The 53,076-nt window shown below is 38.5% G+C and overlaps 1 protein-coding gene and 1 pseudogene across 1 annotated transcript; both read right to left on the reverse strand.

Annotated features, from left to right (window-relative positions):
• Positions 1-2,850: 2,850 nt before the first annotated feature.
• RCAN3 (RCAN family member 3) lies at positions 2,851-38,030 on the reverse strand. The gene is made up of 5 exons (XM_037828163.1): positions 37,699-38,030; positions 30,113-30,367; positions 6,037-6,210; positions 4,612-4,783; positions 2,851-3,552 (listed from the first exon to the last, which is right to left on the reverse strand). Exons 2-5 carry the CDS (start codon positions 30,305-30,307, stop codon positions 3,368-3,370), a joined length of 726 nt encoding a protein of 241 aa, XP_037684091.1. The 5' UTR covers positions 30,308-30,367; positions 37,699-38,030; the 3' UTR covers positions 2,851-3,367.
• Positions 17,303-19,802, reverse strand: LOC119527773 (annotated as a pseudogene).
• Positions 38,031-53,076: the final 15,046 nt, after the last annotated feature.

A 53,076-nucleotide genomic window follows, 5' to 3' on the forward strand; every position in this document is an offset into this window, starting at 1 on the left:
AACACCGAATTTATTAATTAGAATTACTAAGTCACTGCCTTTAACAGATAAGGTTTTTCTTATTTATTGCATCCCAGCAAGGAAAGACAATGTTTTTCTTTCTTATGTCAGGAATCAGTATTCACTGCCTCCAAGTATCTTTAACAGGCCAATGCAAAGAAAAGTAGAGAGAGCACCAGCCCCAAGTTTGGAATGCTAATTGTAGTCCCTGGACCGCCACTCCCTTGCTACTGGCTCCTAAGCAAGTTGCATAAACCAGTATTCTTATCTGTGTAATGTAAGGATTAAACGATATGATTTCTAAAGTTGCCTTCAGCTCTGTAATCGAGATCTTAAGAAAACCAAATCTTTTCACTTGATATAGCAACATTTTTAAAAGATGGACTTTACATGCACAGGAAACAAAAAAGATCATATTCTGAAAGAATAAAAGTACCTACATTTTCAATTCAAACGTCTCATAAACATCTATAATGTTCTGCTTAAGCTTTCATACTGAATTTAAAAGTTCTTAACAGCTTTTATTTGGCTCTTAATTGTTGACAGATTTTAGCATACAAAATTTTGAAGAAGTAAAATGTGAAGAGATGTTTGTTTTTCACTTGATTTTCAGTTGCTGATGGCAAGGGAACTGTTTTTACGCATTTCTGCCTTAGCACCTTAAACCTAGTAGATGCTCGCTCTTTAAATGGGCTTACCTTCAGCTTCATCAGGGGATGGGGTATGCTGAAAGAATCTAGAATTTGAGAAAGAATAATGCAGGCTCTGCCAATTCTCCTTATCACATGTTATAGTTTTCCAATCCTTCACAAATGTTTTTCCTAACACAAAGCACCATTTTCTTTTCTCACAATTTTCTAGACAATATAATTCCCTAGAAGAGATTGTGATCGCTAAAGAAAATGTGGCTGCTATCTTATGCAGTGTTGAATCTAAGAAATAATTTGATTTCAAAGAAGGAAAAAAAGTAAGTGAGTTTATTAAAAGGAACTAAAAAAAAAAAAGCAACAAACAAAAAAACCCCACAAAAACAAAACAAAACAAAAAAACCCCAAAGATATAGAAGACTCATCTCTTGCAAAATGGTTACCTGAACTGGATATAAAATAGTCAAAAAAGGACAGAAACCATAGTACCTGTTGAGATCCTGGATGATATCACAATATTAAAAAGCTGATAGGCATGTAGTAGTTTTATTTTAGAATTCACCTAATAGAAATATTATACTAGAATGAAAATAATTAATGTTTTCCATTCAGAAAAGTTTAAATGGTTCAATATATATGTATTTAAATTTGGCTTAAACTTTTCTTCCTTTTATTCAAAACTACCCCACCAAAAAAAGAAAGAAAGAAAGAAAGAAAGAAAAAATCAGGTAATTTGTACTGCTTCACTTAAAAAAAAAAGTTTTATATGTTAGGGATAGAATATTCTTTAATTGGCGGGTAGAGAATGACAGCCACACCAAATACAACATCATGGGTTTTGATCACTTAGAAAATTATAGGAATTATAGGGAATCAAGATTACCTGGAAGGATATTTTAAAAATTCCCAACTGTTGAAAATAACTTTATTTCCTGACATATAGACTCTTTTCTGCACTGACAGGTTAGCGCAACTAGATAAGATCAAAAACTGGCATGGTGTTGAGTTCAAACCTACAGAGTAAATTTATTAAGTAGCTGGCAAGTTCAACTATCAAATCTGAACTCAATAAACTGCTTATGGCATGAAAGACTGCAACTGAATTTATATTAGATTTAGCAGTGGTGGATATATATACACTTCAGAGTATCTAAGGGTAAGGAAAGTATATAAAACAAAGTTTCTTGCAATACAGTTCAAGCCCACAGAAATAAATTCTACCATACGAAGAACAGCTAATTCACAATAGCATGGCACCAAAGATACACTGGCACCATCGCCTGAATTTCTGCATTTTTCTTTCTTCGTAATGGTTTATAATAATTATAACAACAACATTGATTTATTAGTCCAAACTCACATGTGCAACTCCTCTACATACATCACAGCTCCTTCACATGCCCCAGATATTTGCCATACAGAAAACAAAAACAAGAAAAACAGCATAAACAAAAACAAGAAAAATAGTAGAAGGAAGAGTCAGCTGTCCCACGTGACCAAAAGCAAAATGTTCTAACTTTAAGGCTTTTCTATAAAAGGGTATTCAAAGTCTGAATAGACCAAAAAGAGTTAAAAAGATGCTGCTGCTACTTTAGGAGGCTCAAATATATAATCTGAAATATAACTGAGAAACAATTATGTTTCAATGAAAAACACTGACTTTAAGTCAGAGTGAAAAATTTCACCAAAAAGAAATTATGACTGATTAAATGATCTTCTCCCTTTTCCCTAGCTCATAGTAAAAGCTTCTCTTTCAAAGCAAGTTGAAAAATGTTTAAATGGATAATTTAAAAATGGTCTTCAGAAAATCTTACCTTTTCTAATCTGAAGTCAAAGAATGACACAGGCAAATGAATGTACAGCATAGAAAAACTCAAGAACTAGTGGTCAACACAATATTGGAAAAGGTAACAGGATAAAAATAGAACATCACAAATGACAGAACACAGAAGCCATCTGAAATCATCATCAGTCAAGTTCACGGGAGACGTGCCTGCTTTTGAAGCAGCAGCTCTTTCCAGCAGCCTGGCTCTGGGAGGGAGGGCTCATTAGGAACAGCGTCCATACATCACTTTCTCCAACTTCCAAGTAAGAGTTATGAGGAAGAGAACAACATGCACCTAGATTTGTGCTGTTTGATTCTGACAGTCAAGGTGAATTTGGCATTTCTTCCCCAAAGCTTAAAGGAAAAAAAAAAAAAAAAAAAGAACCCAAGAAAAACAGTTTTCTGTAAATTATTCTATATTTCAGATTTTTTTTCAAGAGAAAATTCCATGTATACTGATCAATAGATTATTAGTTATAATACCAGTACAAAAATACCCACACTGGATTATTAAAATTGTAAGACTATTTTTAACTTCATAAAAATGGTCTTGCACTGGGTGACTATAATTATAGTTCCACCTTTTGGTACCTCATGCTAAATGGAATTGGAGAAACTACGTTGTTGGCGGGGGGGCGGGGAGCCATTATCCTAATTTACTACCATTTAAAACTGGTCAAGAGTTGCCAAGGTTCGGGGGTTAATTCTTTAAAGTGCGGTTTAGAATATCAGCTACAATGTTTGAACAGGTGGAATCAGCTGCTGCTCCACCCTGTCACGGCTGCAGCACAGGCCTGGGGAAAGCCACACTGCGCTCCACTCACTCAGTCTCGGCGACACGCAGCAGCGACGACCAGCACGGGGCACGCAGCTGCCTCGCGCAGAGCCAGGGGCCTCACAGCGCGCAGTCGAAGGTCTGGGGCTCATTCGGGGCTGCGGCTGCAGGCTCAGGGCGCCTTGTCTGGGTAATTTTCTGTTTGGGGCTTTTTGTTTCTTCTTCCTCTTCAGTTTCGCTTTCACAGACATGAACCACCACACTTGGGGTTGACTCGGTTCCTGCATGTAGTTCGTATTTCTCTCCTGTGAGGTAAAAAGAATGAGAAACATGGCCAAAGCCCTTTCCTCCAGCAAATGGAAGTGCTTTGTCCCTTGAAATGTCTTGCTCTACTCGTATTTTAACTGCCAGTTATTGCTTTCTAAATCCTCACATCCTTATGTCAGTACTTTATAAATTGTTTTGGTTTTAGAGATTTGATACTTTAAAGTTCTTATTAAATTTTGCAATTTCAAGAAAATAGCTGGTGAGGAGTACTGAGGTCTTGAGAGTTAAAATATAAGTGTTAATTACTGTTCTGTGAACAAGATGAGTCAATCTGCCTAATGTCATAATGATTTCAGTTTTTCCCTTGGGAGACACTTGTAAAATTCCAGGCAGCTTGGCAAGTTCTTTTATTATAGGACCTCAGACATCTAAGGTACAACTCTAATATCACAAAAACACACTCTTCCTCAAAATGCCTCTTGTAACATCTATAATATACTGTCTTGGCTGAACAACTAGTCTGAACCAGCATGGCATCAATTTCTTATATAATTTTAAAGGATGAGAGAGAAATTAGAGAGGGAAAAGAAGAAATTAAAAAGATATAAAGTTAAAGAAGATTCTGGCAGGAATGATATGGTATTACCACCAATTCCTTAAAATACTATTCAATATAGAAATTCTTTCTGGTACTTTCACAGGCCGAGTAGAAGGCAACTAGTATTTACTAACTGCCTGTTATATAAGAGAGAGAGAGAGAGAGAGAGAGAGAGAGAGAGAGAGAGAGAGAGAGAGAGAGTGTGTGTGTGTGTGTGTGTGTGTGTGTGTGTGTGTGTGTTATGTAATCCATATAACCATATGGAAAGTAAAGATTATGATTATCCCCACTTTATAGGTTGGAAAACTGAGGCTAAACAACTTGCTCAAGATCACTAAGCTAGCAAATGCCACATTAGAATCTGAATCCAGGTTTGTGCAAGTTTATCTTCCGCTTGAATCATGCTGCCGCTAGTTGGCTGGAACATGAATTGCTGAACATGGTCTTCAATACAAAAGTGTCCTGGGGAGAAAAAACTAGAAAAATAAAAGCTTGTTACCTGGTCCCAATTTGGAAACAGCACAGAGTAAATCATAATTTATAACAGGCATTGCATCCTCACTCTGCTTCCATCCCACTGGAGGAGATGCTGGAGGGGAGATGAGGAACTGTTTGACAGGCTGTGGTGGTAGTAAATAGGATTTGTCCTGTGTTTCACTGGACATCTGCACCTGCAGGGGAAGAGATACTCAAAATCAGTTCACAAACTGGACTATTTTTTCTTCATTTTCATCTGCTAAAATGAAGAAATGATTTTACTTACGTTAAATCATTTAACGTAAGTAATGAGGTAGCACACATTGTGATTTACTTTTTTTCCCAAAAAAGTATACCTTTCTTGCAGACTATATACCCTATTATTCCTATGGTAAATTCTGCAATTTGCACTTATTTTTAAAATAATTGGCTTTATTAAATATTGTATAGATTCAAGGCTAGGGATTTTTAAGTTAAATGCTACACCTCTTTAGAGAAAATTAAAAATTTCTCTTCAACAGTCTGTAATCTCCAGGAGAGTAGTTGGGCTGGGTCTGTTTGATTCAGCACTGAATACTCACTGCATAGCACAGTGTCTGCAAATATTAGGCACTTAATAAATATTAGCTGAATAAAGAGTTTAGATTAAGTCATTTTGACCCTTATTTTCTACTCAAACTCAAGTGACTTCACCAAGAAATGTCCAGGCCTCTCTTTTCATTTAGACTTTCATTTAGAATGCAAGATAACACCCCCGCTCTCACCCTCTTTTTTTAAATTTGAAAGCCAAGACCAAGGAAAAAGTCATACTTTCTGAAAAATAAAATGTTGCATCTCTAATTTGCTAATTTTTCAGAGAAGAAACTGGCTTCTCAGAGAGTAACATCAGTGTTGGATTAAAATAATAAATATAGACAATTCTTGGTAATCCACAGGATCTTCTGCAATTTCAAAGGCTAAGACAACCTTTTTGCACAGTTCCATACCACCTCGTTGGCCACCCCTTAGACCACCAGCATTTATGGCGGTTCTTTATATGAATCACAGAACACAGAAAACGACTTGTGAGACCATTTTCTCCATTCTTCCAGGGATGACACATCACTAGTGCCATTCTCGATTTCGAGGAGAGAAGTTAATTCACTAACCTTAAGGTGTTCAGATAAGACCCCTGCAGAATCCCAGGTAAGAAAGGCTGCCAGAGGAATGCCTTTCACTATGATCAAAGTTAGGAAGGTAAGTATGCTTAATACATGCATACATACATACATAAATAAATTGCATATATGTAAAATAAAGGAGGAAATAGTTTTAGATTATTTGCTGAATGGGATTGTTCATTTGAAAGATCTCTGATATAATAATAATATAGACAATTGAAAACTGAAACTATTTCTGGATGGAGAAAAAGAATTTTAGGGAAGAGTGTCATTTGTGCTAGAAATACCTGTGCAAAATACAGCTTCAACTTTTTCCCATTGAAGTCTGTTTCATGTAGTTCTATTCGAGCTCTTGCTGCTGCTTCAGGTTTGCTGAAATTTATTCTGACTCTTCTAAAGCTTTTAAACAATTGAAATGTAACTTGGTCATCATAGATGGTAAAAAGTGCTTCAAATCTCTCCTAGAAATTGAGGAGCCACAGGGCAGGGAGAACACAGAAAAAGAGGAAAAAAGAAAAACCTTTAACAGAAGGAAATTTAAATCATTAAATGTAAGTAACGAGGTAGCACACATTGTGATTTACCCCCTTTCCCAAAAAAGTATACCTTTCTTGCAGACTATATACCCTATTATTCCTATGGTAAATTCTGCAACTTGCACTTATTTTTAAAATAATTGGCTTTATTAAATATTGTACAGATTCAAAAGATAAAATAAATGTAAGGTATAAAAGATGATATAGAGATACAACTTCTCATCACTAACATAGCCATAATTAAAAAACAAAACAAAATTAAAATGAAAACAAAATAACAAGCATTGGTGAAGATGCAGAGAAACTAAGTCTTGTACACTGTTGGTGAGATTGTGAAATGGCGCAGCTACTGTGGAAAAGTCCGGTGGTTCTGCAAAAAGTTGAACAAAGAATTATCCAGCAATCCCAGGTAATACCATTTCTAGCATATACCCAAAGAATTGAAATCAGGAACTCAAAAAGATATTTGTACACTGTGCCAGTTTGAATGTATTATGTCCCCCTAAACGCCATTATCTTTGATGTAATCTTGTGTGGGCAGAGTTACCAGTGTTAATTAGGTTGTAATTCTTTGAGTGTTTCCATGGAGATGAGCCCCACCCAACTGTGGGTGATGACTGACTGGATAATTTCCATGGAGGTGCTGGCCTGCCCATTAGGTGAGTCTGAATTAAATTACTGGCGCACTATATAAGATCAGACAGAAGGAGCAAGCTGCTACCGTCAAGAGGGACACTTTGAAGAACGCACAGGAGGAGCTGAGAAGAGCTGCAAATGAGACATGTTGAAGATGGCCGCTGAACGCAGACTTTTGCTCTGGAGAAGCTAAGAGAGGAAAAACACCCAAAGAGCTGCTAAAAGTGACATTTTTGAGGAACTGCAGCCTAGAGAGGTACATCCTGGGAGAAAGCCATTTTGAAACTTTGGAGCAGACGACAGCCACATGCCTTCCCAGCTAACAGGTTTTCCGGACACCGTGGGCCATTCTCCAGTGAAGGTACCCGATTGCTGATGTGTTACCTTGGACATTTTACGGCCTTAAGACTGTAGCTGTGTAACCAAATAACCCCCCTTTTATAAAAGGCAATATTATCTCTGGTGTTTTGCATTCCGGCAGCATTAGCAAACTAGAACATACACCAATATTCATAATATCATTATTCACAACAGCCAAAAGGTGGAAGCAACCCAAGTGTACATGAACAAATGAATGGATAAACACACAAGGAATATTATTCAGCTGTAAACAGGAATGAAGTTCCAATACATGCGACAACATGGATGAATCTTGAAGACTTGAGGTTGAGTAAAATAAACCATACACAAAAGGACAAATATTGTTTGGTTTCAGTTATATTAAATGTGTAGAATAAACAAATTCATAAAGACAGGAGATTACACATTACCAGGGGCCAGGGCCAGGGTCAGGAAGGAAAGGGAGTTAGATACTGCTTAATGCATGCAGAGTTGCTGTTTGGGGTGATGATAAAATTTTGGCAAAAAGATGGTGGTGATGGTAACACCACACTGTCAGTGCAATTAAAACCAATGAATTATACACTTAAAAGCAGTTAAAATGGGAAATTTTAAGTTGTATATATGTTATCACAATAAAAACTTAAAAAAAAAGACGATACAAACAAGCATACCCAGTTATAGAAAAAGAGTATTACTATTGCTTTGAAGTCCTTAGTTTGTCACAGTTTCCCCCCTCCCCCCATCCCATCCATTCCTTTCCTCCTTCAAAATACCCATTTCTGGACTCTTGTGCTTATCATTCTCTTGCTTTTCTTTTTAGTTTTATTGCATTTATTGTATTCCTAAAAATACAATAATGTCATATGTATGATTTTATAACTTGCTTTTTTTTGCTCAGATTTTGTTCCTCTGATTCTTTCTTGTTGCTGTGTTACTGTAAGTCATTCTTTTTCACTGTTATATAGTATTCTATTGTAGAGTATACCACAATCTATCCACTCTAATGCCATTGGAATTAGGGCTGCCTCCAGTGTTTTTGCTATTGCAATGCTGCTATGGACATTTTTGAACATCTCTAGGTACCCATATACAAAAGCTTCTCTGATGAACAGACCAACAAGTAGAATTCCTGGGCAGGAGAGTTTGAACATCTTCAGCTTTAGTAGATAATGCCAAATAGTTTTCCAAAGTGTTTTTACCAATTTACTTTTTTTTTTTTAATTCAGTTTTATTGAAACATATTCACATACCATACAATCATCCATGTGTACCAGTTTACTTTTTAAGAACTTATAAGTGTTCTGGTTGCCTCATATCTTTGTCAATACTTGATACAGACTTTTAAAGTTTAACCATTGGGAGGCAGGGAACATGAAACAGTCTCTAATTTTGACTACAACTCACAATTCACTGAATAATAACGAGGTTGAGTCTCTTTTCATGTTTATTGACCATTTGGGGTTCATCTTCACGTGAAATGCTTTTTTAACATCTTTTGCCCATTTTTCTATTGGGTTGTCTTTGTTTATTGATCCAAGAGAGTTCTATACTGGTACTAATTCTTTGTCAATAATACATGCCGTAAGTATTTTGCTCCAAGTTTGTGGCTTTTCTTTTCACTGTGGTGTTTCTTTGGGATATAAGTTTTAAGTTTGAACATTACTGAATATCAATCTTTTCCTTTTGTGCTTTCTGTGTCTTAAAAAATCCTTCTAGATGTTCTCTGGATTGCCTCCTCAAAGCTGAATGACTTTCACTGTCACATTTATGTCTCTAATCAACATAAAATAGATGGTTATGTATGAGGCGCCCCCTACCCACTGCACTGGCAATTACTGATCTGCTTATCACTACAGATTGTATTTTCTTGAATTTTATATATGCAGAATCATATAATATGGACTCTTTTTTGAGGGGTGGGGTGGGGAGGGTTTGGTTTCTTTCACTGAGCATAATTATTCTGAGATTCAACCATGGTGTCATGCTTCTTTTTATTGCTAAGTAGAATTCCACTCTATGGGTGTTTATACAGTCACCCATTGATGGACCTTGGGTTGTTTCTAGTTCTGAATTATTAAAAATAAAGCTGCTATGAGCAATCACATACAGGTTTTGTATGGATATATGATTTCATTTCTTTTGGGTAAATCTCTAAGAGTAGAATGGCTGAAATGTACGATTAGCTTTTTAGAGAATACCAAACTGTTTTCCAAAGTCTTTGTACCATTTCACATTTCCACCAACAGTGTATGAGATTTCCAGGTGCTCCATATTCTTGCCAACAGTTGGTATGGTCAGTCTTTTTAACTTTAGCATATTCTTGCCAACAGTTGGTATGGTCAGTCTTTTTAACTTTAGCCATTCTACTGTGTATGCAGTGTTACTGCGCTGTGGTTTTAATTTGCATTACCCTAAAAACTACCGATGTTGAGCATCTTTTTCATGTGCTTATTTGCCATCTCTCTGCTATCTTCTGTGGTCAAGTATTTGTTCACATCTTTTGCCCAGTTTTAAATTGTCTTATTAAATTGGAAAACTTTTTAAAAATATATTTTAGATAGAAGACCTCTGATGAATATGTGCAAATATTTCTTCCCTTTTGCATTTCAGAACAGTGTCTTTTGATGCACAAAAGTTTTTTATTTTGAGTTTCCAATTTGTTAATTGTTAAAATACTTCATCTTTTTGGTGTTGAATTTAAGAAATCTCTGCCACACCCAAGGCCTAAGATTTTCTCCTATGTTTTCTTCTAGCTGTTTTATAGCTTAGTTCCTACATTTAGGTCTATGATCCACTTTGAGTTAATTTTTATATATCGTGTGAGTAAGGGGTGAAGTTCATTTTTTTTTTCTAAATGGTAATCCTTTTGCTCCATCACCAATTGTTGAAAAGATTTTTCTTGCCCCTGTGCACTGAAAATTATGAAACATGGTTGAGAGAAATTAATGAGGAAAGATGCCTCTTTCTCCTGTGGGAATCATTTGCTGCCATTATTGGCTCTCTCTATCCGACATTCATTTCCTATTGCATTAATTTCTACTCTTATCTTTATACTTTCCTTCAACTTTGTTCTTTTTCTATCTCCTTAAGATGGATGCTTGGTTTATTAAATTCTCAGTTTTTCTCTTCTATATAAGCATTTAGAGGGTATATAATTTTAAGTATTACCTCAGTTGCCTCCTATAAATTTTGATATACATTATTTTCATTATAATTTGATTCTAAATACTTTATTTCCCTTATGATTCTTTCCTTGTCTCATGAATTACTTAGATCTGTATTTCTTAAATTCCAAATAGATGGGAGTTTTGTTTTTTAAAATCTTTTTAATGTCTAATTTATTTTCACTATAGTCAGAGGAGGCTATCTGTAATGATGGCAATCCTTTGACATTTATGGTTTACTATGCCATAAATTTTCATAAATCTTCTATGTGTGATTGAAAAGAATGCGTTTCTGCAGTTCTTGGGCACAGTGTTATAAATATGTCCAGAACATCAAGCTTATTTTTTTTTTTAAGTTCTATATCCTGACATTTTTGGGGGGAGGGTCTCTGTTTGAAGTATTGATTACCAAGAGAGGTTTGTTAAGATCTCCCACTATTAGGCTGTAATTTGGTCATTTTTGCTTTACATGTTTTAAGGCTATGCTATTGTGAACATAGGAGTTTAAAACTGTTTTCTGTTTCTAGTGAACTGAACCTTTAATGTAATGATAGTAGTTGTCTTTATCTTTATCTCTCTAAGAGCATCTTTTGTCATGTCTATTTTGCCTGTTATTAATACAATTAGTATAGCTTAATTTTGGTTAGATAACACATGAAAATCAATTTCAATCTTTTACTTCTAACCTTTATGAATCCTTATGGTTTAGAATGTCTTTTATAAAAAGATTTTATATGTGTGTGTATATATATATATATAATTAGATAAAAAAATAAATCCAGTTTGACAGTTTTTTAACTGGAGGAATTAGTCCATTTATACTTGTAATGACTAATATTTCTGTATTCCTACCATTATTATTTTGTTATTTGTCTGATTCTTAATATTATTCTTTCTCCTTTCTTGCCTTTTCAATTGACTTTTTCCTCTTTTTCTATTGCCCTTACTGAATGAAATTTCTATGAAAGATGCTAATGTGTATTTAGCACCTTCTTTAAAGATGCATAATTCCCCATAACTACAGTTCCTCTTTTACAAGGGAAAACAATAAAATCCTTTTCTACAGGTTCATATTGGGAGTATGTAATTCCACAAAAATAGCATTTACTGATAAAAAGTAAGATTAGACATATACACTATTTTGAGATTAAATAGAGCAGGAAGGAGGGAGAGTAATATAAGAGTCAGTCTATGAAGCTGAATAAAAACCTTTTTTTCCCATTTATTAATGAATTGGGCTAATGAAAAGCTTAATTTCAATTACCAGAAGAATAGTAACATTAAAATTTCTTTACCAGTCACTTTTATCCAATGGTTTAGTAAATGAAATATCACAGAACAGAACTAAGAAAATTCCCCAATACCTCAAGGAATACTCCTTAGGCTCACCAATGGTAACACAATAAAAAGAACCAGTAAATTAGCTTTGTTTTTGTTTGGCCTACTTAAAGGTCTTTCAATTTTCTACTGATACTGAAGTACAAATCTTACAATCCCTAACTCATTAATTTCTCTCAATTTGAACACTTACCTACCACTTTGCAAAATTTCTCCAATTTGATGAAATTTTAAAAATTAGTGTCCAAGTATTTATTCTTCTAATGTTCAAATATCCCTCAATTATTTAGGAATGATCACTTATCCATTTTTGTTTATTCATTTTAAAAATACGTATGAAAGCAACCGACTGCAAATCAGACCTTGTGCTAAGTGCTGGATTTCCAATGTACTACTACAAGTTTCTTCAAAGGGAGGTCAGCTTTAAGATAAACACTATTCTTATTTACTGTATTATTTCTACATATTAAAGTAATATGGACAAACAAAATATTAAACATGTATTAAGGATTTTAATATAGTGTATCAGTTCTTAAAAAGAAATATGAGCATGTAAATATAGCAAATACTAATAATTATTAATACACGTAGGCACATTTTGTACTTTCCTCCGCACCCTTTCAAAGATGGTTGGCTTTGTCACTTTTAAAAAGAATTCATGTCGAGACTTTGTGAAATGCGTTCCATTTAATTCTTAGTAGATGTTTATCTTAAAAATGTTTTGGAAAGTAAGTAAATATTAAAATTCCCATGTGAGATAATTAAGAAACCTCAATGCTGCATATACTGGAAATGGAAACTAAGGAAGAACTAATTAAGCCTGGTTTATAAAGGATTAGTATTTTGTAAATTTGTATGTTAAGTTTTCCTTCCCTAGGGTAAAAGGACCATGTACTTATTTCTAATTCTCCACAACAATGAAGTTTTCATAGTAACAAGCATCTCAGAACCAAGCTATCCTGCAAACTAAACAGCTACTTGATAATAACATCCTTCTTCCTATCTCCCTTCAAAAGAATTGTTTTCTCTTTCCAGAAGGACATTGTAACTGAATGTAACATGCTGATGATAGCAATGGGTCACATAGTTCTCTCATCTAAATTCCAATTCCTGTGAATTAAGAATTATACAAAAATAAAGCCAAGCAATTGTTGATTAGTAAGCTTTTTCTACATTTTTATGTCAGTTCTTTCCCTCTCTTTTATACCTATTTTTTCCCTTGATGTGACAAAAACATGTTTTATGAAATGTGTGACTTCCGTGAAGTGCTGTAGGAAACACGAATAACTAACTTGGAGGCAAAACTGTGGCCATTTCCTATTTGAGGGAGAGGTAAGAGCCCTGAGCTGGTAGCTCTGCTCTTCCATGAATCACACATAACACCACGTAGATTCCTCTGGCTGTCCCAGACAACCTGGCATTAGCATAAAAGAGATTTAGAAAACTGCAGACAGGCAGAAAAGGACCTAATCTATGAACATGGACTGAGGGGCTTGTGATGAACATTAAGAACAAGCCATGTAGCTGTTTGACAACTCACTTGGAAACTACCGTATTTCTTTCCTTAGAACTGTTTTAGAAATGACTCACTTTTATGGGTTTCTGAATTTTCTAATGATATAAAATTAACATCATCCTGTTATTGGGAAACGGTTACCCATTTACTTCAGAAAAGATAATGGGGATCCTATAAAATCAAAATCCTGATTAACCACTCTACATTTCCAGTGGTCATTTCGTAAGCCCCTCTGGCAGTATGACATTTACAGGAGTAACACAAACAACGCAGCCTAAAACCAATCCCTGAGGCTTTTCTCAGTATATAAAATAAGCTTTCCACAAAACATAGATCAGGAGCTGACGTCATATGCTGAAATCACCTGTGCAGTAAGTCAGCAGTTTATGACAATAAATACCTTGTACTTAAGATATATAAGAACAAAAGAACATTTGCCAGTGACTTTCTTGGGAACTCAAGAACAGCCTTTCCTGGCTGGGCAGAGGCATCCTAAGATCACAGGAGAAAAGTGGGAAAGATCTCACAGGAAGGCAGGCTTCAGTGAATCCAGATGAAAAAGCTGAGTTTGTATTTCTTGACCTTTCTGGAACTACCACTGTTCCAATCTCTACTCCCCCTAACCCAAAGCAGAGAAAGTGAAGTTTATCTTTTACACTGAGGATCAAACTATAAAAAAGATTTTGCCCCACCCGTTTGCTTTGGACTGACAAAATGGGATAAGTTCCTTCAGGGGTAGAAGGAACAACAATTTCACTGGTGATGCGATGCTTCAATCCATTCAGCAGTGAAATCATCTTTGGTGTCCCGAGGCAGATTTCTTAGATTCTATGTCTTTTTGTAAATTTGAAATAGAAAATTCCATCTCTCCTGTGCATAGAGGCAAAGCCTCGGTTTCTCCTCAACAGCACTGCTGACTAAAATAGTCAGAGGGATGGACTCCATCGACCAGAAAAAAAGGTACACATACAACTAGGCATGGTGAATAAAAAAACTTTACTTTCATAATCTGAACACTTGTAAAAGTTATGGGATCTAATTTCAGAGTTGCTAGAGGCGAGCAGAACATAGAAGAAATTTAAAAACCTTTTAACTCCTTTGTTATTTATATTGCCTTCAATATTTGCATCAGAAAGAAGAAACTGAATTAAAATTCAAGAAAATATGGACATTTGCTCAATATTTATTTTTATGTTTTAATCGTCAATATGCTTTTATATATATACATTCTGCCTTATTGGAACATAAATTCTTAAAGACTGATTCTTCCCCAAATCTATAATATTCTCTATATTATGGCCAAGAAAAGTACTCAAACTGAAGATAAATCATTTTTAATGACAACAAACTATGAATTGGTTTGGGTGGGATGATGGAAATATTCTTGACTGCAGTGTTGTTCACGTGGGTATAGACTGTCGAAACTCATTACGATCTGTACATTTCATGGTATGTGAGTTCTACCAAATTTTAAAAAATGTATAATAGAAAAACAAGAGAAAGGGTGGGATGAGGCAGCTGTGGAGGCAGCTCCAAAGATAGCAGTGCACGCAGACCCTCACCATCACAAGCACAACCTGTCACTGTCAGCCACGAACCTGGCTGTGAGCACAGTGAGGCTGGTTTTGGTCAGCTACTATTTCCCCTCTTCAATTAGGCGACACCTCCCTGAATATAAAAATTGCTCCCTTTTTCCCATGGCTAAGTTGGAAAAGATGTATTATTGGGCAAGTACAGAAGATGTCTGTATAATGCAGAAGTCACTTTCAAGCCCAGTTTGATGTCTGATTGCTAGCTTCAAAATATTCTAGAAAATGTGGCTTGCCACGTAAGGTGGGGAATGAGGTATGCAACTACAGCACAACCCAATCATAACATTAGCAATTAAGTGGGTTAGGTGGCAGTTGGTATCTTCTGGAAGAGCCTCTACACATACTAACACATGCAAACTCAATTTTCAAGATATGAAGGTACTAAACTCAATCCAGGATACTCCCCCAAACCTGGTAGCCTATCAATAAACAAAAATACTTTTTATTTAGTTATTTCCAGGAATATTTATTGGGAGGAGGTACAGATCTTTAAAATTATAAATGTGAGAATTGGTAACAAATCCCAGCCCTTGACACTGCACCACCAGCAGCATTGGCCTTTTCCTTTTAGCCTAAAGGTTGTTTGCTTTTTATGAAAAGAGCAGAGAGGACAGAGGAATTGACTACAAGGCCCCCTGAAGGTAAGAGCAGATGGAACAAAACTGGGGAGAGAACGAACGGTGAAAAGTGGAGAATTCTGTCTCAACAACTTCTCGCTACCCCATTGGGCTATTCTGTTGTTGACAGGCATCTTGACGGGGCAATTAGACTACATGTAAGCAATTATTTAACCCAAAGCCTCAAATGCACACATGGAACACTTCAGGTTTGCAAACTCACCCAGGTGCATAGGCTCAAACATACAGTTTTGATCTAAGACATGTGAATTTCCCAGGAACAGGGAAGACTGTTGTAGTTGTCCAAATTGCTGTTCCAAGTACGCAGGCTTCAGCTTTCAAAGTCACTATTATAGCAGACCCATGATTCGGTTTTCCAGGATGTCCTTCGCTTCCTCTGTCTTACTCTCTCCTCCATCCACAAAAGAAGAGAGATTAGGCAACTCCAGGTCCAGCTTGAATGTTACACCCAACCACTGGCTTCTATTAGTCAAGAGCTTCTTGCACATGTACCATTTCTCCCCAGGAGCTAGAGAATGGTGTATACCAAGCTGCGGATGTTCCAATGGCCCAGTAAGAGACAATGTCATCTGCGTGGTGATCTCTTTTCTGTGCTTTCAGTGACTGAGCACTGGCTTTGATGAACTAGTGCCAAACCACCTCCACTTCTGAGAAGGGGACCACGAGTAAACAGTGTCTGTTCCTGAGGGCCAGAAACTCTCTGCTCTTTGGCCTTTGGCATGGATAAAATACTCCTACTTGCACCTGGCAACAGTCTATTCACTTTTTCAAACATAAACATAAAACCACAAGAGAAAGAACTCAGGAGGAATGCACCACTTGAATAAGTAAGTTGAAGGTCTTATATAGTTTCTACCAGCCATTTGCCTTCTGAAGTAATAGAATTCTGGACCCAGACTGTTTGGCTCGATCATATAGCAGTGTGACTCTCGGCAAGTTTCTTTACCTTTCTGGGTCTATATGTAGCTTCCTTCCCTGTTAAATGAGGATAAGAACAGTACCCACTTTATAGGATGGTTGTAAGGATAAAAAAAAAAAAAGTGAGTACTTTAAGTCATAGAACAGCTATAATACACAGAAGTACTATTACCATTATTAACAGAAATAGTCTTTTTCCAATAGTCTACTTGCCATTCTGTAGTCACAAAAAAATAGCTGTCCAACATGGATTCTCCAGGAAGGAGGCAAATGCACAGTGACGACACATGAACCACATGGCAGGCACCCTGGAAGTTGCCAATGGAAAATTAGAATCTGTACCTTCTAGTAGTATTTTAGTGATTAAGATGCATCATCCTGCTGGAATGGTTACCTAGGAGACATGCCCTCCCAGGTGACTAGGGAGTAGTGGGTGAGCCGTCACAGGAAGATGGAGACAGTACAACACTGATTAAATGAAACCAGTGATCATCTTTCCCTTCAAGAAATACTTAACTTGACCCTGACCTCTCACCCTTTGAGGCAGAGAACACTGCTTCTCTGGTATAACACTGAGGACTCTGTGTTACTCTGGAACGAACTTTTACATGAATTGAGGGAGAGGATAGCAGGGACTTTTATTTTATTTAATATTTGTTTAGATTTATTTCATGTCTTCTTTTCAAAGGAATAAATGTAATTAAAAAATCAAAAGAGAACTTAGTAAAATTATTTATTCTTAGTATACAGAACATAATTTTAAGATCCCGTATTACTTAATTTTTCAAAGCATATTTATATCCAAGTCTTTGAAAGTGGACTTAGAGGGGAAAAAGGACCAAAAAGTTAAAAAAAAAAAAAAAGGTGGTGAAAAGAACTCAGAAATAATTTAGTTCTATTATATGTAAAGCAAAATTTTAAATATGACAGTAGGCACATCCATGGAAATTTTCTGGGAGGAGAACTATATAACTTCCATTTTGCTCCAAACACTAAGACAGTCAAAGGAATCTGAAAAATACATGGTTTAATTAAGACCAAGTTTTCATGCACTCAGTGTACACTAAAACTCCTGATTCCATACATATATATATCACACATATATATCAATGTAGAAACACAACAAATGTTGGTGATAAAGTTACATTAGATATTCCACGATTCTGGAGGGAGGGAAGTCTGTTTTGTACAATACAGATGAAGTCAAATGCCTTTGGAGAAGTTCTGGTCAAAACAGTCCTCTATATTATACGCAAGAAGAAATCATTCCTTCTACTGACATTGTGGAAACATGCTTCACATAGTAAGGACCTTCATTCAGGTAAATTCTGAGCCTCAAATAAAATTTGGGTTCCCAAAGATTTCTGCGATTGTCTTGGAATTGGCAAGTGCTTTTACTAGTTCATACGTGGCATCCTTTGAAGCTTTGTCATATTCCACGGACTGGTCCATCATATATTCTACAAAAGCTGGACTATTAAACACAAGTTTCTGAGCCCAGGGTTGTTTTGCAATGGCTGTGAACACTTTAAAGGCAGCACAGTGTAGTTCAGGGCAGGGGTGATTACTGATGCCACAAAAGAGTTCCAATGGGTCCCAAGAAAAAAGGAAAACCAGGATTCTATCATCCTCAGGAAGCCATCAGTTTGCTGCTCAGGTAGTTAATACAGAAGAGATGAAATTGCAACCAAAGATCTAACTGTTAGCTCTGCTGAGGCTTTCTTTGCTTGATGCCCTAATCTTATGAGCAAGCATTTGAAACAAGTTCCTCTTTTCTGTAAAATCCATTTTCCTTCAATATTGGATCCCAGGATTGCAATCGTGTCCACTGCTACACCAATCGTGGTGAAGTCTTCGCTTTCTGTCATTTCAAAGACCTTTTCCACAAGGACAGCATAATGCTCACAGATCTGTTGAGCACTATCCACTATAGCCAAGTTTCCAAAAAAAACTGCATAAACCCTGGCAAATAGAAGCTAGAGAGAGAGTCTGAATCTGCCCCAACCATTAGGTTAGAAATCTGGTCAATTACTCTTTCTTGTGCAAGGTACTGTTGTCCTTGATGAATATATCCCAGTGATGTCACCATTTCTATACAGGTATCTGTCACTGTAAGCTCTCTGAAGAGCCGGGTTACCAATCTGCTGGTGGTACAGTAGTTTAAAAATTCTGGTGACACAGACAAAATCTCTACAATTAGTTCAGATACTCTGTATCAAACAATGACATTTCTTTTCATTACATCTGTCATACCATCCTGCAGACTGCTTTCAAATAAAGCCACCAGTCCAGCTTGTGTTAGTGAGATTCTTGACAAGGATTTGATGGCCGCTTTCACTACAGATAAATTATTTCCACCAAAACAGTGAACGATTTGTTTCAGTTACTCAGAATTATTCAGAATCTCAAAAACAGCATCAGGATTTTAAACAGTTCTTCCAAGTTGGGTGTTCCAGTTTGCTAATGCTGCCATTATGCAAAATACCGGAAATGGATTGGCTTCTATAAAGGGGGTTTATCTGGTTACAAATTTACAGTCTGAAGGCCAAGAAAATGTCCAAATTAAGGTATCAACAAGAGTTTACCTCCAGTGAAGGAAGGCCTATGGCGTCCGGAAAACCTCTGGGAAGGCACGTGGCTGGCGTCTGATGATCCTGGGTGGTATTCCAGCTCCTCTCTCAGCATCTGTGCATTCGTCAGATGTTGCTGTTGGGGCATCTTGTCCTCTCTTAGCTTCTCCGGAGCAAACCCTGGGCTAGCATCTCCAAAGTGCTAGCAAAAGTCTGCTTCCAACAGCCGTCTCCAAAATGTCCCTCTCAGCTGCTCTGAGGTCCTTCTGTTTGTGAGCTCTTTTATAGGACTCCAATGATTAAATCAAGACCCACCCTGAATGGGCAGAGTCCATATCTCCAAGGAAATCATCCAAACGTTTCACCCACAGTTGACTGAGTCACATCTCCAAGGAAACACTCAAAGGATTCCAACCTGATCAACACTAATACGTCTGCCCCCACAAGATTGCATCAAAGAACATGGTGTTTTGGGGGACATAATATATCCAAACCAGCACACTGGGACAGAGTGAAGATTTTTATAGAATGATCAGGGTGAGTCAGTTCACTCTGCAGGTCAACTCTGAGGTTCCGGGTCACATGAACTGGTTCCACAGCTTGGAGCAATTTCTTTGAATGGATACCCACAAAGCAGGCTGTTTATAATGGTTCTCGCTGAGCAGAGAGAAGAGCACGCCAAGGTGTAGCTCCGCCACTTGCTCGCAGAGATTGCTGAGCGGCACGGCCTGCAGCGTGCACATCTCCTCCAATGGTTCCAGAGGAGTCACCTCCCTCTGCAGCGCCAGCACTTGGACTGCCATCTTGCCCCTGGAACTTTTATTTTTATTGTAGCTATAGTTGAATTTACATATTGAAAAAAATATATCGCCTCCACTTTAGTGGCTTTTAATCTTGCTCATTGATTTTTTCCTTTTATTTTCTATTGGCAAAATCAACTGTTTGATGATAGCCTTGGAACTGCTTTGCTATGCATGTATTCATGGTTGCCAAGCCAGCAAAAGCACCCCACTTCTCTGGTAACAAAATCTGTTGTAGTTTGCTAATGCTGCGGAATGCAAAACACCAGAGATGGATTGGCTTTTATAAAAAGGGGGTTTATTTGGCTACACAGTTACAGTCTTAACGCCACAAAGTGTCCAAGGTAACACATCAGTAACTGGGTACCTTCACTGGAGGATGGCCAATGGCATCCGGAAAACCTCTGTTAGCTGGGAAGGCACGTGGCTGGCGTCTGCTCCAAAGTTCTGGTTTCAAAATGGCTTTCTCCCAGGATGTTCCTCTCTAGCAAGCTTGCTCCTCTCCAAAACATCACTCACAGCTGCACTGAGTTCCTTCTCTTTGAGTCAGCATGTTTATATGGCTCCACTGATCAAGGCCCACCCTGAATGGGTGGAGCCACACCTCCATGGAAATATCCCATCAGTTATCATCTACAGTTGGGTGGGGCACATCTCCATGCAAACAACCTAATCCAAAGGTTTCAACTTAATCCCCACTATCATGTCTGCTCCACAAGATTGCATCAAAGAATATGGCTTTTTCTGGGGGACATAATACATTCAAACCAGCACAATCGCCTTCACTTCAGTGGCTTTTAATCTTGCTTATTGATTTTTTCCTTTTATTTTCTATTGGCAAAATCAACTGTTTGATGATAGCCTTGGAACTGCTTTGCTATGCATGTATTCATGGTTGCCAAGTTAGCACGGGATGAAATGCCACTTAAAACAAATGATAGTGGCTGATAGGGAGTTATTAAAGTATAGAAAGAAAATGTGCATCAGTGAGCCAAGGTTCCTCTTCATTAAATTCATTAAGGTCGGTTATGCACAAAAATAAAAAAAAATGCTTCACACTTGGACTTGCCCATGTTCTTAAGGACTGACAGTGACTCTGAGATACAGTCTACCTTTTTGGTCTCCAGCTGAATCTTCTGTGCGTGTGTGTGTGTTTTGTTAAATTCTTTCTGAAATGTTCACTCACTCACTCACTCACTCCTCACTCACTCACTCAAAAGGCCAGGTACTATTCTAGGTGCTGGGAATACAACAGGGGACACATGTTGATCATTTGTGTGATTTCTTCCAGGGTAGAAGTTTTCTTTCTGGTGGTTTTTTCCCAGAGATATTAGAGAATAGGGATGATTTTTAAAGTTAGGGACCCATCATTCCAAAGGCATATAAACTAGAAAGAATGTCAGAAACAACCAGGGAAAGGAATGTAAATGTGCTATTTGTTCTTTAAAAAACAAAAAAGAAAGAAAGAAAAAAGGAGGAGGCATCCTTCCTCTTCTTGAACGTTCAATCCAGAAGCCATTAGGTGGGCCAAGTAAGTTAGGTGTCCATGCTGGGGGCCAGGAGGGCTATAAAGGCGCAGAGAAGGGTGTCAGCATCCAAGTGGGTTGAGGAGGGTGATCACTTTGGAGGGAGCCTAGCAGAGGGTGTTGGAGCTCAATGGGGATGAGGACAGTGTTCCCACAGAGCAGCAGCCCAACATCAGTGTGGAAGCTAACATGGAGGGAGGAGCGTGTCCACATGGGATGACCGCCCAGAGCAGAATGAAGATGGAGGTATCCCAGCAAAGGGGCAGGCTGACAGGGTGCCAAAGCCCTTGCAGGGTGAGGAGGACATCTGTGTGCAAAAGCAACTGAGCGTGGGGTATATGGAGCCCAAGTGGGGTGAGGAGGGTGTTTGCAGTAGGGCAGTCTGGCAGAGTACTGGATTCCGAGCAGGGCAAGGATGGCACCCATGGGAATTTCAGAACCCAGGTTGGGTGAAAAGGACTTCTATGTGGTGGGTTGGCCAGGCACAGGGTGCTGGAGGTGGGGTAAGGAGGGTGTCCACATGGAAAAGGGGCAGTGACAGTTACATATGGGGGAGTAATTGAACAAGTAAATATATTAAGGATAATGAGACCTAGTTTTCTGTTAGAGAAATGAGTTAAAATTTTGAAAAGGGAGAAAATGCAAATGAATTCTTTAGTATTAGACAGGAGTTGGACCCATAAGTGTAAATTCATGGCTTTTGATATATATATAGAGAAATACATATGGATATAAATATGTATATGCAGTTCTGTCCACTGAGAGGCCTAGGAACAGCAACACTCTAAGAGCAGTGAGCACAGCTAATGCCCGTTTCTTGATTTCTAAATGCTGTACTCCACTGAAAGTGAGCTCCTTTGGAGAACTGGGGCTCCTTCGAGAAATGACTGATTCCAGGGCTGGGCAGGGGAAGTACAAGATAATCTTGGAATAGCTCATGCTAGAAGTAAGGTGGTAATATAAGAATGATGGCAACATATCAGAAAGACACAGAAGCCAACTGGAAGGTGCAACCACTAGCCAAATATGGGACAAATTTGAGCATCAACATAATGACAATAGCAGATTATAACCAGTGAATAAAATAGGAAACCATGAATCTTACTGATATACATGGATGAATACAATGAAAGTATGTTGAGGAACAGACTATTTACATAGTTTCAAAGTAATTCCCCTCAAAAATGCTAATTACAAAGGAAAAAGGAAAAATCTGACAGTGAAAAAAGCCTGGCAGACACTGCCTTAATCAAGGGATCAAAGTGCACTTCATCAGTAATGGGACAAATCGAAGTCTTGCCACCTGACGGGATGCAATGAGAAGGGTGTCTATGATATTCTGTGATATTCCTGCCAAAGATGCAAACCCGGAGTCTAATTGAGAGACATGCTCAAAAATAACTGGACAGTAATCTTTACAAGTGTCAAGGTCAGGAAAGGCAAGGGAAGGCTAGTAATTATTCCCAACTTAAGGAGACTAAAGAGACCTGACAACTAAACACAATGCCTGATATTGGACTGGATATTTATGCTATAAAGGACATTACTGGGACAACTAGCAAATCCTGATTGGGTTCTGAGGATTAGAAGTGAATAATATATCAATGTTAGTTTCCTGATTTTTTGTTTTTCTTCAAGGAGAATGCCCTGTTAGCAGGAAATACATATTGACGTATTGGAGGGTGAGAGCCATCATTGTTGGCAACTTACTCTTAAAATGGTTTGGGGAAGAAATTTCTTTGTACGTAAAAGGAAAAAAAGATATGGTCACTAAAACTAAATTGTGAGGGTTCAACATAAGCGTTGGGGAGTGTTGGTATCTTGACCCTGTGGATTATCTTCCCGGTCTTATTCAACACATATTTCATGACAGCAGGGTTCAAATGTGAAGCTCTGGGCCAGGCAGTGAGGAGGCAATGCACCTGCCTGTTTCAAGCTCCTTCCTTCCATAGTTTCCACATTCCAATCACCAGAGCACCCTGCTTTAGACAGCTTAGGAAGGAACACGCATGGGCAAAATGGCTGTTTCTTAGAACCCAAGAGCCTCAAAGCCTACCTTGATTTGGAGTGGGACAGATCTTTTCCAATTGAAATTAAGCTTATTGGAAAATAAAATAGTGATACAGGGAAGGTGCCATTATCTCAAATTTGTTTTGATATATGGACCCTCAATAAATCAAGATAAAATATAATAAGGCATTTGACTTTAATGTATATACATACACATCGGAGATAAGTTAAATTATATTAGGATTAATTTCAATTAAATTATAGAAGGCCAAGGATTATTAAATATTATACTGGTTCTTTCTCATTACTCAGGTCTCACCTGAAATGTCACTTCTTTGGACAGGCCTTCCCATCCACCCTAGTTAAAAATTCTACCCATTAAGCCACTCTATCCCACTGCACTATTTTCTTCCTAGTACTTGTTACTATCTCGTTACTTGTCTGCATGATTACTATCTTTCTCTCCTTAAGCTCCAAGAGATCAAGCACTTCATCTTGTTCACCCCTGTATTCCTAGAACTTGGAACAGTGGCTTGCACAATGCTTAATAAATAATTGAATCAAGCTAGAACGTGGAATCTGTAAACTAATTATCTCTGATAACACAACAGTCGACCTTATTATTCAGTGATACTTTAATATTGCTAATAATTAGGATACCTACCTAAATGATCTAATTTCTTTTTAAACTCTTGGTTTCTGAGACATTGCATTTATAATGGAAGCTACAAATCTAATCGAAGGTAACTGAAGATAGCCTTTTCATTTAAAGCATCTTAATATATTTCAAAATTCCTAAATATTATAAATTTTATGGAATGATCTGAAGACTTGTGTGAACTTTGCTACCAGTCCATGACAAGGCTCAGTAGAGAAATTAAGAGAAAGAGTTTGGAAATTTTTATATCAAGTTTGTATTGCTGTGACATTTCTATCGTATTTTACAAAAGTATTGGTCTATAACACTTTGGGGAAAAAATGGTCCTATACCACAGATAAGTTTGAGAAGCATTCATCTATAGCTTATCCAAAAATGCATCAAAATATAATAAAAATGTAACTACAAGACCAGCAAAGATTAAAACTTCAGAAAACATAAACTGTTGGTGAAGCTATGGGATAATCGGAACTCTTATACGTGGCTGTAGGAACGCACGTGGCTGTAGGAACGCACTTTAGAGCATATATGACAGCATCTGTTAAGACTGAAGAAGTACAACCTTACAAGTAATTCCTAGTTGCATACCCCTGAGGAAGCACACACATACACAGGAGACACATAAGAATGTTTATAGCACCACTGTTTGTAAGAGCAATGTATCAAAAATAGCCTACATGTCCATCAACACAAGAATGGGTAAATAAATTGTGGTATATTTAAAAAAATAGGATACTATATAGCAAGTGAAACTGAATACACATTTCAACATGGATGGATTAATCTTAGAGACATAATGTTGAACAAAAAAAATTAAGCAGAACTTAGACAATGATACCACTTACAATAAATTTAAAATAATGTAAAATAATATATATTTCATTAGTGTTTTATAGTTTTCAGCATATATATCCTGCACATATTTTCTGAGATTATACTTGAGAATTTCAAGTTTTTTTATGCAATAGTAAATGTTACTGTTTTTTAAATTTCAAATTTTTCAAGGGTTTTCTGCTAGTATACCAAAACACAACTGATTTTTGTATGTTGACACTGTATTCAGCAACCTCACTAAACTCACTTATTAGGTCAAACAGATTCTTTTCTAAATAATCAAGTTAATTACAAATAGAGACAATTTTAAAAATAGTATAAACATATACACATAGTGACCCCATGGGACAAGAGTGAAGTCCCAGGACTAGTGAAACAGGGAACGAAGGAAAACTGGCTTAAAACTCAAAGGGCTCCAAGCTGATCACCTCTATGGACAACTGGGTTGAGATCCTTGTAGGAGCCCTTTGAGGAGCTGGGAAGAAATACCTCAGAATTGTTGATACACCTCAATTGTCAGCTGGAGTATCAGAAGATGGGGGTACTTATTCACTAGCTTGAGTTCCCCACTGGGCAAGGATTGCCCTCTAGGCTGCTAACTACCTCACACTTCGAAGTCTGCACATGCTTCAGTATGGCTGAGCAAGTTCACGTGGACAGAGAAGCAGTGGGACAGAGTGAAACAGACACCATGCAGCTGAGGCTACACCTGCATACAGCTGGTTGCTATAGCAACAGCCAGAAGTGAAAAGGTACAAGAGGATGTTAAGTGGGGCAAAAGAGGTGTCTTTTATATACATATATACACACACACATGCACACATGTATTTGTGTGTGTATATATATAATACAATACAAAGAATGCTAAAGTCAAGAAAAATTAAGCAAGTTTTATTATTCTGTCTCTCTAAGCCTACTTTGACTAGGATTTCTTCTAGCTCTAAAATTCTGTTCTCCAGTAATTAACCCAGCCTTGAAGTGAACTGAATTTTACTAATTCTGAGCCAGAATGGCACTCCAAATTCAATTAAACAAACATTTACTGAAAACTTGTGTTCCAGACACTGTTAAAAACACAGTTCACTATAACATAAACACTCTTCCTCCAAATCCCTTTGGATTATTGATGTAATTTATTTACCATATTTGTATCTGTTTTCCATCTGTTGCTCTTGTTCTTTTTACATTCCCTTTTTCAATTTCCTAATTTAAAACAAATCACTTTCCTCAAAGGATTCTACTTCTGGATTGAAGGTTGTGTCAGAACCACCCAACAATTAATTTATTCTGAAAACCAGAAGACAAACTCATTCAGCTAACTTTCAAATAACATTTGTTTTTCTTCAATAATATTCTCTACTCTTCTTTAGATGGAAGTTACAGAACCAAATCCTTGATAGAAAGACTTAAATAAATAGTACAAACTACAAAAGAATTTGTATATCCAGGATCATAATTTCAGTTTAAATCTCCACATGTACTAATAAACCTCACTCAGTTTATAATTCTGTTTCTTGATCACAGCACTGCATCACTAATCCTCAACAGCCATCTTACAAAATCCATTCATTTAACAAATGTTTAATAGATGCTACTCTGTACTGGGGAACTCTATTAGGCGCTGAGTGAGACTGATCAAAAAGTAAGACTAGGATAAGAAATAGAAATATCACAATATATCACAACTATTATTGCAATACAAATCAAATGTCCTGTGGTGAAGTGGTCAGTAGAAACAGTTTCATATACAAAGGGCAGTAATTTGCAAAGGGACTACAATCAAAAAGCCATCCTTCATTTTATAAAGTCAGCCCTATCTAGAATATTGCTTTACATCAACACTTGCTGAGTCCTCAGACACACAGACTTATACAAAGCAGAAAGAACAAACAGTCCTATTTTTACGATATAAAAACCTATATTGCATTTTGAAAACACCACAGGTTCAAATTAGAAGCAAGTCTAATTTTTCTTATTTTAAAGGGGAAACTGGGGTTAAAAACAACAAACAAGTTAAGTACAATTACACAGGGGTGAACCCAAATCTGTAGAAGAAAAATAAGTTATTAAACCTGCAGTACTCCTGATGGAGCTATTGATAAGGTGAGCATATGTATGAAAACTAACAACCATGCTGAATATATAAATTAAAAAGATAAGCCTTTTCCTCAGTTTACTTCTCTTACAGTTTATTACTCTCTTTACTTAGCCACCCCCCCCACACACACACACTTTAAAGGAAACATACAGCCCAAATCCAGCAATCTAAAATGAAGATTCACTGGAATGAAAATGGCACCTGTGTTATTTAATCTACTATTCAGAAGCATGTAAATGCTTATTCCAACAATTGGAAAGTTATAAAGACAAAAATCTTTTCAAGTCAGGAAAAAAACTAAAATTCTTTTGAAAATAAAGCACATAATTGCAATCAAGACTTTTTTTTTTGCACTTACATGAATGACCTGCATAAATAGGTTATTCCAAGGAAAAAGTGAAGCAAAATAAGACATTGACAATGAGAAGAAAAATGTACAGGAAACATCTGATTCTTCCTATATTTTATATCCAATTGATGATCCCCACAATTTTATAATATAAACATTTCGTATTTTACAGTTTCAGACATTACTGTAAAGACTATTACATAAAGTTTACTGTGACTAAGAATTATACATAACCTGAAGCCCACTAAACTCTACAATAATTTCTACTGAAATTATTTCCAATGTAAATTTAGCTCCAAATGGTTTTTAAAATGAACATAAACAAGAATTTGCCCCTCAGACAAGAAAAAAAAAATTCCTAGGCTACAGTTTAAAAGAAAAAGTTAAAATATCTAGGATTGTGATGTATCTTGAAAGAATTCTTTTAATTTTGAAATAAGCTATTACTACATATGGCTTCTTACAATCACACAGAAACAAAGTTAATTTAATTAATTAATAGGAAAATTCAAGGCTCTTAAAAAGTATGCAAAAGAACTGAAAACAGGGACTCAAATAGATACTTTTATGCCAATGTTCATAGCAGCATGATTTGTGATTGCCAAAAGATGGAAACAACCAAGGGTTCATTAATAGATAAATGGGTAAACAAAATATGGTACACACATAATGAAATATTGCTTCACTTTCTCCTGGAATAACCCATTTATGGGGGTCATTCATGTAAGTGCAAAAAAAAAATGTCTTGATTGCAATTAAGTGCCTTATTTTCAAAAGAATTTTAGTTTTCTTCCTGACTTGAAAAGATTTTTGTCTTCACGAAAAGGAATGAAGTTCTAACACATGCTACAACATGGATGAACCTTGAAAACATACTAAGTGAAATAAACCAGACACAAATGAACAAATATTTATGATTCCAATCACATGAAATCCCTAGAATAAGCAAATTCATAGGGACAGAAAGTAAATTAAGAGGTTGCCAGGGGCTGGGAGAAGGGGAGAATGGAGAATTATTGCTTGATGGGTACCGAGTTTCTGTTTGGAGTGATGAAAATGTTTCATAATGCATGGTTACCCAACATTGTGAAAGTCATTAATGCTACTGAATTATACACTTAAAAATGGTTAAAATGGCAAATTTTATGTTAGTTATATATGTTACAACAAAATTTTTTTTAAGTATGAGAAAACTAGGAAAGATGATTTCAAGATTACTAAATTATGACTGAACTTAAGAAAGGAAACAGCATTAGTAAATGAAAACAAACCTGAACAATTCAGGTTGGCAGTTATAATGTCCCTCCCGTGCTCCACTTATTTATCTCTAGGGGATTTCCCGCAAGAGGTTCCTAAGTGGCTCCCTGCTCTGGTCTCTCCTCCCGCCACTCTGCCCTACATATGTAGTCAGTGGACCTTCCTAATGATGGTTCTGACTGTCACTCTGCTCAGAAATCCTCAGAGGACATTTACTACAGAAGGGCAAGCTGCTGAGCTTGATGAACCCATACTCACCTTTCCAACCTGATTCCTCTTGACTTTGGCCACATATCCCCTAAATGCCAGCCACAGGGAACCATGGGCTACTCCCCGGAATGGCACACACTGATTCAATTCTATTGTGCATTCTGTTCCCTCTGCTGAAATTCCCTTTCTCATCTCTGCAAGAATCCTACCCAACTCACAGCTCTTCTCAAATGCCATCTCCCCATGAGAACTTTTATTAGAACTGTCTGTGATCCTCTTTCTTTTGACACCTCAATGTACTTTCAAAGGTCTCCAAAGGCACTTAGAACATAATCACTTGACATCTCCACCATAAGACTTAAACCATCCAAGCAGAAGCTGTTAATTCATTCTCTATCCCCTGAAGCAACCGGAACAATGCCTACTGGAGTATGTTTTGAGTCAAACTGTATTGAGTTCTGCTCCAAGAAAGTCACTGGAAGGAAAATACTTTGAGTCCGTAGATAGAAGAATAAAGGGCTGGGGATAGTATTTTGAGAAAAAGCCTCAGAACATGAAAAATTTATAACCAATGACAGAAATATTTTACTTTTTTAGGACTAAGACTTATTCTACTTTTGTAGGACTAAGACTTTTACAGGACTAAGCCCAATGACAGAAATATTTTACTTTTGTAGGACTAAGACCAATGACAGACCTATTTTACTTTTGTAGGACTAATTTGTAACCAATGACAGAAATATTTTACTTTTGTAGGACTAAGACCTTTTGTAAGGGCATGATGAAGAACACACAAAACCTCTCTTTCCCATTAAATAAACTAAAGAAGAGTTCCTTTAAAAACAAAAACAAAAACAACTCATTCATATTCCCCAGTTAAGTTGTAGAAAGTAAAACAAGAAATGTTAGCAATTCTGTTTCAATGAAATAAAAAATAGTCCTAGTAGCTTATATGTACGTATAACCCCCAATAAAGCTTAAAATAATTCCTTCTTTTGCAAATTTATTCCCAAGTAATAGGATGCCAGGTTAAAAATCACTCGCTTTTCTTTAACTATAGGCTCCAATGAATGAATGAATGAATAAATGAGTGGATTTAATAAGACTTGATTCAGTGTTCACTATAAGCCAGTGCTTCTCAAAATATTTGTGTGGAAGATTTTTAATCTGTCTGTTGCAGACTGATATTCCTATAAAATACAATAAAAATGTTGCAGCAATGTCTCAAGAATGGCATGCACTCTGTACTTGCTTTGCCTTGGAATAGTAACAGATTTCACAAACAGGCACTAGTCTGCTCTCAAGTTTTTCCCTGAATCCACATGTATCCAAATGCTACCAAATGAAGGGAAAGGTAGGGAATATGCCTACCTTCTGCTCTTGCACCTCAAACACAGCTTCATGGACACTGCAAGCAAAAAGTGAGGTAGGCAGATCACTTAAATCCATCATCTCTTCCAAATCGTCTTCATTTTCACCAAAAACCATCTCTTCTTCCTCTTCTTGATCACTGCTGCAGAGATCTGACTGGCTGTCGTTCCACGATTTCATAGTGTCCCTTAGCATTATCCCCTAAAAGCAGGTCTTTTCCGTTTTTAAAGTTCTAGGATGTCTACCAGGCACACACTGTTTAAAAACAACAACAACACAGAGATAAGACTTTGAAGGCCAAATAATGTTCCAATCAGTCAATTTCCCAAGATAGCAATTCATCAAATGAAGCAATTTTATTCAGGAAAGATAAATCAGCCTTTAAATCAACTCATCACAGTCCTCATAAGTAAATTCTATATATACTAATTTGATTTGCTTAGTGTATTTTACATAATACACTTCACTGTCAATAATATATTAAGAAAAAAAGACAAAAAGTTTTCTAGTTAAAGTGGAAAAAGGACAACACAAAGCGAGATGATATCAATATGTATACTAGTTTACAAGCAGTAGGAAGAAAAATGTGAACCAGAACTGCCTTCACATATTTGTTTTGAGTGTTAGTTCTACAACACTGAAACTGGCACAGCAGAGTAAAACCCACACTGATTCACTCACCATCTGCACCCTGAAATATGGTCTGTGATGAGCTGCCTTCTTAGCCAATTGGTACTTTTTCAATATACTCTCAAAGTATTAATTTACACAAAACCAAATGTTCTATAGCAAGTCGGTCCTTGTTAATGTTAGAAATATTTACAGTAGGCAAAGTTCAACAGAGCAGACAATCAAAAACATGTCTTTTTTTCCTGAACATTAAAAATCACTAATTTTAATCGAAGGTGTGGAGCTCAAAGTGTCTCTCCTTAAATAATAGAACAAGTCTGTGCCGGTTTGAGTGTATTGTGTCCCCCAAATGCCATTATCTTTGTGGTCTTGTGGGGCAGACGTTTTTGGTGCTGGTTGGATTTGCTTGGAATGTGCCCCACCCAGCTGTAGGAGATGATTCTGATGAGATGTTCCCAAGGAGGTGTGGCCCCGCCCATTCAGGGTGGGCCTTGATTGGTGGAGCTATATAAATGAGCTGACTCAAAGAGAGGGAAGTGAGTGCAGCTGGGAGTGATGTTTTGAAGAGAAGCAAGCTTGCTAGAAAGGAACGTCCTGGGAGAAAGCCGTTTTAAGGCCGGAGCTTTGGAGCAGATGCCAGCTGCCTTCCCAGCTAGCAGAGGTTTTCCGGACGCCATTGGCCATCCTCCGGTGAAGGTACCCGATTGCTGAGGTGTTACCTTGGACGCTTTGTGGCCTTAAGACTGTAACTGTGTAGTGAAATAAACCCCTGTTTTATAAAAGCCTATCCATCTCTGGTGTTTTGCATTCTGCAGCATTAGCAAACTAGAACAAAGTCTTATATTTATATTGCCTTATATGGGCTATTTATGAGCATGTCTTTCTTCTCCAATGAACTGCAGTCCACACCCACACATATGAAGATGTTGCAGTATAATTCAAGAAATACCTATCAGGCACAGAAAAATTAAGTGGTTATGATTTTTATTCTCTCAATATTATCTAATTTGTGGCTTTCCCTTTTATTACAAACAACAAAAAACCGTGACTGTGTTTACATATAGTACATTACAGAATTGCAATTATAGGATAAAAATAGGTGCCTCACACTCCCTTATACTACTGTATCAATCAGGGAAGACTACTCTATAAAAGTACCATCTTCACACATGCCTATGACGTGCCAGGTATTGGGGACACTTGATGAATAAAACATGGTTCCTAACCTCAAAGACCTCTCACCAAAGCAAGAATTTTTCCTCGTCAACAATGTTAACTATTCCACTCTCCTAAAGGACCCTGTTCCATGAATTGTCTCTGGTATTTTCAACTTCTCCTTTTCCACCTGTCTCCTCGGCCAACATAAACATTTATGACCCGTCCCCACCTTTCTTAAAAAGAAACCCTTCCATTTGGATGCTACCTTTCCCTTAATCTACCCCTCTTTCCTTCTCCTTTCCTCCCAGCCTCCTTGAGAGTCACCTATATTTGCTGTATTCACCTCCTCAGGTCCAGCTGCTCCTGAATTCAGTGCTGCTGGGCCTCTGCCACTGCCTTTTGGCTGGCATAGCCCTCATGATGGGCAAGAAGGCTTTCCTCATAGTCGGAACCTACCTCTGTAGCACAGGACCTCGCCAGCCATCCCATTCAGTCAGTCTTCACCTTTCTGGGCCCCTACCTCCTGGGTCCCAGCCTTTCCTGGCTTGCCTTCCTCACTAACTGGTTTTCACTGGCTCCTCTTTCTCCACTTACCTTTACAACCTAGTCTCTTTGAGGGTTCAACCCTGATCCCCTCTTTCTCATATTACTCTTCTGAGTGATTTTAGCCACACCCAAACATGTAATTACTGAACCGCCAGTGCTTCTCAACCTTTTTTCCTGCTTCCTTATGGTTCTCATGCACAACATGCATCTATCAATACTGTCTCATTTCACACTATAATTAAGCCATAGAGGATGTCACCAAAATTGAGGGGGAGACACAGCAGAATCTTAGGGAATGAAGGGAATGGGAAGTTTGGAAAGAGGACCATGTCCCCAAGAGATTCTGATCTGCTTCTCAGTCTTTCCTGCCTATGCACATTGAAAACCATCAATCTATATGACTTTTGAATTTACAAAGCCATTCTCACCCCCTCCCTTCTAAGTTTTGGACTTGTATTTTTAGCATTCTATTGAACATATCTACCAAAGTAGACCACAGATACTATACTTTTTTTTTTTTATAGAAACTTATTCCTTTAATTATATTATTGTGCTGGAAGTCTCCAATCTGGAAGGGGGATGTGGGGGTGGGAGTGGAGGGACAGTAGCTCATCATGGCTTTCATTGTACTCTCTTGAAGACTAAGTTGTTGGGTAGAGTGTATAGCTCTATATAGCTCTCACAGGTTTGTTCATTTCTCTGTCATATACTTAAATTATGACTATTTGTTTACGAGTCACTCCTAGCTACCAGACTGTGAGTTCCTTTGAATCCCTTGTCCCTGGCATAGTTTCCACCTTAAAGTATATGTATAATATGGACTGCTAAATGAAAGCAGATAGCATTGTGGTTACACCACTCATGCGGCAGCACAAACAAAATAAATTTTAGTTTTGTACAGGATTTGAGACAGATTCTCAAAGGAGGTTATGGTGAAACTTAAAGGATGAACATAATTTCAGTAGGAAAAGAGTGGGGTACATTCCAGGTAAAGTGTAGAGTACATGAACAAAGGCAGAAAGACAAAAAGATCAGCATATACAAAGATCATGTGACCTGGCATGGCTGGAGTATAATGTGTTTGGTGAGGGTGGACGCGAAGAAGTTACAAAGGTAGGCATGGGCCAGTTTGTGCTGAAAGAAGTTATGATTTAAAAACCAGTCAGTATCAGCATGCCACTGAAGGTTCTTAGGCAGGAAAATGATATAATCAACCCTATTTAACTTTCAGTATCACTAAAAATAGGATGATTTTTATATCTTATCTCTTGGAGGCACTGTTTTTATCCCCCCTCACATCAACCCATTAAAAAAGGGGGAATAAATAATGCCTGTGTTTTTGGGTGACTAGAGAGCTGGGGAGCTGGTAATGGCTAAATTTTTGAAATTTGAGAGAGCCAACCTATTTTTGATATGACTTTTTGTTTGTTTCAAGTTCCTTTCTCCAAACCCTAAAAAGGAAGAAAAAAAAAAAAAAAAAATCAGAGCACAGGAAACAATCCTTTATTTGACTTAAGAAAAATTCTTAGAATTTTCGTTTTCTGTTTTCTCCCTTCATTTTTGGTTAGCTTTTTCTTCTGATATAATTTCACACAGAAAAAGAAGTAAGAATAACACAAGGAACTCCCGTATAAGACAGAGTCAACATTTACTCACATTTTGCCTATATGCTTTAACATTCTCTCTCTTTTTATACATGTGCATTTTTTGGGGGAATCATTTGAGCATAAGCTGGAGATAGTCTACTCCTTTACTCGCAAATACTTCAGTGTGTAAGAACAAGTTCATTTTCTTGCATAACCATAACCATGGTACAATTATCAAAACCATACTATTAAATCCACAGCCTATATTCAAATTTTGTCAATTATCCCAATAATCTTTTTTATAGCTATTTTCCCTTCTCTCTAGATTTGAACTCTGGCTCCCCCAGTACCCTGTGTTAAGTATTAACTTCTCCATGTTTCTGTTTCTCAACTGTAAAATGAGGGATAATAATCATACTTACCCAATAAGGATGATAAGAGGAATAAATGAGTGACTACATGCTAAGTGTTCAGAATAATGCTTTGCATGTCAACAATGCCCAATAATTAATTATTTTTATATAGACATAATCTATGGCAATGCACTGTTGGACCGAAAGGACCCCAAAAACATCAGAACCATTGCTGATGTTAATAAATCACATCCCCAAATGATCCAACTCCAAGAAGCAAAAAGGCAACAAAAATTAAAATAACATTTTGTATCATTTCAAGGAAACTATTCAGCGGCAGACTGAGATTCAGTAAGATGAGACCCAAGGCAATTACTGGAGGTAGTAACATGGCTAGTCGAGAACTAGCTGAATAAAGGCTAAAAGCCACAGTGCCTTTTTATGGGCTTTACAGAATTTTATGTTGTAATACAGTGCATAACTTATGAGAGACATTAAAATTTAGATTCTCTTGCTAAAGGTAAGCCATGAGTTTTTTGTTTGTTTGTTTGTTTTGGATATCACTTAGGTCAACACTGTCAATCATTCCATAATTTGTTACATAAAAAATGTAGTTATATTTTAATAGAAAGGGAGATATGAAAAACATCAGCCAGTGGAAATGACAATCCTAGCACATTTGGAAGGAAATGAGATTGGTACTTACAGGGTAATGCAGCTAGTACTTATACTTAAAAGGTAACTCGGTTTCACTAAGGCCAAAGAAAAAATTACAGAAGGACATTGCTTCTATGCCTTTATTATTGGAGCTGTTGCTAACTTGGCCCCATCTGACCATAACGAGACTAAGCCGTCCCTTGGTTTACTAACTCAGGGAAATATTGACAGTTCAGCAGAACATGATGAACCAATATCCTTCAGCTTCTGTAAGCAAAGGTCTGTGCTAATCAGGGTTTAGCATCATCTTCAGCGCAACTGTAGCTGGGCCTGGCTTCTGGCAGACGGTTTCTTCATGGAAACATCAAATGAGTGGAAAAACTCCAAGCATCATGACCATCTGCTCTGCTACAATAAGCCCTGTGACAAAAGTACTGTAATCCATCAAGGCAAAATGTTAAGCACATGGAGTCCACTTTGTACTTTAAGTTCTGATTGGAAAAAGGTAAATTCTTTTTCCTCCAGTCTTTTTTATAAAGTAATTTCTCAAAATAATATGCCTCTAAACTTTGTGAACATTTTCAAAACCCAAACAGGATTTCAATACCTTAGCTAGATACCTTTATTATTTTTTGATGTGTTTAAAATGCCACTGAACAATCCTTGAAGCATGCAAGTATTTCATTTCCAGCTCTACAGGTGCCCTGCTGAATGACTTTGGAAAAGTCAGTTGGCTTCTCCATGTTTGTTCCCTCACATATAATATAAGGAAAACACAGACACTGTTGAGCAACTAAATTCATTTTAAAAATCTCTAAATTATAAATTTAGACTTAATTTCTTTAAAAACAAAACAAAACAAAACAAAACCCAAAACCTCAGAATTGTCAGTGTGGCAGAGTTCTGAACTGCTATCATGCAAACATCTAGCTTCTACTCCCTCCTCATGTCACCACTTACAGGTGCAATTTTAGCATTTCTTAATAGGTCTGCTTAAAAAAAAAAAAAAAAAGCTTGGAGCAACAGTAACGTAAAATAGGTGAAAATCAGATTTTTGCATTCTCTGTGTGTTTTAATGACCTACACCTTGTTTTCATATATAATTGAGAATTGGTCCTAATGTAATTACTGAGTTTCAGTGCCCCCCACTCCCCCACCCCAGAAAAGTATTTATTAGGACTAGGGAGATAACAGAAACAAACAACAACATCAACTGGAAAGACATGAAGTAACAGACCAATTCTATTTGTTTTGCTGTATACCATTCACTTTTCCTCAATGCCACCTCTGAATTCTAAGAGAAAAGTGGAGATTCACTGTCTGACCTCTGCCTTCTGTGGTTTTTTTCAGGTCTAGTTAACAAAATGGTATCCAATGTTAAGTCTTCCATTATTTCACAGTCTTCAGCCTAATGGATTTTCAAGTCCAGAATTTTTCCTTACGTTCTGCTTAACTCTTTCAACCCAGAACTCCTCTAACCACCTTACAATTTTTCATTTCTATTACCTAAACGTTCAAATATTTAAAAGCTTTACAAGTGTTATAACCCAATAGTGGGAAAAATCTTGTTTTCCCTAACAGCACTGAAATCTCTTCCTGAGCTAAGAGAAAAAAAAGGTTTGCCAATGCAATAAAATGCAGAAAGCTCTTGGCATGCCTAAAGAATGGTAGTTTCGAGCCTTTCACTGTCTTTCTGCATCAAAAGTTCATTTCTAGAATACAAATATAAAATCCACACGAAAAGGGACAAATCTGTGTAATGCATAAACATCTAGATCTGGAATCTTAATATTGTGTGTTTACAATTTAATATTTTGAACCAGAGTTAATAAAATAGTCTTGGAAGAAACTATTTTGTCGTATATAATAGCAACAAATAAGTCAACTGCTTCTCTTATCAAGATTTCGTCAAGGACTTCTACGAAATGCTTAGTTCAAATAAATGTGGTGTTTTAAGTGAATTTCAACAAGAGGGAGCAAATATTTTTTGGCTTTCAGCACTACACTAAAACATCATTTTAAATAATCCCACTTTGTATCTGAAACGCGGATCTGAACTACTCCCTCAACTAGAAACCTAATCCCTCAAGGGAATGGTTAGATTTTGCATGAAAGCTGGAACGAAGGAACCTACAGACCACTATTGCTCTACCTTGTCAGGCAACAGACGGAAACATATATTCAAGTTTCAAGAAGTTACAGAATAAGTAACACGATGATTATCCATGCATCGTGCCTGGGGGGAGGGGGGATAGGCAAGAAAGAGAGGGGCTTCCAACTTCCGGCGGTCCCAGGCTTTCCCACCGTACCTCTCCTGCCTTCGGAAGAGGCTGGGCCTATCATTTTCAAAAAGTCCAACAGTTGTTGGGAGAGGAGAGAAAAACATTTTTGTTTGTTTGTTTTATTTTTCAAGATCCCACCCCAAAGGCTGCCAGACAAGAAACCTGGGCGCGCGGCGGGCTGAACCCGGAAGGCGAGCGCCGCGACAGCATCTCTCGGGTCTCGGGCGCAGGAGAACCCACCTTTCCCGGGCGTCTCCGGACAGTTTCTTTTTTTTAACTTTCCGTAGCCTCTTCCCCCCACCCTCTCCAGTGCTGGCTGCGAAACCTACTTCGAGATGCCGGGCGCCTGCTCCACCATGCAAGGGGCGACTCACCTGCGCGCCTGGCCGCTGTAGAAGGGAAGGAAAGAGGCCCGGGGCGACCCGACGGGGCTCGGGAGGAGCCGGGGCGCCGCGACAAGCGAGGCTTCGAGGAGACGCGGCGGCCAGGGACAAAGGGACTTGGGCCGCCCCGGGCCGAGAGCAGAGCCGGGTGCGGCGCCCGCCACCCGGAGCCTCGGCGCCGCGCCCTGAACGCCGCGGGAGAAGGCGCCTCAGAGAAGACGCGAGCGGCGTCTGCAGCTGAGCGCAGCTGCCCGCGTCGCGCGCGCTCCTCCGGTAGGGCGCGCGCGCTGGCGCAGGCGCCCGAGGACGGCGGCTGGGCGGGGGCGCGCGGGGGCGAACCGGGCGCAGGCGCCCCGGCAGGAAGCGGCCCAGCCCGTTGCCCGCGCCGGCCGGGAGACGGGGAGGGGCTGGGTGGGGGAGGCGGGGAGTGGGTTCTGGCTGCGCGCGCGCACTTCGCTTCGCCCCGCTTTCTCCCATCCTGCCTGTGAAGGAGCTGGAGCTGTCACACTGCGTCGGGGGCTTTAGGTACCCCCCGAAAACAGGACCTTTGGCGACCGTCTCGTCTTCCATCGTGACCAGAAATAATTTACCTCCTTTTCCTGCTCGCCCCATTATGTCGCTCACAAGAACAGTTAATGGGAATATTATTAACATCTGCTGAAGGCCGGTTACTGTGTATACTGCGCCGAGTGCTTTGCGAATTTCATCTCATTTAACCTCATAGTAACCAGTGAACCGAATTTTATTATCCCTATTTTATAGATTAGGAGGGGCTTCCATGAGCCTAATTGCCAGAGAAGAGACAGCTAGTAGGAAGCTGAACTGTAGGTAGCCCCCAAGTGTGCGACTCTTACCCCAGACTCAACCACTGTAGGATACTACCTCCTCCTTTGCCTCTACCTCCACCCCCCTTCTTGCTCCTCTTCACCTTATGCTTTATGTAAATATTAATAATATTTACATTATAAAAGCTGAATTTTCACTTTACAAAATACTTTCAAGCACTGTCTTGCTCGATCCTCTCAGAAGCCCTGGTAGAGGAGTGGGGCAGAAATACACATATTTTGCGAATGGGGAGAGCAGGGGTTGGGGATAGGACTGGGGCTTATCTTGACAGGTTTTTGTTTTTCTTAAATTTTTTTTTACAAGGTACCTGAGCTGATGTCTTTTTCCTTAGCTCATGGGGAGGGAAACAGAAGCACAGAGCCAGAAAGGGACTTGCTCAGCTCCCATCTCTAAGGGTGTGCAGATAGAAAAAAATCAGTTCTGATCACCCATTCACGGCCTCTGAGAGGCAAAATGAGGCAAACTGAAGGTAAAAATAAAGAAAGCAGTGTTGCCAGGTACTCAGCACCTGGGTGGTGGGGCAGGAAGAAGGACTAAAGTGCACAGAATGCATCTAATTTCTGTTAGATTTAAACTAAGGTAATTGGGTGGATTAGATCTCTGCAATTGACCTCCAGCACCATCACAGAGGTATGTCCAAGAGGTTGCCCCTCTTGCTTCCTGCTCGTTGCTTCTGCTGCTTGCAACGCTGCTGCCCCAGCTCCCCACCTTGACCTAACCAAGTTCTTCACTTTTATTCATTTATCAAATATTTATTGAGAGCCTTTTATGTAAGAGCAACTTCTTTTATCAAGATCACCCTAAAAACTACAGTCATTTTTCTTCTCCAAATAATTCCTCTAACACAGATTTTCTGCATAAACTGAGTTTGGAAACTTCTGTACCCCTGCTTGGGGACCCATGATGCACATTAACACAAAAATGGCTATGAGAGGTCCTAAAGATAAAGACTTGTTTAGCCTTTTTTAACCCAAAGTTTCCCCCAAGGTATTAGGCTCTGTGCTGGGCAGTGGGCTTGCAAGAAGAGTAAGGCCCATGCAAATCTGCCACTTGAAGAGTTCACAGATAGGGGAGACAGATAAGGAAACAACTATTTGTGATGCAGTTTTACACCTGCACTAGAAGAGGTATTTGCAAAGGGCTGACAGAGCAGAGGAAGAAGTGAATAATTCTACCTGCCGAAGTCAGGGAAGGCTTTGCAGTAGAGATGATATTTGAGTAGGCATTTCCTAGGTGGAGAAGATGGTAAAGGGTATTCCATAGAAATAACAGCATATTTAGAGACAATTATAAGTATACTTTTGGGTTGGTCTTTGGGATAAGTATTATTAAGTATTAGTCAAGATTATTTTGCTGCATGAAATGCACCACTCAATCTGTGTTAAGCAACAAACGGAATTCATTAATGTAATGAAAAAGTTCAGGGCTTCGGGCATGGCTGGATCCAGGGGTTTAAACTATAACATCAGGACTCAGTCTTTTCTCTCCATGTCTTGACTTTGTTTTCCTTTGTGTTAACTTTTCATTTTCATGCTGCCTTTCCTCGTGAGATGGCAGAATGGCTGCTTACAACTCCAAATCTCAGCAAAAAGACAGCTTATTTTCCTGATAGTATTTACAAAAGTCCCTGGACTGTGTCTCATTGTTCTAATTTAGGTTACTTGTGCATCACTAAATGACTCTCTTGAGAAGGGGCATGGAATATTCTGACAGCCCAGGTGTGGGTCAGGCACTCACTTCCAGAGTTGGGTGGGGTGAGGTCCTCTCCTCTCTCAAATCTCCTGGACTAAGAACTGGGGAGAGGTGACTTCTTTTGCCGGTATTTTATTTTGATCCATCTAGATCTACTCTCCACTCTTTTCCTCCCTGATTTGTGCCTCGGGAGGCTGACCTACATGGACTGTGTCAGTGGGTCCCTTGCCCTCTGGCTTCCAGCTGAATTCACCCAGTAGAAGACATCAGAAGGAGATTAGAGGGTTGGAAGCGGAGGAAGTAGGAGTATTATTCCACCAGCCCCTTCTTTCCAGGTCACTGCGGGTTGGCTGCATATATTGTCTGACGCTTCTGTCAGGGGGCCCTCTTCATAGAGCTACTGGCCCCTGGTCCAGGTAAATTCTCCTTCTCTTACCCTAGGGGTGGTAATGGCTCTTGGGGTATTATGCCATCACCCCTGCTGGTTTCCCTCAATCCTGTCCGCACATTTGTATATAAACTTTACTAAATGCTCTTCAGATTAACCATCTGCTGAGACCCTGACAGTTAAGTTACATTCACCAAAGGAAATTCAAGTTCCTATAACCAAGAAAGGGAAATAAATAAAGAGCATGCAAAACAATAGGACAGCAATACTGACTTGGTAGAGTTATTGCGATAATGTAGACTAGAGTATAGTGGCTTGGAAGTAGTGAGAAATAGTAGGATTCTGGCTATATTTCAAAGGCAAAATTAGCAAAATTTACTGATAAGTTATATTTAAGTTATGAGCAATTGTAAAGAGTTGAGGATGGAAGCAACTAGAAAACATAGGTCTGGAGCCTAGGAGGGATTTGGTAGGGAGGCATGGTGGTAAGTGGAAATCTCTGGCTCAGATGAGATGACTGACGGGATGGCTTGTAGATTAGAACGTGAAAAGGGCAAAGGGCAGAAACCTGGACATCCATCCTTAAGTGGCAGGCAGAGGAAGAGGCACCATCTCACATGCATCAGCTAGATCGTGAGCAACTCGAGAACAGGATTGGACTCTTCCATATCCTTCCTGTTTTCCACTGTGTCCAGCAAGGTGCTGGGCACACAGTATATAGTAAATGCGAGTTAGAAATGATTTTTACACAGTTTCACATTTCTGAGACTCCCTCCTTCTTCTCATCACCACTCTTAGATTTGAATTACAGGCAGAGAGAAGAAAGGAGAGAACGAGAGAAATTGATACTTTGTGGCTTGATCCATTGGAACCCGTGACGAGGTTGATTAGCATTTTGCTGTCCTGGAAAACTTAAGTAGAACCTGTCAGATGATGCTACATATCCTGAGTAGGAGGATCTCTTGCCTTTCACGGAAATCTCCAGACCGGCGATTTCATTTCCTATTTGGTTATTTTTATTTGACTACACTTACTGGTCAATATTTTTAAAAGTCCTTGTTAGGTTTATGCTGCGAAAGTCATACAAGTGGTAAAAGATCCCTGTCTCATGTTCACACATTGCTGATGGAATGTAAAAAGATACAACCATTTTAGGAACCTGTTTGCCAGTTTATCAATCTAAATATATTCCTACCCTATGATCCAGCAATTCCACACCTAGCAAATGTAGGCAAATTACCACACACAAAAAAAGGCTTGTACAAAATGCTCTTAGCAACTTTATTGATAATAGCTCCAACTGGAAGTATCCCAAATGTCCATCAAAAGGAGAATGGATTAACAAACAATGGTACATTCAAACAATGGAATACTATACAACAATAAAACAAATGAACTGCTGATACATGTAATAACATGCATAAATCTCAAAAACATTTTGTTAAGCAAAAAAAAGTCAGACACAAGTATGAATGTATAATTTTACATGATGTTCAAGGATAAGCAAAACTAATCTATGGTAATAGTCATCAGAGTGGTGGTTGCCCCACAGAGGTGGGGATTGACTGGAAAGGGGCACAAGGGAAATTTTGAGGTGATGGAGATGTTTGGGGTGGTGGTTATATGGGTATACTTTTGTCAAAATTCATCTAGCCATACACCTAAAGTTTGTGTATTTTAGAGTATATAAATTATGCATTAGAAAAGAATGTTAGCTTTTTTTTTAAGCTCTCCATTTTCACTGTTGCCTTCATTCTATTCCACAGAATTAAAACCTGTTAATTTTATTATGTGGGTACATGTCCAGATATTTTGTATGCACGCTGCACACTTAATATAAATCTGACTATAGAGAACTTCTGACCTACAGCTTACTTTTTAATATATATATTTATATATGATATCTTTCCATGAAAAAAAAATATATATAAGCTATGGATATATATAGGAATAAATATTTCCATGATATAGCTAAATATGATATCATTAAATGTCAAGACATACATTTAACAAATATTTACTGAATGTCTAATATTTGCCAGAGATTGTTCTAGGCATTGAGAATATAGCAGTGAATAAAATGGACCAAGTCCCCACTTATATACAGATCTACTTTGGTTCTTTTAATTGGCTGCAGAGCATCAATGCATTTAAAATAGAAAAATGGCCTTTCCTTAAATGTAGCCAAGGACAAGTGTGAGTAACTTTATTTTTTAGTTGCTTGTGGGAAGGCAGTAAATTAGAGTGGAAAGAGCATGAGCTTTTGTAGATCAGGTGTGACTTCAAATCCTAGCTATCGTAGATCAGGTGTGACTTCAAATCCCAGCTACACCATTAACTGCTAGTGTGTCCTTTGAGCAAGTTCTTTAAAGCCACTGAACCTTAGTTTTCTCATTTGTTAAATGGAGTTGATGATGCCTGCCTTCCAGGGTTGTTTTATAAAGTGTCAGGCACATTACAGATGCTCCATAAACATTAGTCATTTTATAATCAGTTTACAAGTAAAATTGTATTTAGGGCAGCTATGTGCTACCTCCCTGCTGCTGGGTGTGACTTAATTTGCCCAATGAGATGTGAACAAAAGGAAGCTAACTCAGAGGTGTATCCTCTTCCCTTCTATTTTTCTTCCTTCTTCTATCCTACAATGTGAATATGATGGTTGGAGCATCAGCAGCTATTGTGGACCACGGGGTGACCTTGAAGATAGAAGCTACATGCTCAGATGGTGGATCAGAAAGATTAGGAGGCTGGATCCCTGTGACACTGGAGATGCCATACCAGCCCTGGGTTGCCCACACCCAGACTGCCTTTACTTGGGGGAGAAATATTGTTTCTATCTCATGAGATATCTGTTGCAGACAAACCTAATTCCAACTGAAATACATTATAAGATTCTTCAGCTCCCTGTATTACATCTTAATAGCATCTATCACAATTGTAATTAGGAGGATAATTATAACATTACTGTCTTAATGCCTAACCCCCCTCCCCCAATTAGAATATCCATTGCACAAGGATGGGGACTAGTCTGTTTGCTCACTGATGTATCCCCAGCTCCTATAACAAATATCTAGTTCTGATAGAAGTAAATGCTCAATAAATGTGGAAAAGAGGGAAGGAGGAAAGATGAGAAAGAGGAAGGGAGGGAGGGGGGAACAAAAGGAAGGAAGTAGAGAAGAAAGAACAGAACTAAGGAAGGAAATAAGATTCAGGATGGAGAGAGATGAGAAGCAGAGCTGCTTCTGACATGTGAGAGATCATCTCATGAGAGCACGCAGTAAAAAAGGAAGAGGGCTGAAGACAGAAGCCTGCCTGCTTCAACTCCAGGAATCAGTCAGTTCTCTCTGCTTCCCTCCTTCCCTCTTTCTGTCTCTCTCTGAGGCACATGATGGTGCATCTGGGTGTACTAGATATTTGGATTCATGATCTGCTCTGGCTCTCCTATGGGTTTTGCTCCACAGAGGGAACCTTTTCCTGAAGAGCCTTAAATTAACCTGCCTCCCTGGTAACACCCGCATTTGTCTTCCTTTCCCACTCCTGGAGAGCCAGTCATTTCCCCAAGAAGACAGTTGCAACTTAACACAACAGCTCATTGGAGAAGTGAAGCTTCTGATCAGTGCCGCCTTCAGCATTGTTTGGGAGATGGGTGATACAGATTTTTGATATTTTTAATTTTCTCAAGATAAAAATTAGACTTGGGTGTTATAGAAAATTTGAAAACAAGAGGGTAAATAAGAAAATGCAAATCACTTACAATCTCATGATCCAGAGATAGCCACTATTTAATATTTGGGCATATATCTTCCCAATCTTTTTTCTAAGATTAGGTATATCGCTGGATTCATTCAGTTTGGATCTCCCATTTATTTGGCTTAACGTTATATTGCGAGTCTTTCCTTGTGTTTTAAAATACTATTTTAAAACATATTTTTTTAATGGCTACGTAATATTGCATTATGTGTGTTCCATTATTTACCTATTCATTCCCTAGTTTTGGACATTAAGGTTTCTTTAAAATTTTCTCTTATATATTTAACTATGTAATGACTACCTTTCACATAAATATATTGCTCTATTTTGGATTATTTCCTTGGCATAGATTCCCAGAAGAGGTTACTAGGCAAGGAGGCATGCACACTTAAAAACCTCATGTTGTATATTACAAAGTGCATTTCAGAAGGTGGTACAAACCATACATTCCCACATCCTCAATATATATCTTATCATATCCTCAATAATATTGAGTAATGTATTTAATTTTAAAAGCCTTTCCTATTTTTTTGGCATTTTAAAAATTGAGATTGTTCACATACCATACAATTATCCAAAGACCTAAAGTATACAATCAATTGCTCATGCATCCATCACCACAATTAATTTTTTTTCTATTTTTAGAACATTTTCATTATTCCAGAAAAGAAATAAAGACAAAAAAAGGAAACTCAAATCCTCCCATACCCCTAACCACCAACCCCCTCCATTATTGATTCATAGTTTTGGTATAGTACATTTGTTAATGTTGATGAAAGAATGTTACAATACTACTAACTGTGGTATATAGTTTGCAATAGGTATATATTTTTTCCTATATGCCCCTCTATTATTAACTTCTAGTTATAGTGTCATACATTTGTTCTAGTTCATAAAAGGGATTTCTAGTATTTGCGTAATCATGGACATTGTCCACCACAAGATTCACTGTTCTATACATTCCCATCTTTTAACCTCCAACTTTCCTTCTGGTGACATGTGACTCTGAGCTTCCCCTTTCCACCACCTTCACACACCATTCGGCACTGTTAGATATTCTCACAACGTGCTACCATCACCTCTGTCCATTTCCAAATGTTTAAGTTCACCCTAGTTGAACATTATGCTCATAATAAGCAACTGCTCCCCATTCTTTAGCCTCGTTCTAGATCCTGGTAACTTATATTTCATGCCTATGAGTTTACATATTATAATTAGTTCATAACAGTGAGACCCTGCAATATTTGTCCTTATGTATCTGTCTTATTTCACTCAATATAGTGCCCTCAAGCTTTCTTCATCAACTCATTTTTTTAAGATGGTTTTGTTCACACACCATACATGCCATCCTAAGTAAACAATCATTGGTTCCCTGTATATTCACGTATTTATGTATTCAGCACCATCACCACTATCTTTATAAGGACATCTCCATTTCTTCCACAAAGAAGGAGGAAGAGTCAAAGAAGGTAGAGGGACAAAAGAAAAACAAAAGAGAGAGAGAGAGAGAGAAAAAAAAAAAACATGACAGCTAGAAAGCAACAGAAGGAAAGACAGCATTAAACTAGATTGTATGACTGCATGGTATATGAATACATCTCAGTAAAATTGAATTATTAAAAAAAAAAAAACTAAAGTAGATTAAAGAGTCAGACAACATCACCAATGCAGGAGTCCCATTCCCTTCCCCTATGCTCCCCCCACTCCATATGCATTTAGCTATGGTATATTGCCTTTGTTATATTAAAGGAAGCATAATACAATGTTTCTGTTAATTATAGTCTCTAGTTTGCATTGATTGTATTTCCTCCCCAATTCCATCCTATTTTTAACACATTGCAATGCTGACATTCATTTGTTCTACCTCATGTAAAAATATATTTGTACCTTTTATTACAGCCATTGAGCACTCTAGGTTTCACTGAGTTATACAATCCCAGTCTTTACTGTTTGTCTTTCGTTCTGGTGTCCCACATAGTCCTAACCTTCCTTTTTCAACCATGCTCACAGTCATCTTTGTTCAGTATACTTACATTGCTGTGCTACCATCTCCCAAAATTGTTTTCCAAACCTCTCACTCCTGTCATTTTCTTTCTGTCTGCAGTGCTTCCTTTAGTGTTTCCTGTAGAGCAGGTATCTTGTTCACAAACTCTCTCATTGTCTGTTTGTCAAAGAATATTTTGAGCTCTCCCTTATATTTGAAGGACAGTTTTGCTGGATATAGGATTCTTGGTTGGTGGTTTTTCTCTTTCAGTATCTTAAATATATCACCCCACTTCCTCTTGCCTCCATGGTTTCTATTGAGAAATCTGCACATAGTCTTATCAAAAGCTGCCTTTGTATGTGATGGATCACTTTTTTCTTGCTGCTTTCAGGATTCTCTCTTTATCTTTGACGTTTGATAATCTGATTATTAAGTGTCTTGGCATCAGCCTATTCAGATCTATTCTGTTTGGGGTACACTGCACTTTTTGGATCTGTAATTTTATGTCTTTCATAAGAGATGGGAAATTTTCATTGATTATTTCCTCTATTATTGCTTCTGCCCCTTTTCTCTTTTCTTCTCCTTCTGGGACACCAATGACATGTATATTCCTGCATTTTGTTTTGTCCTGAAGTTTCTGGAAACGTTGCTCATATTTTTCCATTGTTTTCTCTTTTTCTCTATCCATTTCTTTTGTGTATTGGCTTTCAGGTGCCTTGTTCTCCAGTTGCTGAGTGTTTTCTTCTGCCTCTTGAGATCTGCTGTTGTATGTTTCCATTATCATCTCTTGTGTTGTGTTCTCATTAACAAACAATCGTCACCCCTATCCATTACCATATGTTTGAATTCACCATCACTAACATATCTGAACATATTAGATTATCATTCCCCCTCACCTCACTGTAGATTCTGTCAGTTGTTTTTTTGAACTTTCTACCTTATGTATGCCCAGTGTTTTCACTACATGCTTCATCTCTTTTGCCATATCTTCCCTAAACTTTTTGAATTGATTTAGCATTCGTTGTTCCAATTCCTGTATCTCAGTTGAAGTTTAAGTTTGTTCCTTTGACTGGGCCATAACTTCATTTTTCTTAGTGTAGGTTGTAGTTTTCTGTTGTCTAAGCATCTGGTTTCCTTGGTTACACCAATCAGATTTTCCCAGACCAGAATGGGCTCAGGTCTTGGAAGGAGGGAATAGTATCTGGTTTTTCTGAGGGTGTCTTAGAAGATTGGTGCATCCTGTGAGGCCTCAAGTCACTGTGTTTTTCTGCCCAGCAGGTGGCACCTGTCAGCTTGTAGCTCCAGACTGATGTAAGGAGGTGTGGCCCATGGCTGTTTTCCCCCAGGCTCCGGGGTCTAGTTCTGAATGGAAGGCGGGTAGTAGAGCTGGGCCCCACCTCTCTCCTCTTAGGGAAGATACCCCCTCTCCCCAAGGAGAGGTTATCAGCATTTGAATAGTCTCTCTGCCTGTGCTGTCTCCACCCTTGTCTGGGTCAGAGCACTGGGAACTGAAAATGGCTGAGGCTTTCTCCACTGAGGCAAAAAAGGGACAGAAAGCCCCCTTCAGGGCCAGTCCATGGCCACGCTCAGGCTCTCCGAGGTCAGTCATCACCAAAAGCCTCTGTCTGCTTTTTGGGGATTTGTATGTTGTATTGAGCAGTCCACGTTTGTTAATTAAAATCCCAGTTGGAGCTCAGTAGAGCTATATTCGCTTACTGGGAGAGTGCTGCTCTCTAGCACTGCAAGGCTTTGCAGTTCGGGCCATGGGGGGAGGGGGCTCCTAGCTTGGATCTGTAGTTTTTACTTACAGATTTTATGCTGCGATCTTGGGCATTCCTCCCAATTCAGGTTAGTGTATGATGACTGGACAGTCATGTTTGTCCCCGCGCAGTTATTCCAGATTATTTACTAGTTGTTCCTGGTTCTTTATTAGTTGTTCCAGGGGGACAAACTAGCTTCCATTCCTCTCTATGCCACCATCCTTCCTTTTGATAAGTAAAAAAAGGCATCTTGATTACTGGGGAAGATGCACATTTTTCATGTGTACTTCATTTGAGAGCTTTCCAACTTCTTTGCCCATTCTTCTATTGACCTATTAGCTATAAATTGCAAATAGTAACACTGTGTTTATCATATTTGTTGACATTTGTCTCAGTTTACCTGTTGGAATTTTTTTCCTTTTTTGATATACAGCAGTTTAAATTTTAGTATATATGCAAATATATTGACCTTTTACTTTGTGGTCTCACTTGCTTTTCCCCCTTGCTGAAATCTAGTTAATAGTGACCTTCATTTGCTTTTTTTGATGATTTCTATTTTTCATATTTCCACTTTAATTCACTTGCAATTTATGTTAGCATAAGATATAAAGTAAGACTAACTTAAATCCTTTTTCCAAAGATTCTGACCTTCATTATTAAAGAATCCACTTACTCACTTCTTTATATATATACAATTGATATACTGAAAAATATAGGACATATATATTTCTTATTTATTCTGTTTCATTGATCTACCTGTTAACACAAACTGTTTAGATAATTGCAGTTTTATCATTGGGAAGGGCAAGTCAGGGCACACATATTTCCAAATTACTTTTCCAAAAAGTTCTACCGATTTATACTGCCCCTCACCCCCACTCCAAGCCCCCAACTTTCAGCAATGTATGAGGGTGCCATTCTTACCAGGGCTATGGGTATTTTACTTAAATGTCTTTGGAATACGCAGGTTCACATTCTGGTTGGGCTACTAACTAGCTGTTTAACCTCAGACAAATCTCACATTCTTTAAGCCTGGTTCCTCTTCAGCTAAATGGAAATAACAGGAGTGCCTCCCTCATAAGATAGTTTTGAGACTCAAATGAATTGCTCGTGAAAGTTCTTGTAAAACTAGAAAAACTTAATAAATGTAGGCAAGCAATAGGAATTAAATTTTACAAAAAGAAACATGTCTTAAGCAAACACTCTGGCAAACTTTTGAGGACTGGGTATGGAAGTATGTCTTTCAGTGTATTCTAGAGCCTGGATGTTGTGTGAGATTTCATTGCTCTAAATTAGAAGGAATCTGCTCCATTTGCCCACAGACTCAGAGGCTGTTTGTTGCATTAGTTGCAGATCAGTTGTCTTGGAGGACAATGGTGACACCGCACACTGGAAGGAACTGTTCTTTAAACACTGTGTTCCTTCAATTTTCAGTTATTTCCTGATTAATTTGAGCTGTGGATGGGATGAGGAGAAAACCAGCTAGATGGCCATAATTAGGAAGGAGGGGGAGTGTTCCGGTTTGCTAAAGCTGCAGTTATACAAAATACCAGAAATGGATTGGCTTTCATAAAGGGGATTTATTAAGTTACAAGTTCTACAGCCATAAAAGTGTCCAAACTAAGGCATCGACAAGAGGATACGTTCACTGAAGAAAAGGCCGATGACACCCAGAACACCTCTGTCAGCTGGGATGGCACATGGCTGGTGTCTGCTGGTCCTTTGCTCCTGGGATGCATTTCAAAATGGCATTCTCTAAAATATCTCTGAGCTTTTGTCTCTGTTAGCTTCTCTCAGCTCTCTGCTTGGTTCTCCAGAGGTGTTTTTCTCTAAGCATCTGGAGGTCCTCGCTTAGCTTCTCCAGGGCAAACTCTGGGCTTCATCTCTTAACTTAGCATCTCCAAATGTCTTCCTGTCTTCATCTACAAGCATCTTCAAGTGTCAGCATCTGTGTTGCCTCTTGAGTTCTCTTAAGTACTCCAGTGAACCAATCAAGACCCACCCTTTATGGGCGGGGTCCACACCTCCATGGAAATAACTTAATCAAAGATCTCACCCATAGTTGGGTGAGTCACTTTTCCATGGAAACACTCAATCAAAAGGTTCTACCCAACAATATTGGGTTGAAAGATCATGGCTCTTCTGGGGTCCATGACAGTTTCGAACTGGCACAGGAAGCAAAGGAGAAAATGGGATGTTAAAATTGGGCAGCTGCATGAACAGCCCAGGGATTTGGATTAGTCTGGAGAATCCAGTCTGGGTTTGATCGGGAAATGGAAATCATATCAGTGATCTGAATGGAGAGAATTTAATATAAAGAATTGTTACCTAGGTATAAAGTTGTTAACTAGATAACTGAAAGGGTAAAAAGAACTCTGAGGGATCATGGAAGCAGCAACTGCTGGAAGCAGCTACCACTCCTAGGACTAAGGGGACCCAGGGAGAGGTCATTATGATTAAAGCTTAGAAGAGAAGAGGACACTCGGTCATAAAAAGGAATGAAGTAGCGACATGTGCCACGGCACAGATAAACCTTGAAATCCTTGTGTGAAGTGAAAGAATCCAGTCACAAATGTCCACATATTATATGACTCCATTCATATGAAAGTCCAGAATATGGAAATCCGTAGAGACAGAAAGTAGATTAGTAGCATCCTATGGCTGGAAGGGGGCTAGGGGAAATGGGAGGTGACTGCTAAGGGGTACAGAATTTCTTCTTGAGGTGATAAAAATGTCCTAAAATTGGTGATGGTTGCACAACTCTGTGATTATACTAAAGCCATTGAATCATACACTTTTAGTGGGTGAATTGTGTGGTATGTGAATTATATCTTTTTTGAAATTCAATTTTATTGAGATATATTCACATACCATACAATCATCCAAAGTGTACACTCAGTTGTTCACAGTACCATCATATAGTTGTGCACTCATCACTCCAATCTATTTTTTGAACATTTTCCTTATACCAGAAAAAGTGAAAATAAGAATAAAAAAAAAAATGTAAAAATGAACACCCAAATCATGCCCCCCTCCCACTCTATTTTTCATTTAGTTTTTTGTCCCCATTTTTTTACTCATCCATGCATACACTGGATAAAGGGAGTGTGATCCAAAGGCTTTCATAATCACACTGTCACCCCTTGTAAGCTACATTGTTATACAGTCATCTTCAAGAGTCAAGGCTACTGGGTTGCAGTTTAATAGTTTCAGGTATTTACTTCTAGCTATTCCAATATATTAAAACCTAAAAAGGGTTATCTAGATAGTGCATAAGAATGCCCACCAGAGTGACCTCTCGACTCCATTTTGAATCTCTCAGTCACTGAAACTTTATTTCATTTCGTTTTGCATCCCCCTTTTGGTCAAGAAGATATTCTCAATCCCACGATATTATGTGTAGATTCTTCCCCGGGAGTCATATCCCACGTTGCCAGGGAGATTTACACCCCTGGGAGTCAGGTCCCACATAGCAGGGAGGGCAGTGAGTTCACCTGCCGAAGTGGCTCAGTTAGAGAGAGAGAGAGGGCCACATCTGAGCAACAAAGAGGCTCTCAGGGGGAGATTCTTAGGCACAATTATAAGCAGGTTTAGCCTCTCTGTAGTAAGGAACTTCATAAGGGCAAGTCCTGTGATAGAGGGCTTGACAGTCAAACCACCAGTCCTCAACGTTTGAGAGAACATCAGTGTGAATTGTATCTTAATAAGGCTGTTTTTTTTTAAAAAAAAAAGGTAGGAGGAGGTGCCCCATGGATCTGGGATGTGGATCTCTGAATAGGGGTTGATGATGTCTCTCGGGGAGAGGAGCACCATGAAGCTGGTTATGCAAGAGTGCAAAAAAAACTGCAAAGCTATGCACTGCTTTGGTGGAGTGAAAAAGTGTTGCTGGGGTGATGTTCACTGGGACAGGAAATAGACAGCAAAGAGCAAATCCCTTATTCCAACTCCAGCCCCCCAGTCTCCTTTTATAGAGGGGCCCCTAACAGGGAGTAAGTAGCTGGTAGAGCTGAAGTTAGGTTTCCAGAGTTCCAGCCCCAGCATCCCAAAGCTGATTATAGAAGGTTGGGTTTGGCTTAATGACTGGTACATCTTGACTGTAAGGAGACTTTGTCCTCCAGTAGGGCTAAGCCTCATTTTGTACGCTCAGAGGCCAGGTCTGTAAAGCAATCTCCACAAAGGTGCCCACCAACCTGGAGGTAAGGTTAAACTCATAAACATCCTTTCACGAGTGGATGAGATAACTTTCTTTGGAATACTAATCTCTCCCTCCTCTCACCAAGCTTAGTCTTGAGACCCAAGCAAAATGCAGGAAGCTAAAATCTAAGCATTAAGCTCCTTCACTGCTGCCTGATGGCTCTCTGCCTCTACTTTTCCTGCTCCTTAGCTAAAAAAATACCAATAACTAACAATTACTGAGACTTTACTATGTAAAGTCTCTGTATTATTAAATCCTTACAGCAGTCTATGAGGGAGGCATTATTAGAGTCCCAGTTTTACAGATGAGGAAACTGAGGCTTGAGAAAGTAAGGATTTAGAGCCAGCAGTCCAGTTCCAGCACCTGCACCCTTAGCCACGACGCTGTGCCACCTGCCAGGGCCCTGCCCTGTGCCTCTCTTGGTTACTATTAGGCAGACAGCGGGGTCTTCACTCAAGCGAGTAGCAGAAATATGAAAGATTTAGATGACCTTTACATCCCACCTTGATGATCAACCCAGAGGTGATGGCAAATGGTTGTGCTACAGTGTGTGGGCACTTGAGTGGCTTTCAAATAATACTAGCCTTTACCCTGATGTTGCTGGCTGTCCGGAGGATGAGACTGGCATCGTCTTCTCATGTAGTGTAAATGGGGTGCTTGGTGAAGACCTCAAAAATTTGGATGCTGGAAAATCTATCATTAGACATGTTTTCTGACTTCTAGGGGAGAGGCTTGAGCTGCCTTGGTTCTGGGT

The sequence above is a fragment of the Choloepus didactylus genome, chromosome 2, assembly GCF_015220235.1.
Source record: "Choloepus didactylus isolate mChoDid1 chromosome 2, mChoDid1.pri, whole genome shotgun sequence".
NCBI lineage: Eukaryota > Metazoa > Chordata > Mammalia > Pilosa > Megalonychidae > Choloepus > Choloepus didactylus.

Coding starts and splice junctions, on each gene's coding strand:
- RCAN3 (XM_037828163.1), bottom strand. CDS start 30,307: ATGCTAAGGGACACTATGAAATCGTGGAACGACAGCCAGTCAGATCTC. Junction 4,784..6,036: donor TGAAGCTGTATTTTGCACAG/GTATTTCTAGCA, acceptor CTTCCCCTGCAG/GTGCAGATGTCCAGTGAAAC. Junction 3,553..4,611: donor TGTTTCCAAATTGGGACCAG/GTAACAAGCTTT, acceptor TTTACCTCACAG/GAGAGAAATACGAACTACAT.